Source organism: Colobus angolensis, unplaced genomic scaffold, assembly GCF_000951035.1.
Source record: "Colobus angolensis palliatus isolate OR3802 unplaced genomic scaffold, Cang.pa_1.0 Scaffold6, whole genome shotgun sequence".
NCBI lineage: Eukaryota > Metazoa > Chordata > Mammalia > Primates > Cercopithecidae > Colobus > Colobus angolensis.
In genome coordinates this window covers 4,771,484-4,843,572 of record NW_012119598.1, presented here as the reverse complement: position 1 = coordinate 4,843,572, position 72,089 = coordinate 4,771,484, and positions in this window count along the sequence as shown.

The following is a 72,089-nucleotide window of genomic DNA, read 5'->3' as shown; positions in this document are numbered from 1 at the left end:
CCTTGACTTTGTCATATTCCTGGCACGTGGATTCAGATGGAGACAGTAAAACAGCAAAATTTAGTGTATTTATCTCAAATAATTGTGTCCCCCTGGAAAGCAGAAGTCATTTCTTTGGGAAGACTCCTCCATTTTCTTCATTTTTGTTGATGGCTGAGTAACAAAACCCAGCCCCCTCTTCTTCCCTTACACTGTGGAGCAGCAAGAGAAAAACATTTCTGGGAAGTTTTCCAAAAGGTGCCAGCATCTCAATGACCAAAGACAGGGATGTCGATGTCGTTCAGCTGGGCATGTACCTGGAACATTTGCCCCATTGGAAAAGGAGAAGGTTTGCCTCACAATAGAACTCTGTGTTTCCTGTTAACTTGCTGGAAAAACAGAAAATAATAGCAACATGGGCTCCTTGAGTGCAATGCCACCGTGCTATCCGTTTTGTGGCATTTGGTGTTATTTAGCACTTTGGGTGCTCTCTCTCTTGCTAGAGTAAGCAGGCACAGAAAAATAGAACAATCAAGGAATGTGCACACGCACACACACATGCACACAGATGTCTTACAACAGCGCCCTTGGGTCTCATGAGCAGCACAAAGCCCAGAGAAGTTAAACACCTGGCCCAAAGTCACACAGCTGTGGCAGCGATGGTCACACGTGTTTCTAAATGTGCTCCTTCAGTCCTACGCTTCAGCCCTGGGTGTTGCTGCTTTTGGCTCTCTTTACTTTTAATTTTGTTCTGTTCCTAAAAAAGAACCCAAGAAAAAGCATGCTTACGCTACAAGGAACAGAATAACAGAATTCTGTATTTTTTCATTTTGCTCACAGACCTCCAAACCCAGAAGAGAATTCTGAGTGAGTAACAGGGTCAGAGCTAAGCCCCAGGCCACGTGCACATGACCCCCACCTCCAGCCGAAAGCCATGGTCACATGTCACGCCTCCATGTGGCTGAAGGGCCAAGCATGTACTCAGAGCCCTGCCACGGGCAGTGCCAGGACGGGAGGAGACACACACTGAGGCCAACTGCTCTGGCCACAGGCCAGGAGGGGCGCATCTGACCTGAGGCACCTTCCTCCTCGGAGCCTTCTGCCTCTGCCTAATTACAGCTGGCTTCTCTGAAGTCAATCTGGTCAAGGTCAACTGGCCACTGTGGGAAACCAAGCTGAGGAAGGTAAATTGAGAGAGCTGAAGGGACACCCTCACTGCCTGCTCCGGCTATGACTCAGCAGAAATTCTGAAATGAAGAGCCAAATGCTTGTGGAATGCAGCGGCATAGAGGCGTGTGGATCGGCAGTGAATGAGTAAACGTCAGGACTGGCTGAATGAATGAGTGAATGAATGAAAGCATGAGCCCTTCGCCTCCGCTGAGCGGCTCTGGGGAAAGTAACTGGAGTTAAGGACTCTCTGCAACGGGTTAGTTGGAGGATGCTTACAGGCTGTGCGGAGTCCTTGGGGGAGACTGGAGGTGACACTTGCTCCCTCCACGTGACACCCATGCAGTTGGGCAAAACGTCTGACTTTGACCGAGGAGGAAATCCTAAGTGGATGGACTTGGAGAGGGCCCTCGGCTCCCAGTCACCCTAGGACATATAGGACATACAGAAACAGGGTCGGCGGGGTGGTGGGCGGCAGCTGGCAGGCACCTCTGGCTGGAGTCAGAGCAGCTACAAATAGACAGTGACCTTCTGTAGCTATCCTGCTCCCACAGAAGGAGATGCACTCTGGGAAGAGGCTGCTGGGTGTGTACCGGTGCTGAGGCCAGGGGGAGGGAACTCAGTCTTCCCATTGCAAGGAGCTCAGCTCCTTTGGCTGGCAGAGGGAGGGGGGACACCTGTCTCCATCTGGGGTGGAGATCCTGGTCTTCACATTCTGACAAAATGAGAGCCTGGAACACACTCAGTGGAGAATCCTGAAGAAGGAGATGTCAGACATAACCCCAGGCAGGGCTCCCGCAAAGGTAGGGCGGGACACTGTCTCCTGCAACGGCCATGAAGACTATTCCCTTCTGACCAGTTGGACCCAGTTTTTCTGATGTAGATTAAAGGTGGCAGGGTTGGGAGGCTGAGGTAGGAGAATGATGTGAACCCGGGAGGCGGAGCTTACAGTGAGCCGAGATCGCGCCACTGCACTCCAGCCTGGGCAACAGAGTGAGACTGCGTCTCAAAAAAAACAAAAAAAAGGTGACAGGAAAAAGACAGAGAGGGGTGCCAGGAAACGCCTTTGCCTTCTACTAATTCCAGATTCATTTATTATTTCTTTTAATCTTCATCTTTAATATTCATCTTTTAAAGGGGTAAATGTCCCTTTCAGAAAGTTATGCCAAAGTCTAAATTACTCAAGACGCTGCTTTGCTTTCCTTCAACACTCTGAGATGACACACTGCACTCTGCAAACATTTATTGAGAATTGTTTACGTACAAGGCACGGTGCCAGATCATAAGACCAAACAAAGATTAATATAAGATTCATAACATGGTCATTGCAAGAGCATCGGCTTTGGAGTCAGACTCAAGTTTAAATGTTAACCCTAGCCCTCTGCCTTTGCTTGGTGAAGCTCATCTGTAAAATGGGCATATCAACACCTGCCTAATGAAGTCAGCAATGAGGATTAAATGGAATTCTTATGCAAAACAACTGGCACCACACCTTCTATGCACCAGGCAATTTGTCAATGAAGATTCCCTCCCTGTGGGAGAGTGGCAAAGTTGTTCAGTGGGAGAGAGGGCCTTGGCAAACACTACTGAATCCCAAACCAGGATCGGGATTTATTCAGCAACATGCAAGTAACATGCTAGAGGACTGTAATGGGAGGAGCCCCAGGGGCATCAGAAAAGGGGCATTTACAGTGCCTTGAAGGGAAGGAGGGGTTTAATCATTAGAGGGTGGAGTGGGTGGCACCCCAGGCTAAAGGGCTAACACAGACCCAGGCACAGAAGTGTCAGGTTGGGTAGCCTGCTCTGATGATGGGGACTGCCCTGATGTGGCTGGGAATGGAGTGTGCCAAGGAGGCCATAGGGGTCAGCCGGGCTGGAGCCTTGGGTGACCATAGTATGATCTCCTTGAGTGCATCTCATGGCCCTTCAAGGCTCTCCCAGTAGCAGAGGCTGTGTGTGGGCCTCATTGGCTTCCTCTAGGCTGCTCCCCAAAGCTCTGTATCTAGAAGAAATTCCCCAGAGCTCCAGGAGCTGTGACTAGCTCCTTTTCTGGCGTGTTTGCTGCAGCTATAGAGGGTTTTAACTGGGCTCTCTGTTCATAGGTCGGCGGAATCCCAAGACATGGTAGAAGAAGCATATTGTGCCAAGCCATTGGTTGGAAGTCATCCTGTTCCTTTGGGCATTAATTAGACCCTATTTATGCACAATGTCCAGTTTTGAACATGATTAAACCCTAAAGATATCAAAGAGGAACAGGAAGGGCACAAGGAAGACCACAGGGATGGGGATCATGCTGTCCCAGACAGGCTGTGAACATAGGTTGTCTAGGCAGGAGGAGGCTGGGAGCAGTGTTGGGATTCTCTCTACATAGAGAATTTTCACAAGGACAAAAATCATTTTCCTTCCTGTCTTGGAGACTAGAGAGAAATACAGGCCAAGCAGCATCAACTGGGGTCACACACAGGGGTCTCTTCTTTCCCCCATCTGCCTTGAGCATCATGACAGATGAGATGAGGAGAAGAAGGTTTGTGCAAACCCATGATACTGTCCCCAAGTCTACTTATGAGACCAGGATGGAGCACACAGGCTGGATAGGGACAGCCTTGCGTTGGCTCTAGTGAATTCTTTAAAGACTAAGGCATTTGCAAGCTTCAAATGAGTTCTATCTTCAGCTCTTTGAGCAGCACATTCCTTGGTGTATCTCACCACGGATTGCAAAGCACAGGGTGCTGGGGCTGGGAAGACTGGGCGGCTATCCCTAACCCTGAGTGTGCCCCCATGGCACAGGTCCCTCGAGGAAGGGCAAGACAGGGTAATGTCTCAAACTGGCCTCTGTGCAACCAGAGACAGCACCAGGGCACTCACCTGGTGCCTGGAAGCTGGAGAAGAGAAGATCATAGGAAGGGAGGTGAGAAGGTGAAATTCAGGTTGAGTCCCCTTTCCTAACTTTAATTATTGTGAAACTTTGGCTTCCAGGGAGCAATATTCAGAAACACAGGGCAGCATTAACTGACCCGGGAGGACTTGTAGGTAGGCACCAAACAGAGGGTGAGCAGGAGGGAGCATCTCCTCTTGCTAGTGGATGAAAAGCTCAGCTGGATGGATTTATTAAAGAAGACCTGGACCCACCCTGAGAAATCAGATGCTGATACAGACTGGGAGAAGGGACAGGGCTGTGGTCCTGAAGAGCCCTGCAGAATCAAAACTGATAAGCAAACAAAGCGTGAGGCTGAGCCGCACTGTGCGGTTCTCGGGTGTTCCATCCTCGTGACAGCAGGGGAGACTGAGTATTGTTAGTCCTATTTTCTATGTGAAGAAACTGAGATGCAGAGGCTCAGGACTGGCAGACTATGACTTCAGTGCTCCTTCTTTCCTCTGCCACAGGCCACTCTGGAGAAAGCTAGTACTGGTGCTGGGACCAACGTTCCCCAAAGCAAGGTGTCTGAATTACCCACCTCACTATCACCTGGGAACTTGTTAAAAATATAGATTCTAGGCCCCTAGAGCAGCCTTGCTGAGTCAGAATGTCAGAAGCTAAGGCTAGGAGAGAATCCCTCCTAGATGTTTCTCTTGCTGAGATTGAGATGAGGGCAAAATGCTTCCCCGGATGCATGTGGCATGTGTTCTGCCTCCAACAGCTGTTAAGAATCATTTCCATTTTGTTTAAAGGGGCTTTAAAGGAGGGATAACAAGTTGAGAAATTTGATTCTTGAGCAGAAAAAGATCCAGGAACAGAAAATCATTCAAACAGTGACCAATCTAATCCAAGTTTATTAGTGTATGTGTTCTGTGGTCCCCTTTTAAACAGATGTGTTGCTTTCCAATGTGTCTGGCATTCATCCCCTCTGTTGGTGCTTGGTGCAAACAGGAAAGCTAATGGACCAGTGACTCAAACCAGATTTTATGGAACCTCAGTCTCCCTTCTTGGCTTGATTTCATTGAACAATTAATTACCAGGGATTTCTAATCTTGCTCGTAGAGTCTCTGTATCAGTTGAGATGCCTTGAGAAAACTCTGTCTCAAATAGGTTTATCTAACAGGAAATGGGTTCTCTCCCATCACAAGAGGCTTGGGTGGGTCTCTGGATTTGGTTAATTCAGTGGTTCGACTATATCAGAACGGATCAGGTTGTTCCTTTCCAGCCACCCCTGTGAGGGCTTTATACCAGGCTGGTGGTAAGTTGGGCTGCAGCAACCCAGGCTTCATGGAGCCACAAACAAGCTCTGTCTGAGACAGTTAACTTTCCCAGAAGCCCCCAGCAGCACTCCTCTCGGGCGTCAGGCTGGAGTTTGCTCATCATGGACCCATGCCTAGACCAGCCACTGGTAGAGGGAGAGGGGAATGCCACCATTGGCTTAGACCTCTCAGGATCAGCCCTCAGAGCTGGAGTCTTCCCTGACACACAGGCAGAGAGAAGGATAGATAGCTTCACAAAATCAGGATTCTGCTCCAAAGAAGGAGGATGGAGGAGTGTCAGCCACAGGTTCTTTCCCAGAAAAGAGCTGCTTTGGAGAAGTCACTCACGTACAGCGAATCCCAAGAGTGCCTGTTATCCTAAGTAAGAGGACAGGTTTTACGGCACCCACTGATCCAAGTGAGGGCTGAAATTAAGCCTCCTCTGCTCTCTGCTCCTCCTGCCTACTTCACATGCTGAAAGCAGACACAAGGCAGTGGTTAGGGAGGAGGATGGAACATCCAAGGGAAAGGTACAGAAGTCTATTTTTTGTGTGTGTCCTGTCAATTCCGTCCAGAGGATATCCTTATCTTATGTTGTCCTTCAAATTGAAGCTTTGACACCTCTAAAAATATAAGACAGTCTCCATGGAGGCTAGAGCTTTCTCTGGCAGAACCAAGGAGAGGGCCTCAAACATAAACTCAACAAATATTTGTTGGGTAAATAAATGCATGGATGAACGGATGGATGGGATGTTTGATGAGCACGATTACATGACAAACTTTAGACAAACTTCTTGCAAACAATGCTGAGTGCTCTAAAGAATGCTGCTGGTGAGGTCAGTAGCAGGGCTGGAACTGTGACCTTGTGGAGCCATCTGTGGTCTGGTCCAACCCCTTAGTGTGCTCTAGACATGATCTGTGGGGACAGCTGCTGAGGTCAGCCCTGGCTTCGGTTCCTATCATGTGGGTGAGGAAGACAAGAGCTGGCAAGGGCTTTGTCTCTGTAGGTACCCCCAGACCTGTGAACTTCATCCAGCTGAACTTCCCTCCAGGGACCTGTAGGGGCACAGAGGGAGGGAGAAGCTGAGATTTTAAGTCTACTTGCTTGATTTCACACTCTGGCAGAGTTGATCCAGTCATCGAGCTTGGTGAGCTCTGATGGACTGCCATATTTTTTCCTATTAGCACTGGAGTATGGAGGGAAACTCCTTTAAGTTTATTTTTTTTTTCAGTTAGAAAATACTTACTTTTGGTGGCAGATGTTGCATATGTAAGAAACTAAGTTGAGCCTAAAATAATACTGATTTGGGAACTCAATGGAAGTAAATATGGCTGCATCTCATGACCCTGGAGGCCAGAAGTCGAATCAAGGCATCAGCAAAGTCGGTTCATTCTTTTAAAAATGTTTTTTCTTTTTTTTTTTAATTTTGATAAAATACATGTAACATGCAATTGACCCTTTTAACAGTTTTAAGCAAAAGGTTAAAAAAAGTTTTAACCTTTTAACAGTTTAGTTCTATAGTGTTAAGAACATTCACATTGTTGTGCACTAATTTTAGATTTTTAATGGAGGTATATACTACTGTAGAAAAGGACACAAATACTGAACACACAGCTCAATGAATTTTCACAAAGCAAACACTCTTGTGTAATCCATCCCAGATTAGAAAAGAGAATATTATCAGTACCCCAGGAACCCTGCATGTGCCCCTCCAAGTCACCCCCAACCCATCCCCCAAAATGTCACTATGATCTTTATTTCTAGCACCATAGGAGTAAGTCTTAGAGTTTTTGAACTTTATATAAATGGAATTATGTAATGTGTATTATTCTGTGCCTGGTCTCTCTTGTCCAGTGTCATGTCTGAGAGATCCCTCCGCATCATAACAACAGTAGTTTCTTCCTTTCCATCACGGTGTAGTATTCCGTTACATGAATATCGCACAGTTTATTGATCCATTCTGTTGTTGATGAATGCATGCAGCTTGTTTTCATTTTGGGGCGATAATGAAAACAGTATAGTGTTTATGTTTATATTGTTTATATAATTATAGTGAATAGAATTATATTTATTATTTGCTCAATGAATGCTTCTCTGAGCATTCTTGGAGATACATTCTTTTGGTGCACGTTCGTAATGTAAATCCAGGAGTGGACTTGCTGAATCACAGGATATTCTTGTATTCAAGTTTAGTAGCTACTGTCAGAGGAGTTTCCAAAGCAATTGCTCTGGTTTCCATTCTCACCAGCAGGGTATTAGTGGCCCAATGACTTTACATCTTTACCAACAGTTTTTCTCAATTAGCCATTCTGGTGTGTGTTTGGTGGACTCTCATTGGAGTTCTTTTTTTCTCGTTGGAGTTTTAATTTGCATTTCCCTGCCATACATTTTTTTTCATATGTTTATCGGTCATGTTGACATCTTCTCTGATGATGCATCTGTTCAAGTCTTTTACCACTTTTTTAAAAATTAGTTTATCTGTCCTTTTTAATTGATTTGCAGGAGCTCCTTATATATTCTGGGCATTCTTTATATATTCAACAGGATATATAAGGAATATATATATATATGCATTCAACAGGAGTTCTTTATATATTCAACAGAACTTTTATTGGCTATATGTATCACAAATATCTTCTCCCATTCTGTGGCTTGCTTTTTCAATCTCTCCCCTAATGGTGCCTTTTGTTCATCAGAAGTTCTTAATTTTAACATAGTTCAAATTATCACTTTCCTTTACGGTCACTGTTCTTTTTGTGTCCTGCTAGAGAAATATTTGTCTGCCCCAAGAGCTATGAAGATATTTTCCTGTTATTCAACAGAAGCTTTATTCTTTTGCCTTTCACATTTAAATCTACAATCCGCTTGAAATTTTGCCTTGCTTTTTACAAACACATTCATTGTAATGCTTCAAGCTCAATAACTCAGATGTGCCAGAGAATCCTGGTCCCCGGGGAACAACGTCAATGTTTATTATTTTTGTCCCGATGAGAAAATACTCTTTTTACCCCAATCTGTAAAAAGATGATGGCAAGATAAGCTAAGCTTCCTTTTATTGAGAACTACAAGTGTGAGACAACTGTTAGTGTATGTAAGGTTTCTGGAGCTTCCTAGAACTTTATCTTTATGGGTGGGTTCTGACTCTCTATTTTGCACTCTTGTTGGTGTTTATTTCTCTAAAAGGAGACTAAACATAAGTATTTCCCTTTTGCTTGACACATGATGCCTGGATCTATAAACTTCTCTCTTGCTGGACTAAATTTAAAAGAGCTATGGGTCACCTACCTGACATTCATCTTTTGTAACTCACCTTTACCTGGCTGGAGTCAATGAATGGTCTGTGGTCAGACAGCCTTCTGGCTGCATTGCCTTTGATTAGGGGCATTTTCCTTCTGTTTGGATTATTTACACTCTAGGTCATAAAACTGTCTTCTTTACCAGATGGGAACCTCCTCAATATATCTCCGTAGTTGAAGTGGCTTGTGAAATCCTGTGAAGTGGAGAGCTGTTTGAAATGTTTTTCGTGCTTCCTTCTTTCTCCTTCAGTACCACCCGATGCGCCTCCTGCTGTCTTCCAGCTCCACCCTCTCTGTCAGCTTGATGGATTTGTCCATTTATAGTGTCTATTGAAAGTCACTTCTCCTTTGGCGTGTACTGCCACATTTTCCTCTGTCTCTTTTGACTTTTTATGCCCATTCTGTATTTTGTCAATGGCTTTATTGAGCTGCCATTTTGTATTGAAAGTGATCTTGGTCTTTCTAAAAAAGCAGATTTAGCTTTTTGCAAACACTTATCTTTTTAGAGTTTTAGGGCCCTTGTTGTTAGTTTGATCTAATGACAACTTTCTCCCAAAAACAAGGGCAAAAATTTTACAAAGGCTGCTTCTATAAAAGTAACTTTAATTTGATCTTGAGAGAAGAACAACAAGTTTGTAATCTCATTACTAGGGTGAGAAGGAGCAGAGTTGATTCTAGTCCCAGCTCTGCCATCAACTAACTATATGGCCTTGACCTTACTTTTCTAGGTCTCAGTTTCCTGGTCAGTTAAATGAAGGAATTGGCTCTCTAGGGCACTTTCAGCTCTACCCTTATGGAATTCTTTAACAAATGAATGTAGTCAAAATTAAAAGTCAGGACTGTGAGTCAGTCATATAGATTTAGCTTACCTTTCTTAAGATTTTGTTTTAAAATTTTGTATATGGAGACATTCTTATAACAGAAGTCAATCTTACTAAGTTTCATCACAAGCATACACACAAAATGTAACATAATGCAAAGTCCAAGTAATGGCTTACCTAACTTAGCAATATTCAACATAGCAATCAAAGCCAAGTACAAAAAAAGACATTGGACAGTTTTTTTGGCATTAAACTTCAAATTTGATCTGTTAATTTATTTTGTGTAGAATCATTTAAATGTTGATGCACATTTAAATTTTTAAAATATTTCACCAGGTTTGTTGAAATTAGATGTGTAGTATACACTGCTATTTCTTTCTTTTAATAGATAGTTTAAACATATTTATTTTTAAAAAGCGTCTGGTGACATAGATTTCCAGGGAGTGGTTGCTATGTCAACACACATTCACTAGGCATCATCTATGTGCCAGGCATTGTGGAGATGACAAAGACTTTTATTCCAACATATGATTATTGTCCTTAGGAAGCCTATAGTCTACTTGGACAAATAAGACTTAAGGAAATAAAAATGTAAATAATGATTAAAAATAATGGCTCCCAAGTATTTTTTAATATATTCATTTTTGCATTTATGACAATTATATCTCTTTTTTAAATTTTACTTTAAGTTCCAGGATACATGTGCAGAACGTGCAGTTTTGTTACATAGGTATACATGTGCCATGGTGGTTTGCTGCACCTAACAACCCGTTATCTAGGTTTTAAGCCCCACATGCATTAGGTATTTGTCCTAATGCTCTCCCTCCCCTTAGCCCTTACCCCCTGTCAGGCCCGGTATGTGATGTTCTCCTCCTTGTGTCCATGTGTTCTCATTGTTCAACTCCCACTTATGAGTGAGAACATGCGGTGTTTGGTTTTCTGTTCCTGTGATAGTTTGCTGAGAATGATGGCTTCCAACTTCATCCATGTGCCTGCAGAATGGGAGAAAAAAGTTCTAATCTACCCATCTGACAAAGGTCTAATCTCCAGAATCTATAAGGAACTTAAACAAATTTACCAGGGTTGTTTGTTTGTTTTTGTTTTTGAGATGGAGTTTTGTTCTTGTTGCCCGGGCTGGAGTGCAGTGGCGTGATCTTGGTTCACTACAACCCCCGCCTCTGAGGTTCAAGAAATTCTCCTGCCTCAGCCTCCTGAGTAGCTGAGATTACAGGCATGCACCACCACATCCAGCTAATTTTTTGTATTTTTAGTAGAGATGGGGTTTCATCCTTTTGGCCAGGCTGGTCTCAAACTCCTGACCTCAGGTGATCCACCCACCTCGGCCTCCCAAAGTACAGGGATTACAGGCATGTGCCACTACTCCCAGCTAATTTTTTGTATTTTTAGTAGAGATGGGGTTTCATCCTTTTGGCCAGGCTGGTCTCAAACTCCTGACCTCAGGTGATCCACCCACCTCGGCCTCCCAAAGTACAGGGATTACAGGCATGTGCCACTACTCCCAGCTAATTTTTTGTATTTTTAGTAGAGATGGGGTTTCATGATGTTGGCCAAGCTGGTCTTGAACTCCTGACCTCAGGTAATCCACCTGCCTGGACCTCCCAAAGTGCAGGGATTACAGGTGTGAACCACCACGCCCTGCCAGTATTTTTTAAAAGAACCTGATAAACTGATTCTACAGTCATTGGGAAGATAAATGAACAAGAACTGCCAGGAAAATATTGAAAAAAAAGAAAAAGCATTGGTTAGGGAGACAGTGTGCTTATACTACCAGTTATTCAGATATTGCAACGATAAAAGTCTGTAACAATGCAGGATCAGAAAAGATAACAGAAACAGATCCAAGTATTTTTGGGTGTGTGTCTGAGTGTGTGGTCAGTGGGGCAAGATAATGTGAGATAACTGGTAAACGCTTGTGAAATAATAACAATAGATGCTTCATAGTATATATTAAAATACATCCGAGATGCACTAAAAGTTCAATGTAAAAATGAACAGAAGAAAATATAGGGTGAATCTCTATGTACATTTGGTGTGGGAAAGGCAGTTTAACACAGTTAAAGAAAGTTTGTTCGGTTTAACAAAAGAAAGATTAAAATACATTTATTTATCAAAAAGCCTAGACATTAAGAGAGATGGGAGGAATAGGCACTAGTGTTCTACAGCACTGTAGGATGACTATAGTTAACAACAATACATCATGTAGTTTCAACAGCTAGAGGGAGGTATGGAGTATTCCCAAGACAAAAGTTGAGATGATTAAACATTGGTTGAGATGATGGATATCCTAATTACCCTGATCTGATCATTATGCACTATAGATAGCAAGACATCACTATATACCCTATGAATATATATAATTATTATATGTCAATTAAAAAATAAAACTTAAAAAAGATAGAAAAAGCACTAACCATAAAAATAAATGGATGTGCAAAGAAATGGAATATTTTTTAAAAGCTTATACAATTTTAATCTGTAATGATAGAAAAATGCACAACGATAGTGGCCTGGAGCCAGGGGTGGGGTGGAAATTGACTTGGAGAAGGCTTGCAAAAATTTGGCAAAATGGGCCAAACACAAACAGGAGAACAAAAGGATGGTAACCACGTGGAAACAAATTCAACACTACTATTAATTGCAGAGTGCAAAACTCAGACATGCAGATATCAGTCTAACTTATCACCCTGGCAAGGAGGAAAGAGAACAATCAACGTTTTGGGTCAGCATATGGGGAATATACACTCTCTGCAAATGACGTTTTGATGCAGCTTAATAAACAAATCAATACATGTTCAGATTTTGAAAATTATTAAGTAAATGCACATAGATATCCTCACTGATTCTGGAGCCTGTCATCTCCATCCTAAATTCTCTTCTCATCTAGGACTCTATCCCATTCCTGTCCTCTTCTTCTCCTTGAGCCTCCCCTGTTCTTCCTTCATCCCTGAACCTCATCCCGTTCTTAAACCTCACTCCATCTCTCATTCTCTATTGTAACTTCTACTCTTAAACTTGTATATTCATGATTATTCACTGCAGTATGTATTAGCTTTTGCTGTTAACCAACAACCCCAAATCTTAGAGCAGCCATGTAACTAGTTCACAGTTCTGTGGGTCAGCTGTACGTTTCTCCTCATCTGGGCAGCTTGTCCAATCCCTGCTGGGTGTGTGGGAGAGGATGGCGAATTGGGTGCTGGATGATGGAGGCTAACCTCCTCATAGGCGTGGTGGTTGGCAACCTGTTGGCAGGGCTGAAGGGGCAGCAGGCAAGCCTGGACTTCTTCATATGATGGCAATTGTGGGGTCTCAAGAGCAGCAAGAGAGCCAGTCCCAGTGTGCAGCTTGTGCCAAGTCTCTGCTGGGTACGCTTGCGGACACAAGCACTGTTGGCCAAAGTACACCACACAGCCAGTGCAGGTGTGAGGAATGGAGAAATAGGCTCCACCTCTTGATAATGGGGATAGTATGTGGGCAAGTTGTATAATCTGCCACACAACATTATTTATGATAATGAATATTGGAAACCACCTAAATGTACACAAGAAGAATGGTCAAACAAAAAAGTTCAACCACACACTGCAAAATGCATAATATTCTAGAAAAATATTGTGGTCTATGTAGATGCTGTGTGAAAATACAAAACAAAATGTGCTGCCTAAAACCACTTCAGTGGGGGACATTTAAAAAAATGACTAGAAGGACACAACCTAACATTATCTACCAGTCTTATGTCTGATTGGCAGGATTATGGGAGATATGTTACTTTATACTCTCCAGTTTTCTCTTTTTCTGATAGAGCACATGAGGCTGTATTATGTGTAATTAATGTACAGGTCAATCGGCTCTTACAGCCTGGCTCTCCCTCTTGTTACCTATTTGAATGCAGGTGAGTTACCAAAACTCTTCAAGCCTCAGCTTCTTTATCCATAAAATGAGGGTTATGATGATGCTACCTTGTAAAATTGTGATGAGGATTAATTGAGATATTTCATGTGAAGGGCTTCACATATTACCGGGCACATAATAATTGATCAGTGAATGTTAGATAAGAAGTCATTATTTTTGCAATTAAAGTAACAATCAATATCATTTAGTATGAAAGACATAAATTTATAATAGGATTTGGATTTAGCATCCACTGCTTGAGGAAATACATGAAAAAAAGTAGTCAATAACTTTTGTAATGCCTTCTATTGGATTTGTATGATTAATACCAATATGAAAAATAGTAATGTATATAATATGTTGGAAGTATTTACTAAATCCACAGATGATTTGTGCTGTGCAAAGGGATTTGAAGCCCAGCCAAAGATTTTTGTCTCACCAGTTGGGAGCCAATTATTTGAGGCAAGGAAAGGAAAGATAAAATGAAGCAGAGCCTGATGAATTGTCAATTTGACTCTCTAGGCAGTCAGTGGATAACGCTGGTAGTCTGGTTCTTCAACTATGCGAAAGACTTTTTCTCCATTACAATGACACCATAATTGTTTATGACCCTTTAAATATGACCACTCACAGTTTGGTCTTCTATATCTCCTTTTTTGTTTCAGATGCACTGTCTTAGGGGTTTCTGGGAAGCCCAGACTACATAGGGTTGCTACTTTCTGGGTACTATCTACTGCTTTTATTATTTTTAAATCTCACATGTGACTTGTTTGTATGGAGACCACAGCAAACATCTCCCCTTATTTTGTCATGAAAATTTCTTCAAATGCCCTTTACTCCCCAAATCACATTAAAACAAAACAAAAACAAAACACAGAAGTGGGAGCGATGTGATGTACACTGTTAGAAATAAGTGTTGGTGCCACGAAAGAAATAGCACTTGAAATTTTCTCAGCCAGGCAAATTTACTTCTGCAGAAGAGTGCAGCTTGTGCCAGTCACGATCATAAGAGAACACTGAGTAGGGTAGGGCAGGGGTTTTTATCCCTAATACAATTGGTTCCTACTGCTGTGTTCTTTCTCCATTGGCTGGGATTGGACTACACAGTCTAAACTGACCTGGTTGGCTAATGTTTGAAATTGAACACAGCTATCTAGGTAGGAAGGGAAAGGTTATCCCTTAGGGCACAAGGCATGTCTAGGCTTCTCAGGGCACGTCATGGCACGGCAAGGGCGGAAAGGGTTGTTTACAGCACGGGTAACCATAGAAACGGGAGAAACAAAGAACCGGAAGAACAGGGAATTAAAACCTTTGAAGAGGAATTTATCATCGCTGACAATGTCCCCCTCTTGATTTTATAGTTTTTCCTCTTCCAAACGCCTCAGCATGTCTCGGCTCTGCTGTTCTTCTTGGGCATCTGGAAGGGAGAGTTTATTTGAATAAGGTGAGGGTGAACTAGGGAGGTTTTGGTGGGCGCTTTTTCTGTAAGTCTTTGCGCTAAACCTGTATTCATATACCGGATATGATACCGCACCCTACAAGAATGAACATGCCTGTAACGATTGCAAGGGAGGTGAATATTGAGGTCATAATTCCTTTCCATTTCTTGAACCATTTTTCCATGAGGCTTGTAAAGGGGTTATTTACTCCAGAATGTTTAGCTAACTCATTTGATAAGGAGGTAAGGCCTTGTAAGGCTTTTGTTATTGTTCCATCAGGGGCAGTGTTATTAGGAATAAAAGTACAATATTGGACTTCAGTCATGACACAAATCCCACCTTTTTTTTTTTTTTTTTTAGCTAATATCATGTCAAGGGCTATTCTGTTTTCCCAGGCCATTTGCCTGGTAGGGCCTAATTGTTCAAGTATTCCTTTAATAGTATTTCTAGTATAATTAGCAGAGTGTTGTTGATTATAATAGACATAATTTATCTAAGCTACATTCTTGTTTGCAGTGGATCACCAGAACAATATAGACTCGAATCTTGCAGCTATTTGATTTCAGGCTTTGAATTCATCTGGTAACCCTTGTGGTACTCCAATAGCGTCTATATAAACACGAGGCTAAAAGGATCCTTGAGAGACATCTCTCTTTTTGTGATATTCTGTTTTCAACTTTCTTAGTTGATGAAATGCCAAGGTGAACGGGATAGCCAACTGAATTAGAGCCTAAGTGCTGCTCCAGTTACTTGGCAGAGTACCCAGCAATAGTCCCCCGCAATACCACCACACATTTGTTCAGGGATGAGCAAGGGCAGACTGATTGGTAAGCTGTTGAAAAGGCTTGCTTTCACTGCACCCTGTTAAGTTTCCAAGGAATGCCCACGTTTCCCCCTGTTGTAAAAGGCATGAGGTAAAGTTAATATCAGGGGCTGGAGGCCGATGGCCCTCGGAGGCTGACCCACAGGGCTTTTGACCTCAGGGAACAGCAGTGAAAGAGTCTTGCATGACTCATCGCCTTGGGCTGTGGGGCTGTGGAAGAGAGCTCCCATGCCCGGTCCGTGAGAGGACCACCCAAGTGGAAAGGGGACAATTTAGGTCTCTGGCCTGCCTGTCGCACAAGAGTAACAGTCGCTTTTATTTAGCATGTGAACAGAATATTTAATCCATTCCAGCCAAGCATTTGCGTCCTGATACCCTGTTTCAATTGCTATAATTTGTTTTAAATCTTTAACCTCCACAACAGCTACTTTGGTTTTATCATTGGGTATATAATGAGAAAAGGTTTGGTTAGCGGAGAACTTAGGAGAGGGAGGAGAGGGTGCAGGAGGTAGGGAAGCAATGAAGCATATTTCAAAGGATCCTATGGGGTCCTTCCCCGACACTTCTGCTCCCATACCATAGAAATGGCTTAACGAAGGGGAAGAACTCTGAGGAGCAGAGATGGTAATCTGTGCTGGATTACATTGGTTCAGTTGACAATTGGGAGGGGTAAAATTCCTTTAGTAAAATGAATATATGGTTTTAAGAAACCGTGAGTACTAGTTGGGGAGGTCCATCCTTGCTCTTTAGTATTTCATGGAACATTGCACCAACTTCGGCAGAGAAGCTCTGCTCTAAGAGGGCTAGATTCCCAGTTCATACTGGAATGTTTGTCAAACTCCTCCCAAACTAACTTGTCGCAGTTAACAAATGCCCAGTCTGAGGAGAGCCAGGAAGGACAGAGATACTTTTCTGAGGTGGAGAGTTGCTTTTGACTTGACAAATCTCTGCAGGGTATAACATGGCAAGCATCAAAGGTAATAGTTTGAGGTGAGCTTGACTTGGTTACATTAATGATAAGGGGACTAGTGATAGAAGGGGGAAGGAAAGAAATACAGAATAAGAGGGTTAAACCACTTTAGCCTTAGCTTGCTAGGAGTTGGTCCTGGAACAATGGTCCATGATTCTGGGAAGGATGGTGCCCACTTAACTAGAGTGTGACGAGTCCAGCCCTTCTTGGTGGTCCGAACTGCTGTCTTAGTTGTTAAGAGCACTAATTAAGGTCCTTCCCAAGTGGGCTTGAGCTTCCCTTCTTTCCAACTCCCGATGAGGACATGATCTCCAGGCTGGGGGTGGTGAACTGGAAATTCAAGAGTTGGAGTCTGGGCTAGAATGCCTTGAGTCCTGAGGGAAGAGAGGGCAGAAGATAGACCTAATATATAGTTTTTGAGAAATTGAGTCACGGTTTTCCCAATTAAAAGCAAAGAGGTCCCAACTGTCCTCTGCTAATGGACAAGTCCAGAAGGCATCTTTTAAATCTATTACTATAAACCACTGGTGGCTGTATGGGATCCTACTGATAATAGTATAAGGATTGGGAACAACAGGGTGTGTAGTTTGGACTATCTGAATAATAGCTCTAAGGTCTTACACTAACAGATATGATCCATCTGGCTTCTTTACAGGCAGTATTGGAGTGTCATAGGGAGACACACAGAGTTCAAGAAGCCCATCATGGAGAAGATCTTTAATTACAGGTTTTAAATTTACCCTGGATTCTAAAGGAATAGGGTATTCCTTTCTCTTTACTACTTCCCCAGGGATTTTTACTTTAACATGAATGATAGGAATCTGTAACTTTCCTCGATTCCTGTCTTTTGACCATACCTCAGGATGAACGTGTTCTTCGTCTGCAGCAGTGAGCAAGTTTAGGGCGGGGAGGAAGTTTCCATGATTGATTTGGAGGCCCAAGCCTAATTTTAGCATGAAGTCTCTTCCTAATAGATTTGTCCTTGCTTCCAGAATTCACAGAAATTTGCTACTAGCTGATCAGTTTTTATATTTCACTTCTGTCTCCTACTTACTGGTTCCTTCTCTAAATCCATATTTTCATTTCTGGGTGTTATGTCTTCCCCCATCTCTCTCAGTCCCTATGTCCCACCCAGGACAAAGCACTCTTAGTTGGCCTGGCAGAGAGGAGCTAAGCCGCTGGTGGGAGTGTGCTGATGGTGCTAGTAGGCCCTGACCACAGCCAGCCACACATTTGCAGGGACTCTGGTTGCTGTAAACATGTGACTGGGCTGAAGCCGGCAACGCCGGGCACAAGAGACCTCCAGAGTGGTCCCTCAGTCAACCTGTCCCAGCTACCCAGCTTGCACCCGAACTTGCCCTTCTTCCTCTTTCCTCGCCAGCTTCACAGTCATGCCAGGATGGGGTAAAATGACAAGCTTTTATCTACTTGAAACAGTCATGCCACACTGCCAACACAGTTTTCAAAGCATTATAGCCTTTAAAGAGATCCTTTCTTCCTTTCCTAATTTGAAGTTCCCAGACTTTGCTCTTTGGTGCTCTTTATATGGCCTGGAAAGTTGGGGCCTAGGCTCTTTATAGGTGCTGGCCCCCTGAGTACTTTGTTTTATGGTGAACAGCAGAATTCTTGCCTTCTGCTTTTGTTTTTCTTCAGCCCTTCTTACATACACTTTTTGAGCCTCCCTAAGAAGTTCACTTATGAGATGGTTTTCCAATTTTCTATCTTTTGTAATTTCTTTGAAATATCTGGCCAACTGTTAGTATAAAATTAAGTTTTAACATTCCCTGCCCAAGAGGATCCTTGAGACCTAAACGAGCATACTTTCTCATTTGTCCTTTAATCTGTCTAAAAATTCTATAGGTCCTTCATCTTTCCCTGGCTGTATATCAAATGCACTGGTAAGATTCTGGGTTCAAGGGACTGATTATTTGATCCCTTTTATTATCATTTCCCTAAGGTCTTGCATGTTTTCTTGACAGGGTGCATTGTTATGGTCCCACTGGGGGTCTTGTGGGCGGAATTTTCGATCTGCTGCAGGAACATTTTGGCCAGGAGGGTGTTCACATTCCCAGACTACCATAGCAGCTCTCTGGATTGTGCTTCTTTCTTCCCCTGAGAAGAGGATGTTTAAGATGAACATTAGCTCAGCCCGGGTATATAACTGTGGTCCTAGAAATTGGTCAATTTGGTTTGCTACCCCATAAGGGTCATCTAATAGTGGCTTAAGCTCTCTTTTTAGGTTTCATACTTCTGAGATGGTTAAAGGAACATTTACAAAGCCTCCTCCTACGGGCACCTCCCTCAAGGGGAAGAGAGCTGGAGCCGATTCCCCTGAGGTAGGTGGGGGTGGAAATTCTGAATATCTTTTTTTACATTGCTCTGTTTCACATTGAAGTCCCTTTAGGGAAGGGTACTTAGGCTGGTAGTGAGTGGGCTCTAGGGACAATTTCCAAGAGGCAGGGTTATAAGGAGGGGGAACAATGGTGGTAGGAGAAGGGTCTGGGACAGCAGTTCTTGAGGGGAGGAAAGATAGGGGTGTTTGGTGGGGGAAGGTGATCTAGCGGGTCCCAAGGCATAAATTGCTTGGAGTTCAGAGTTTCAGTTTCCTTAGGGGAAACATTCTCTGGTTTATGCTTCTCTTTTAGAGCATATAGAAGAACAGGTCCTTGTCACCAACACAAGGCATAATCTATCTCTTCTTGGGAAACTGGACTCTTGTTGTTAGCATGTTCTATTAGAAGCTGACAAATACAATCCTCATTTGATGCAAATTTTGGCCAGAAAACTGAGGGTTTGGGAATTGGTTCCTAGGTCCAGATAAAACAACAATATTTTAACATTTGTTGCTTTTTCTTATGCTTAGTCCTTTCATTATCTTTCCAATACTTTAACATGAGACCTAGGGGACTATCAAGGGGAATATCATTGCTGTTAGCTTTATCCTTTTTACTGCCTGTCTTACTTGGGGTATTTCCCATCTTGATGGTTTTGGGGTGAGGCTCAACTTCCCCTACTGGAAATTTTTTGCCTTCCCTACGACTGGAGGTTTGTGTGAGGCTCAATCCCCTCTACTGGAGATTTCTCGCCTTTCCTTTCTTCTAGAGGCTCAATCCTCCGTATTAGGGATTTCTTGCTTCCCTTTTCTCTAGAGCCTCAACACCCCGAAGCTTCTTGCACTCTTTTCCTTTTGTTTCCTCCTCTCTGGCTGCTTCCCTGAAGGGAATGTCATGTCTCTTTTAACATTGGTGGGTCAGTATAAACTCCTGACAGGACCCCCAAAAGGCTGCCATAAGTCATATGAGATGACCACAGAACCACAGATTGGACTCACTCACTCCACACACCAGTAGTGCTTATTCACACACTTTCAACTTTCAGCCTCTGAGATGTCCCAACCATCAGGGAAATACTTTGTCACCCCTGCAACGTTTCTTACCTTGGTCTGTGCACAGAGTTACCTGGATGCCATAGTATGTGATTACCTTTTCTTTTTTTTTTTTCTTTTTTCCAAGTTGTTGGTCTGTTTCTTCCTGTGTTGCTGAGAGTCCAGGTTTATTCATCACATTGAGTGAGTCTCGATTCCTTACCCTGAGGCCACCACAATGAGGCAGCAGGTGTGCCTCCTCATGAGAGAGGACCAGACCCTTTCCCAGAGGAGAAAGGGAATCCCAGACAGGCCCCCAAATTTGTTAGAGATAAGTTTTGGTGCTGCAAACGAAATAGCACTTCAACAGAAATTTTCTCAGCAAGGCAAATTTACTTCTGCAGAAGGATGTAGCTAGTGCCAGTCACGATTGCAAGAGAACACTGAGCAGGATGGTAGGGCAGGGGTTTTAATCCCTAATGCAATTGGTTCCTATTGCTGTGTTCTTTCTCCATTGGCTGGGATTGGACTGCACAGTCTAAACTGACCTGATTGGCTAATGTTTGAAATTGAACACAGTTATCTAGGCAGGAAGGGGAAGGCTATCCATTATGACGCAAGGCATGTCTAGACTTGTCAGGACATGTCAGGGCACGGCCAGGGCAGGAAGGGTTGTTTACAGCACAGGTAACTATAGAAACTAGAGAAACAAAGAACTGGAGGAAGAGGGAATTAAAACCTTTGAAGAGGAATTTATCATCTCTGACATACACCCCTGACTAACAATTCGTTTAAACAATGTCTTGTTGACAGCAGTGGCACTGTGGAACTTTTTGAGAACTAACTACTTGCACTACTGTCCTTAAAGTAGGTTATTGTGAAAATTGAACTTCAGAAATTCTTAACTTCAGGGCAAAACCTGTTACCACAATTTCATAAGTTTTCTTCTTGCTGCATTAAAACAGTATACTTTCTGTCTTTTCCTTCAGCTGAATCTTACAAACTTTATGACTTCCCCTCTCAGCCTGTATTATTTTGGACAGAAGAGGAATTTTTTTTTTTTTTTTCCTGAGACAGGGTCTCACTCTGTTGCCTAGGCTGGAATGCAGCAGTGTGATCATGGCTCACTGCAGTCTTGAACTCCTGACTCAAACAATCCTCCTACCTCAGCCTCCCTAGTAGCTGGGACTATAGGTCACACCACCATGCCTGGCTAATTTTTTTGGTTTTTGTTTTTGTAGAGACAGGGTTGCCCAGGCTGGTCTTGAATGCCTGGTCTCAAGCTATCCTCTTGCCTTGAGGCTATATTTTTGTTTAGCCTTTTCTCTTATAGAATGCTATCATTTTGGTGAATTTAGATACTTCTACTTGGACCTGCTCAAGAATCCTGGAAAACGTCAGCATACTCAGTGTGATAAATACCCTGTCGGCTGAGCCAGGTTTTCTGAGTGCAACATATCTTAACAGGTAGGTTTTACTTTCTTCCTGATTTTGGCCACACAACACACTGAGGAAGTAGCTTCAGAAAAGAACTCTGCAAGATCCCAAGTCCCCTTCTTAGACAGCAATGAATCCCACCCTGTGTCAAGAACCTCTGTGAAATGAAGACCTTGAGGTTTCTCTCGCTCTTCTCTACCGGACGCCAGTTGCTTCGTTCCTGCTGGTTCCATGACCCCATGTGATTGTCCGGTCATTGTCTTTCCACCCACTCTGGGAGGCACACACGGCTTGTGTGTCTGGGTGTAGAGCCTTTCCTCTGTGGCCTGCAGATGCGAGGGATACAAGATGAAGCATTTATTGACACCCTCCCTGTCTCTGCAGCGAAATGAACATATCTGTGTAGCCAGCAGGCATTAGCCTCGGATAGCCATTGAGTGTAAATGAGGCCATGTTCCATTGATCCCTAATGCTCAGCTCTGCCAAGCCCCTATCTTCCACAAACTCTCCCTTTCCCAAGTGTGTGTGAGGCTCCCAATCTGCTTCTGCAGATTTTCAAGCTAGTTTCAATTGGCACTCATGGACAGCCAAAGGGGAATTTCATCAGGTCCCTGTAACTTGAATGACCCCTGCCCCAGCTCCTTCACAGTCCTTGGAGATGTCACTCCATTGCATCATTCAAAACTGTGGCAGCCACAGCCCCCACCAGGGAAACCTGCTGACAACATTGGAGCTGCTCTCAGCTGTACCAAGGTTTGGTAGCCCACCTCCCTCTGTCCCTGGCTCCCGTTCATCCATCTGCTCCTGCTGACCTCCAGGTAAACCTTTCTTAGTTCCTTCTGACTCTGGAGAACTGAGAGTGAGAATGATATGTTTCATACAAACATTGCTTATATCCTAAATTGTAATAGCATTTGGTGCTATAGCACTTTAAGTTCAAACAAACCTGAAGCCATCTTCTTCCAAATATACCAGGGCACCTGAGTGGGCAGGTCAAGGTGGATTCCAGTATTTGCAATATGCTATACCTAGAATCTGTTCCCTTCTCTGACCTTTACAGTTTGGGGCTGTGTAAGGTTTGCTAGTGTGTAGACTGCCAGGGTTGTCACATATAATTTACATGTTGTGCACCATAAAAATCTAAAGAGCGATTAAGAAGTAAATGATGCCGCAATGTTGTTCAGTGCACGACCTGCACAACTGTTCACCATGATTCCAAGTGCTTTCCTAATTATGAGTTCCCTCTCTTGGGCTCTGTTGTTCTCACTGCAATATGGCCCAGTGCAGCAGAGCTGCCGTCCAATCCTTGACCCTCAAAAGGCTCAGAGATCCACTTTTTTCCCCACCCTACCCGCAAGATACTAATTAGCCATTATAAAAATTTGCAAAGGCAGAGAGATGCTATCAGAACTCCACTCACAACAGTAACTGAGCCCCAACCAGTGGCCAGGCAAAATATCCTCCTCCAGTTGCAAGAACCTCTCCTCTCTTCAGATGCTCAAATAATTATGAAGCATAGAGCCTATTAAGGTTTGACAATAAATGTTCTTCCTACCAGAATCCCTGCCAAGTAGCCCGGAACAGGAAATAGAGTCATCAGTAGAGTCACAGCCCCCGTCTTTTCTTGACGTCAGCATCTCTTCTGCTCCTTCCTGGATAGAGACCATCTGCTGCAACTCTCTCCTCCGTCTGTGTCTCCTTTTGTCACTGCTAATTGGACTTCCAGTGGGAATCTGGGAATAGCCTCTGCATCTCTGTTATTCTCTGCACTTCTTGTGGGTCTTGTGCCTCAGTGACATAGGCCATCTCTGATTACCACTTGGGCCGTGTGCCCACAATTCAGGTTGCAGCCATTAGGTACCTTTATTTGTTTGAACAGAGTCACAGTTGGGCTATCGGCAGACAGTGAGATACTCAATAGGTTTAATGATGCAGCATCCACAGATACTCACAGCACAGTTCCTGGCACCCATGGAGACAGCAGACCAAAAAGAGCCAAGGCTGCTCAGACAAGCTAGTTGAAATAGTTGGTGAACAATTACATCTATATATAGAACTGACCTCGCTGTGCCCCTGGCTGCTGGCTTTGATACCATTCTTTCGGGCATTTTGAGGTCCCAGACCTCCTTCAACACTTTGTTCTACTAAATGTTAGGGCTGCTTATGAAGCACTAAGCAGGTACCTCATTATAGTCTTGTTTGATTTCAGGGAAGTGACGATTAGACAATCACCCTGCCCAGACCCCCATGTTGTACTGGGTCAGATTTTGGTTTCAGCTCTCAGCTGAGCCAGCTGTGTGATCACGAAAGTCACTTAACCTCTTGGGTCTTTGTTTTCTCATATCTAATACACAACGACTAGATCAGCAGAGAGGAGAGAAAATTGCCTTTGCAAGCTAGTATAACTGGGTTTTAACCCCAAATCCCCCCAACTTTGTAGTTGGTCAAATTGTTTAAAACCGAACTTGCTTCCTCTTCAGAAGAATGGTCAAGTTCATGCTTACTGGGCAGGACTGCAAGAGGATGAAATGGGAGAAACGATGTGTGAGACACACAGTAGGTATTCAGTCAGTGCTAGGTCTTTCCCTGGCTCTCAGAAGACAGTGTGTCACTTTGGTAAAAACTCTGGATTTGGAGTCAGAAAACCTGGGTTTGGAGTTTGATAGTCTCAGAGCAAATCATGGGCCGACGTTAAGCCTCAGTTTTCTTGTCTGTGTAGGGGTATCATCACTGTTAGGATCAAGTAGGATAATACATGCAAGGGCTGCTTTTGGAAACATAAAAGACTGTACCCATCAGAATGTGGGGGTGCCTTCTCTAGTTTACACTCAGCTGCAATGAACTTTTGCCCCTGCACCCTCATACCGGCCCCTCCACTGCGCGTTGAAAACAGGCAGTGGATATGCATGGGATATGCCTTCTCAGATGGTTCACATCCGTATCTTTATTCCTCAGCCTGCACTTTGGCTAGGCTTTCTGGAAATCCTGGTCCAATCATCATCATACCAGGAGAGCCCCAGGAACCAGGCGTCAAATGAAGGAGTCTTTACTGATGTTCCCTTACCTCAGTTGTCAAACAAATGAGTCTTTACTGACGTTCCCTTACCGTCGGTGATGATGAAGAGGAAGGCTTTATGCCTCCAAAATAAACAGATGAGCCCCTGTTGAAATTCTAGCCGGTTGGGTGCTCAGGCTTCTGTGTAATGGATAACTTAGTATAAAAACAGAGCACTCTGCTCGCTGACTTTCAGAGAAGTGTGGGGAGGGAAAACAGCATTTCCCAAATTTCCCTCCTTGGTCTGCTGGAGCGTGGCATTCCAGCCCCAGGTGCCCGCTGTCCACCACGGGACACACTGCACAGCACACCTCGGGCTCGGCCTGGTGCTTCCCCCGCCTTCTCCTCTCAAGCATTTCTCGCGGCACCCAGCAACCCCTTTTAGCATTTGGTTAAGCTGCCAGGAGCTTACCACGATGGGTATCTGGATACATATTCCTTAAAATGGCTACTTTGGGGATAGAAGAACCAAGTGTATCCTCCTCACCAATACACCTGACCAGTGACCAGAAAGACATTTCAGTAGGTTGATTAGACGTAAGTGAAAATGACTTTTCAATGTTGGGATCTATATGGAGTAAGTACTAGCTGTCCACTAAAATGATGACATTGTGCAGCTGAACAACCCTTTGTGAAAGTGCCCGAAGAATCTCAGATGCCAAAAAAAAACAAAAAACAAAAAAGATATACAAAATGAAATGTCTCCTAGATGTTGATGAAAACCTGTATTAATAATGCCATCTAGTTTTCATGGGAATGGTTTCTTGTCTCAGATAAAGAATTGCTCACTCTCTCAGCCAAGGGAGCTCATTATTTTGGCTTTGCTGACAATCAAAGAAAATGTCTGAAGTCCAGTTTTAGCTACATGGTGACACGGTAACGTCCTCCTGTTGGGGGCACAGTACTTGGGGGACAGTGAGGACAAACAACGGACCCAGCAGTGGTTCCTCTTAAAAGGCTAAAGGCACCGCGTTGGAGAAGTAGTCCCGTGGGAGACAGAGGCCTCGTGGCCAGTTTGGGTGCTTCATTTTAAGGGACAGTAATGAACAGGAGCATGTACTGGGGATGCAGACGAAGATGGCAGAAGCTCTGGATCGCACTTCAGTGATGGGAATGGGGCTGTCCACACAAAGGCAAGGAGTCTTGGGTCATGGCGATCACCCACAAATCGGGGGCTTTTGGGGGGCTATTCTTTAAGTTGTAATGGTGACCAGTGGGTGGCCATTGATATTGGAGTAGATTTGGGGTAAAAAATATCTTCTGAAGAGAAGAACAGATGTGATGGCAACAGGCTGGTGTTTCATGATGGTCTTGCCTCAAGGGGGCTCTCCACTGAACCGACTGGCGCCTGTATGAGGGGTGGGACCACTATAGCCCCGCACTGCCACACCTCCTGCCCTGGGGCTCCTGGGATTCCTGAGACTTGGAAAGGGCTGTTGCCATGGGGTGAGTAGGAAGAGGACAAGCTTGGTCCCGGGGCACAGCAAAGCCTTCTGTTTCTGGATGCTTGCAGGCAGGTCTGGCTGCCCTCACAGGACATCCTTGGGGACAGACACTAGCAGAAAGGACAGCTGGCCTGGCCCCTCGGGGTGGCAGACAGTGGACACTGCGATTAGGTGAAAGTCAGGCAAAGACTCCACCCTCAGTGCGGCCTCTGGCCCTTTGCAGATCCCCAACTAGATCCTGGCTGATGGCGATGTGTACTCACTGGAAACTTCCAGCAGTCAGCCCCCACTAAGCTCAGCTCCCCCAGGCCCTTCAGTTCTCTGTGTGGAAGCAGCACCAGCCCACTCTCTCCAGATGGACTCCCCTAGCTCTGTGCTCATCCCTGTCCCCTCCATCTTCTCTGGCTCTGAGAGAAACTCTACTCCCCACAAATCCCTTTTTTTTTTTTTTTTTGAGTTGGTATTTCGCTCTTGTTGCCTAGGCTAGATTGCAATGGCGCAATCTCAGTTCACTGCAACCTCCACCTCCCAGGTTAAAGCGATTCTCCTGCCTCAGTCTCCCAAGTAGCCGGGATCACAGGCATATGCCACCACACTAGGCTAATTTTATATTTTTAATAGAAATAGGCTTTCACCATATTGGTCAGGCTGGTCTTGAACTCCTGACCTCACATGATCCACCTGCCTTGTCTCCCAAAGTGCTGGGATTACAGGCGTGAACCACTGTGCCCAACCTCCATTTCTTATCTTTTTTTTGTCCTTGCCCAGGGCAAGGTATTTTCCACAAGGGCTTTTGGAAACTAAAGCCAAAAAAAGACCCACATGCTATTTTTCACTTTATGCTCCATCTCATTCCTCCCCAGGGGCAACAAGCCCAGGAAGTGTGGCTGATGGATGCCAGAAAGGGCAAAGGGGTGGAGACTCTGGGGAACAATGTTGGTTACCATTCGAAGCCCATTATCCCTACACTTACACGGAATCTGCTGTGTGCAGGTGTCAGGCACCTCACGTGGCACTGCCTTCTCTCAGCTAATCATTCATTCTTCAATTATCTTTAAAGAAACCTTCGCCGTGTGTGCCTGACACTGTTCTAAGTGCAATGTGTGAAGCACATGAAACCTCAGAAGCTGCTTTCTGAAAGTGAACCTTAGAACCTGGATTTTTACAGATGAGGAATTTGGGATACAGAGAGAGAAAGCTCCACCAGATTCACACCTGGGTTGGTTCCAAAGACCCCACTCTTTGCCCGCCAGCGCGTTGCTTCCCAAGGCAGTCATCAGTGATCACGGTGGGAAGAGCTCCTTGGGAGGCAGTGGCCAGGAGCAGTGCCTGAGCAGGTGGAATCTCAAGGCACCATCGAGGACACTCTGCACCCACAGCTGGTAGGAGGTGAACAAGGTCATGTCTAAGGTAGGCTGGACTCTGAAAAAGTCGGGGGGCTCTGCTGACCTCAGGGAGCCAGACTGGGAGTCAGCTTGACGGGGTGGAGGAAGGAAGAAAACGGAGCTGATCCAAGGGCAGCCCCAGAGTGAAGGTGAATGATGTGGATATCATCCAGGCAACCTCCAAAGGGCTCCCTGAGGCTCCCATGATTCCTTGTTCCATCATCAAACATCTGTCTGGGTCAGGCCTTGCCTAGTGGGTAGAACTGGAGGCAACACATTCCCAGCCACTGAGTTGACCACACTCATGTTCAGAGGTTCTCTGCCTCAGGAGCTTTCAGAGATAGTGACACCTGTTCCCTATCCACCATGAATCTGATGAGATGGGTCAGGGGGCTAGGGATGGAGGTAAGTCCATAAACAAAAGATGTGGCCAGATGCCAGCATAAGGGTTGTGCTTGTGGCGTTGTGGGATGCACAGAGGAATACAAGATGGACTCAGCTTGGCAAAGTCAGAGAAAGGCCTGGCTCACGAGGCGGCAGAGAAGCAGTGTCTTACGGCACAGGTGGGCATCAGCCAAGGCCAGGTGGAAAAGGAAGGAAGGGCCTCCAGACCAGAGGCATGGTGTGTGCAGGCTCTGGGGAGTGGAACGTGGGAGGATTCATGAGTAGAGGCATCTCAGCCTGAGGATCTGCCTGCCTGGGCTGCAGCAAGCACACCCTCACAGCACCGTGAACTGCTGGCCCATCCCAGATCCCACCTCTCTCACACCTGAGTTACTCTGACTTCCACCTTCCTTGCTGGAATCCTTCTTCCTCACCCACACAAGCATGACCTCAGTGGCTCCCTGGAAGCACTTTTGGCTCTTACACCCCGGCTCCAGGTGCCTTTCCCCTCTCCATAGCTCCTTGACCCTTTGTAGACCACAGCCCCTGGAACTCAGGCCCGGAATCGACTTCTGAACTATGGGGTCAGCAAGGCCAGACTTCAGCCCTATGGAGCCCTGGAGTCCCAAGAAGGGGCCTCAAGCCCACAAAAGGAAAGGAGACATGAATGGACATGTCTTTGGGTCCTGCGTCCCCCTACCCCTCGCTTTCATCGGTTTTGTATACCGTTCCAGGATTCCACATGAGGCTTTGTGTGAAAATGAAAAGTGCCCTTATGCTATAGGAATAACAGCTTGAGAGACCGTGTAGCCCAGGGGTGAAGAACATGGACAGAGAATGAGCTCTGGCTCCATCACTTCCTAGCTCAGTGAAGACCTCTCTGTGGCTCAGTTTGTTCATCTCAAAAATGGGGATAATGGCTGGGTGTGGTGGCTCATGCCTGTAATCCCAGCACTTTGGGAGGCCAAGGCAAGTGGATCACCTGAGGTCAGGAGATAGAGACCAGCCTGGCCAACATGGTAAAACCCCATCTCTACTAAAAATACAAAAAAGTTAGTTGGGCGTGGTGGCACATGCCTGTAATCCCAGCTATTTGGGAGACTGAGGCAGGAGAATCACTTGAACCCAGAAGATGGAAGTTGCAGTGAGCCAAGATTGTACCACTGTACTCCAGCCTGGGCGACAGAGCAAGACTACATTTCAAAAACAGAAAAAAAAAAGGTTGCGGGGAGGATAATGACAGTACTTTCTTCTTAGGTTGTTGTGAGGATACGAGCACAACAGGCAAATTGCTTTGAAGGGGCTGGCACCCAGCAAGAGTGGACTGATTGCTGGTTATGAAGATCGCTACTGCTGCAGATGGGCCATTGTGGGGCTCTGAGCAGGGGATATCACAATTAAATCTGTGTTTCAGAAATCTGTGGTCTGGCAGTACATTGGGGAATGGACTGGGGCAAGGGTGCTGGGACTCAACACAGAGAGGTCCTTACAGAAAGTTATATTACAGCCTTCTCAATGGAAAAGGAAAGGACCTATGGCAGTGGGTGGCTGGGACAAAGAAGCGCAGGGATTCTAAGGAGACCCAGCAGGACATGAGGACCCTGTGGTTGTGGGGGAGCCTCAGAGGGGAAAGAGTTGGGGGATGCTGGCGTCCTGCCTTAGGTGAGAAAAGGTTAGATGTCGCAGAAGAGAAGAGCATCTCTGGGAATTGAGCCATAATCCCCAAAGGTTTAAGGTTTTACCGGGTTTATTCCTTAATCCAGTCAAGTTAATACCTAATATTAGGTCCCCAAGTCCACCCTTGTCAACTTGGCACCCATACACATCTCCTGAAAATGTATCGAATTTCCAAATAAGGACATCAACAAGGTGATAGTTTTGCAACTATCCTGCACACAACCGAAAACTCAACTATCTCCTTCTCCAGAATTCAGCTTTCAGGATTTCAACATTCAGAATTTTATTCCTTCAGGATTGTGACTTTTGGAATTTCAGACTTCAGAGATTTTGCTCTTTCAGACTTCAGAGATTTTGCTCTTTCAGACTTCAGAGATTTTGATATTTCAAGATTTTAATATTAGGGATTGTGTCTTTTAGGATATGGTTGGCCCTGCTCTAATGATAAGTCAGGATATGGTTGGCCCTGCTCTAATGATGATAAGGTATGTGAAATTACATGATGCAGGTGGCCAGTGAGGACACCCACAGGTAGAGCCAGGAGAGGGGTTGCAGATGTAGACTTAGGAACTGCCAGGCTGTGGTACTTAAAGATAAGAAGGTGAATGAGGTTGCCAAGAACAAGGATGAAGAATGAGATGAGATGAACAAGGACTGAACCTGGCAGAATGCAGGGAAGAACCTGGTGAGTTAGAAGGCTTTGGAGTCATCGGTGGAGGCCCCTGCTTGTCCCTGTAATTGTGTGGGCGCCTGAGGCCACAGGTCCCGGCTGGCCATGTTCACAGCAGCCCGGCAGCCCGAGGACACACACACAGTGACACTGGCAGGCTCTTGCTAGGGCAGCTCCTCAGGTGGTCTAACGAGTACAGGAGCCTGGCCAGAGCTCATGGAACGGGACTCAGTTCAGCCTCCCAGAGCACAACAGCTGGTGTGAAACAGAATCCCTCACCATGAGCCATCTGCAGTGCATTCCCCGAACAAAGCCCAAATAAAATCTGCAGGGAAGTTGGGAGGATGCTAAATTAAGTAGGTGGCAGACACCATTTGATGACACTTCATCTAAGTGACAGGTGAACATACAGCCGAGGTGGGATGAGCAGGTGGCCGATGGAAAATTCAGGGCAGTGAACTGGGTTTCTATCTCAGAGAGGGCAGGGGTTGAGGAGTGCACCCAAATCCATCCATGGGGCTACTAGCTGCGTGGAGGGGAGCTGCCTCCCACTTCGGTGATCCCACAGCCCCAAATGTGGCACTGGGGATTTACTGGGCGTGCAGTAAGTATTCATAGAATTGGACTGAATGAATACTGCAGGCAAAAATAAAATTATTCTTGCTTCAGTTCCCTGAGATTTGTCATGTGGAAGGTACTCTTTTTTTTGTTTTTGCCTGAGGTATTTGAGTGAACATTGCTTCAATTTTCTGAATTATTCCTCTTGTTAGTGCCACATTTTGGACTTGCTTTTTTACTTAATAAAAGGAGTTCATTGAAGGAAAACCTCTGAAAGTGTAATGACGGGACTGATCAAAGCCATTGTCAAGGTCCATTTCCCTGGAGGGCAAGGAAGAAATGCTGGGTAAGTGTTGCATTTCTCATGCTGGCTGGAGTGCCTCGGGAGGGGTGACTGACAGCCGCTCCTGGTTTCCCAGCAGCATGAGCAGGGCCCATCCAGATGCAGGGGCCACCTTTCCATCAACAGTGTCCATTGGCCTTGCCTTCTCGGGCCTTCTGGAGGAACTGCTTGTCATTTAATCTCCATGATGGACTCTGACCCTAGAGCCCCATGTTACTCCCTTTCCCTGCATGCCTTCAGAAGCAAAAACAATTGGGCCTGAGTTTCTAGATATACAACCACTTATAGTTCATCTGCAGAAGATGATTTTGCTTTACAAAATCTAACATTGCATGTTAGATGCAAGCAGTGTTGTGAATACATGAGTGTCTTCATTTGTTTGCTCATTAATCCATTAAAGGGGTATTGAACACCTTGAAAGGCTCAGGCACTGGAAATCAAGGTGAAGAAATTAAGGTGCCTGGAAGGACCAGGAAGCAGCTGGGTGAAATAGATACATGCATATGTTTAGTACAATGTGATAAGTGCAGGGTAGAGGTAATGCGCGTCTATGGACAGAATGTGAGCACCTTGAGGACAGGATTCTTTGAGTACTTACTGGGCACCAAACATTGCTCTAACACATTCATTTCATTTTCCCAACAATCCTGTGAGGTGTATACTATTATTTCCCCCCTTTACAGTTGAGGAAACTGATCTTCAGGAACTATGTGACCTGCCCCACATCACATGGATTGCAAGTGGGGGATCCAAGGATTTGATGCCCAAGCCAAACTCATCACTAATAATCCTCCCTACTCTTTTCTGTAGAAGCCTTTTGGAATATTTAGCCTTTGGAAGAAATACCTCACATGGATCGGGGTCTGTCTTCAAATACTTGAGGAGTTATCATAGAAGACATCATCCTCCTACCACCTTACTTTTGGGTTAGAGTTGGCTTATTTTTTTGTGTGTGTGCAGTCCCAGTGAGATTGCTAGGGAAGGTGCCTCCCTCCCCAAGTGAAGGGGCAGCGTACAAGCTGAACCAGCCACACAGAACAGAACCTGGTTGGCCCTGTCCCATGATGCCTGAGGGCCTGTGTAGTGGTTTTGAGTGTTGAGATCCTCAGAGCACCAGGTTTCCTGAGGGGTCAGCTTTCAGAGCTATGGCAGTTCTGTGATGTCTCCTCAGGCAGAGGAGGAATCAAACTTTTCTGTGAGGTTCCAGAAAGACTAATTAGGACCAATGAGCTCTGCACTGCTGGAAGGCTAATTCTGATTCGGAATTGGGGGATGGTGGGGAGGTGCACACATCAGAGAGGGCTGAAAGTGGACCAAGAAGCCTTGAGAAGTAATGAGATCCCTGTACTGCACGTATTCAAGCAGGCACAGATGCAGTGGAAGGGATTTGCCCTTCGGGCAAAGGGCAAGCTTGAACTAAGTGCTTGAACTAAGTGCTGTCAACACCCTTTTCCTGAGATGATAGTATCCTTCTACATGTTCTTTGCTGATTCTCTCTACACCTGTGAATGGCCCAAGTGCAAAGTTACCCCTGCCATACCTTCCCCATCTGTTAACAGATGCACCTTTGGCCTGCCAGCATGTAGTAATAATGCCATTTAACATTTATTAGGGGCTACTTATGCCCTCGATTGCTAGTAGGCACTATTTTAAGTGCTTGGCATCTTCTAAATAATTTAATCTTCATAACTACCTATAAGATTCATATTACCAGTGTACCCATTAGTTAGATGGGAAAATTAAGTCACAGAGAAGGTAGGTAAATGCCTGAGGTTACACAGCTAGTAAGTGTCAAAGAGAAGATGTGAACCCAGGCAGGGTCATGCCCTTAATCTCAAAACTGGGCAGCAGATGTTGTGATGGTACACTTAGTGCCTGTAAGGACGGGTCCTGTTTATTTCTAGGCATGACATTACACAACAAAGATAATATCCAAACCCATTTCATACACGAGGGCATCAGAATCTTACTTCACTGAGATAGGTATCACACATGATAAACTCTAGATGGAGAACTCTTGTTAGTATGATAGTCATAGTCCCTGCCTAAAGATGGGGGCATTGACAGGGGTGGGGTGAGTAAGGTGAGGGATGTGGTGGGCTGGAGACTGCTCAGACCTGCTCCCGAGCTGTTGTTGTGCACATCTCCCCCAGATTCGGTGTCCAGTGACCTGGTACCTTGCCACTGTTGGCACCTTGAAACAGGCCACAGCAAAAATGTTTACACCGAGAAAATTGGCAAATGCTACAGACAGTTATGCAATTGAAAAAGAGATTTTTCTCAACTTGTGGCAGATCAGGCTACAATATAGACACAACAATTGTGCCATGTCTTGATCTGAGCATGGGCCATTTAAGGTAAAAGGCTGCCTCCTCCGACTCTTTGGAGCATTCTTTTTCTTCCTCTCCCCACGAGAGTCACTCTTCCTATCAGGGGACTGGTGGCTCACTGCCCGGTTAAGGCACACACACAGGGCCAGCGTCTAGCTTATCTCAGCAAGCCTTGGAGGAGGTTCTCTCCAGAGATGGATCTTTTTATAGCCACAAAGAGCCACACAGTGCAATGGAGCTCGTCACTTGGCCATGACTCAGAAGATTTGGGTTCCAATTCCAGAACTCCTGCGAATGCGTTGGGTGACCTTGGACAAGCCAACAACTCACAGTGGGGTCAGTTTCCTCTCCACCAAAGCAGAGACATCAACACCCACTAAATATATCAGAGAGCTTAGAGAACAAGGCATGGTACATCAAGCAGTCTGCTTATGTAAAAGTCAGCTATCAGAGTTCCACTGTGTGGGTTTACCAGATGGGGATGGGGGTCCGGAGGTCTCTTGGTGTCTTCCTCCTGCCTGGGGAGAGGAGGTGGATGGGACATGCAGGAAGGGAAGGGGATGAGGTGGGATCTATAAGGAGGAGGGTGGTGGAGTGACACAGACTGATGGTTAACTGTAGGTGTCAACTTGACTGGGCTAAGGGATACCCAGATTGCTGGGAAAGCATTATTCCTGGGTTTGCCTGCGAGGGTGTTTTCAGAAGAGATTGGCCTTGGGGTCAATGGATTGAGTAAAGGAGATAACCCTTCCCTCGGTGGGCAGGCATCACATTGAGGACCAAGATAAAACAAAAAGGTAGGAGAAGGATAATTTCACTCCCTCTGCTTGAGCTGGGACACCCACCTATTCCTGCCTTCAGACACTGGCGCTCCTGGTTCTTAGGCTTTCAGCCTCAGACTGGGAGTTACAGCATCAGCTCTCCTTGTTCTCAGGTCTTGGGACTCAGACTGAATTCGTTTCCCTAATTCTCTGGCTTGCAGTCGGCAGATCGTGGGACTTCTTGGCCTCCATAATCATGTGAGCCAATTCCCGTAATAAACTCCCTCTTCTGGCCGGGTGCGGTGGCTCACGCCTGCAACGCCAGCACTTTGGGAGGCCAAGGTGGACAGATCACCTGAGGTCAGGAGTTCGAGAGCAGCCCAGCCAACATGGTGAAACCCCATCTCTACTAAAGACACACACACACAAAAGCCGGGTGTGGTAGTGCACACCTGAGTACTTTCAGCTACTCGGGAGGCTGAGGCAGGAGAATCACTCAAAACTGTGAGGTGGAGGCTGCAGTGAGCCGAGGTCATACCACTGCACTCCAGCATGGGTGACAGAGCCAGACTCCATCTCAAAATAAATAAATACATAAATTCCCTCTTCTATCACCTATCATTTATCTCTCTATCACCTATTAGTTTTCTCTCGAGAATCCTGACTAACACACCGCTGTAAAAGACCCATGACTCAAGTACCTAGAATTTAAGCTAATGGGGCTAGCTCTGACTACCCAATCCCTCTATGACTAATTTGCTTCCCTGGACTCCCAAATCAAAGAAAGTGATCTGCTAGCTTGAGACCTCCAATGCGCAAATGCATCACAAGGTCGAGAGCCTGCTTGGACTCCATCTGTCTCCCCTCCGCCTGCTCTGTGCAGACAGAACTGCATTTCGCAGCATCTGCATAGGTGAAGCCAATTAGAACAAGTAGGAGATTAGAGGGTGGGAGAAGGGACACCCAGAATATTCCCCTTTACTTTCTAGTTCTCATGGCATTTCTGTCAGCAGCCATATCATTTTTGTGCAGCAACCTCCACTAAACTTCCAGACCCTGGCAACTCCACCTCTTCCCATTGTTTTCCCAGCTCTAGGGGTGGTGGCAGCTTCTGCTGCTGCTAACCTGTCCCTCTGTGCTCCCCAGCTCGCCCATCCCTCTGTCACCAATCCCCTCAATCAGATTGCTTCCGTTAGAAAGACCTAGAGCAGTTTCTATTTCCTGGCAGAACTGACTGGCAAAGGACCACTGGGAAAGAGAGTGTAGAGGAGGAGTCCTGGCAAACTCACTGCTTCCTCTGGGGAGTAACAGGTGTCAGCTCTTGCACAGTGTCCTGCACACAGTAGGAACCCAGTGAATACTTAGAAAATGAGCCAGGACTATGTTAAGGTTTCTAACCCACATGAGGTTCAATAAATGCCTCTGGACTCTCCACAACCAGATCGTCTCTACTTATTCCCCAATTCATGTGATGAAATAAAGAAAAAAGCCCAGGGGATGCAAGTCTTCAGGTGGGCTGTCCTCTTGCTTTTCAAATTTCAGCCTATGCCAAATTTATCTCCCTGGCAGTGTCACTTGGTTCATGTAGGCAGCACACAGGCATTTCACGCCACAATCCAGAAGAGGCTGAGGTGGGCACATGGGGGTCCGTGAGAGCCAGGGAGCCTGGAGGAAAAGGCTGAATGGCTTCTCCCAGGGCACTTTTTCGAAGCTCTTCTCCTCCTCCTCCTCTTGTCGATGGTCTCCCATCCTGGTCAACTGACAGGCTGTCCATGAATCTGTCAGTGGACTCCCTTCACTGCTGGCTTCCAGCTGGGTGTGGTCAGTGGGGAAGTCCGCAGGAGACTGGGGTGAAGGGGGATGAATGAGGTGGGGGCAGTGCTGGACTACAGCCTGCTCACAGTGGCTCACAAGAGGTGACCGTGCACATCTACTGCCAATTCTGCATCTGGCGACCTCACATTGGTAGCTTGAAATAAGCCATGGGGACAGTATTTAATACCCAGAAAATGGGTAAATGCTACAAATATTTTTTCTCCAGAGGGCCAGTGATTAAACACTGGCCGGCATACCATGGTGCTGGGATATTTATTCTGCTGGCTTCCTCCTTGTGGGGTAGCTTCACGCCAACATTAACCAAAGGCCACTGTTCCTCTCAAAATGGTCACCTCTGTTGCTTTCTCTCCTTCTGGGTATTGCACTATTTCTTGTGGTTCACCCCCAGCTTTGCAGGTAGCACCCTTATTGGACAATCTTCAGTTGTCTTACTTAGAGTGGACCATTTCTTCCCTGCAGTAACCATGGTTGGTACACTGGGGAAAAAGAGGAGTCATACCACCGGTCAGCTTATACCCGGGTGCAGGGTAGGATGGCCACTCATGCCCCTAAGTGTGATTGTTCTAGAAACTGGGTCTAATGCTTCCAGAGGGCCAAAAGAAGTCAGTAGCCTGGAATGACATTCAAATTCGGTTTTAAAAACAACTTTTTCTCAATGTCTTTGCCTGCTAGGCTTCCTATCCTCATAACTCTTCTAATACCAGAATACGGAAAAAAAAAAAATCTCTTCAAAAAGATGACTTTGGAAACCCTCACATTCCACTGCAAATGGTGGGGAAGCGTCCTCACACTATGGGGTCAACAGTCTCTTGTTCTGGCAGCTGGTTCAGAGTGTGGACGTCTCAGATCAGTGACTTCCAGCCCACACTGCGTATTACCATCACCTGGAAGCTATAGAAAACCTGATCCCGGGACCCCAGCTCAATTAAATCCACTCTGACAGACACTGAAGTGTGTGAACTTGAGAAATAACCTCTCTAAGCCAGTTTGCTCATCAGAAAGATGGGAAAAATCAGACCTATTTTACAGGACTGCCTGGAGGATTACATGAGTAGTGAACAGTAATTTGCATTAGCACACTCATTCATCATTCTCCCACCCCTCTCGCTTCACCAGCCCCTGAGGACAGAAAGGACAGAGCAGGTCACTGCAAGGCATAGAGACCAATGAGAGGGGTCTGTGGGCCAGCACATGAGCTTCACCTGAGAGCTTTCTAGAAACCCAGACCCTCCAGCCTCATCACAGTCCCACAAATTCACAAACTCTGGGGCTAGCACCCAGCAGCTGGTGTTTTGACTTATCTTCCAGATGATTCTGATACATGCTGAGCCTGAGACCCAGTGGTCTAGATGTCTCTCCCTTTATCTGCTGTTGACTTCTGGAAAGACTAGCTGCACTGTTCTGCCTGTTTTGGCCCAGATTAGTTACTTTGGTAAACTGGACTCTCTCACCCACCTGGGCACTTCAGGCCCATTCTTGCCATGCAGTTCAAGACCACCTCTGCTCCCAGCACCTTCAGCCAGCTCTCAAAGGTTATTTGACTTGCCTGAGCATGGAAATACAGGGTTAATTGCTCATGAAACTAGGGATGGGGGAAACACAGAGACAGACTCTCCTCTTCCCAGATACCTAGGGCCATTATTTTGGGAAATTACTTTGCTGTTTTACTGTAAAATGGCTATTGTGTTTAAAATTATGACTATTGTTGATTGTCTTTCCTCATCAGATGAAGACTCTTGGGATAAAGCTATCTGCCCTGGGAGACAGAGGAATGGAAGGTGTTTTTCCTCTCTAAAATTCCGTGGGTAGACGTGTGAGTGTGGTTGTCAGGGTGTACACTTGTGTGTTTGGATGGGGTGGGCAGGTAGTAGGATCTGAGGAGAAAGAAAAAGGGAAAGAGTGTGTCTTTGTAATACATACATCTCCCTACCTCACGGTTCTTTGAAAAGGTCTGATTTGGAAGTTTGGGACCAAGAGGGTTAGAGCCAGAATGTGTTGCTATGGAGATTTTCCAGCCTAGGATGCTGGATTTCATCTGTGTGCTCATTTTTCAAGCATTGGAGGGAAGGATCTCTCCTTGCTGCTACCCATTGTCCCTGCAGACAATTCCCCACCAGAGAAAGGCTTTCCTTGCCTTGGCAGCTGCCAGACAGGACTGCTATTGTACTTTCATGAACCCCAACAGGAGAATTAACCTCCTGTTTGGTTAGGTGCGGGCATTCAGCAAGTGTGAATGTTGGCTCTGAAGAGAGACTGATAGAGTCCCAATAGGAATCCAGCCTCCTTGGCTGGCTGGCAGGCTCTCATCTTTATAAAACGCCTCCAGTTTTCCCCAAGCTATGTTCATCATCCATCACTGTGAATTTTACTGATGAGCCCATAAGCACATGAAAAGGATTCCAGGATTTGGAGGCCCATCCCTTACACAGTGGATGCACATTAGCTGACACTCTCACTTACTGAACATGAAATCACCCTCTTGGCCCCTCTTCATTTCACGGCCTCTCTCACGGGCAAATTTGGCAGCAGTAACTGCAGGGCATCTAAGTGAATGAGGTGCTCCACAAAATGAGGGGCTGAGAGGGAAGAAGCTTCTCTCTGCTGGGCAGCCTGGCTTCTCTCAGTGGTTGCCAATAGCTGAGTCATAAGCCATCTTTGATTGGTACATTTTAAGCTACCATGTGAGAGAAGGGGATGATGTCCAGGTGGAATTTGCAAAAGGCCCTACAGCGGCAGAACAGATGATGGAGACTCACTAGCTGACGAGAAGTGCGCTGCGTTTCAAGAGTAGCTAAAAAATATTGCAGCCACACTTTCATGCTGTGTGGGACTCACACCATAGCACAAGTGGGAAACAGAGAAACACGCTACAAATTTATCATTCAGGTCTTGACACGCCAATTCACCTTTCAAATCTGTATCCATGAAGATTCTTCACGCGGCATTATTTTCTCTAAATGTTTTTACATCTTAAACATGTAAATCTTCACACAGACCTCTGCATCATTCATCATATCGTTAGGCTGATGATGATGATTACGGGATAAATTAAGGACAATAATCATAAACCGCATCGAGATATTTACGAATCACTGTGGTGAAACTGCTTTATAGCTTTGAATAAAATCCTTGTCAAACTCTAATTAAATGTGTTTTAAAAAGTAATGTTCTGATACAGAGCAAGCTTTTTGGAACAGCCGTTAACTCAAAGCGCTTGGTGTCAGAGGAGAGGCTGCTAGGCTGCTTGTTGCTATGGGGACTGTCAAAGGCAAACTTTGGTTCCTCCAAGGGCCTTACTAGTTTGGTCAGAGGGAAGAGGCCAAGGAGAATGATTTTCTCCACTAAATTAGAATTAAAAAGATACAGATGAGGATGTATTGGGCGTGGAGGAACCTTCCTCTGATGGATGAAGACAGCCGAGATGGATTTCACCCTGGGTGGAGAAGCCTGATGAGACTAAAGTACTTCTTTCACTGCATTTACAGGAAAAGCTGCAGCCTGGTTGAGTGACAAAGATCCCAAACACCACGGGAGAAGGGGCAAGACGAGGCCAATCTGGTTTACCTATTAGGGCAGTTCAAATTGGCCGTTATCAAAATGGTAGTGAGGCCTCCAGATACTTGAAGCCATGAATTTGGATTATGTATTGAGATAAGTCACGTAATTATGCTCTCATACATATTTATGAATAGGAATAAGATAAAAACAAAACATATTACAGTGAGAGGTTAGTAAGAAAGGTATCTAGGTACACTTGCTGTAGGTATTATTTTTTGCTCTATACATGGATCTTTCATAATACAGAGTTCTTTAGAAAAACTTGACCGTAGAAAGAAAGATGATAACTTCAGTGCATGTTTCTGGTTGACCCTATGTTGATCCCCTTCACTGCGTTGGTGCACTCATGCCCCTTCCACATTCTCCCTTCCCCCACTACCGCGGGCGCTATGAGTTTAGTTACTAATTGTCCTTGGCTCATAGGTGATCCCTCAGTGGGGAGGCTATGTCCCCACCTGCAGGAGTCATCAGGCCACACCCATGGCTGCCTGACTGATGGGCAGGGGGTATGGAAGGTGACACCCTTGTCTAAATGGGAGAGAAGACTGGGGTGAGGTTTGTGTTCCAGAGCCCCGTACTAGGGGTAAGAGTAACATCCCTACTCAGCTCCTCTCCTTCTCTGTCCTGCATCCCCCCACTGGCTTCTAGTTCTTCCTAGAGACAGCACATCTGCAATAAGCACTGTGCACAAAATCCCTGTCTCAGGCTCTGGCTTCCACGGACCCTGACCTGAGGTAAGAACCACAGAGCAAACCAAATGTTCCCCAGGCTCAAAAGAAGGTAAATTGCAGGTCCATATACCTATCACAGAAAATACATGACCTCTGAGCCTTAACTTTGCAATCAGAGTCCTACAAAATGACAGTACTGTGTCATTGACATTTCAAAAACCTGACATATTAGGTCACCAATGAAAAAATGAGGAAAGGAGTAAAATGTGATCATTGCCTGAAAATTTAAAAAATAAACTATTTTTACATGGCACAGCAATCGACAGTTTGAATGCTTTGTAGTTAAAACTCCGTCATGTTTTGGGGTGACATATTCAGCTACTTCTTCTGTTTTGTGGACACTGATATAAATACCACTTAGAATTCATTTTGGTTTTTTGAAATGATTGAGACCAAATTTAGGTCATAACATTAGTGCATTGTAGACAAATTGTCATATTTACTATGTAAAAGCTGAAATCTAAAAAATTATGACCACAGAAGCAGCCCAGAGATACCACTCACATAATTGCCCAATTGCAAAACAGGAAGTATGGTGGTTAATTTTATGTGTCAACTTGACTGGGATAAGGGATGTGCAGGTAGCTGGTAAAATATTACTTCCGGTGAGAGTGTTTTCAGATGAGATTAGCATTTGAGTCAGTAGACTGAGTAAAGAAGATCATCTTCACTAATGTAGGTAGGAAACTTCCAATCCACTGAGGGACTGAATAGAACAAAAGGACAGAGGAAGGGTAAATTCATTCTCTCTGCTTGAGCTGGGACATTCATCTTCTCCTGCCTTCAGACATTAGCACTCCTGGTTCTCAGACTTTTGGGCTCAGACCGAATTATACCCCTGACTTTCTGCTTGCAGATGGTAGATTATGGAACTTCTTGACCTCCATAATTGCATAAGCCAATTCCCATAGCAAATCTCATACACACGCATGCACACACAAATGCACACACATATCCTGTCGGCTCTGTTTCTCTGGAGAGCCCTGACTAATACAGGGAGTTAGTTAGTTAGTGATTCAGATTGGGAACTCCATGTAGCTTTTTGATGAAATTGGCTATGGTGTGAGATCACCAAATCTGGTCACACAGCATGTCCCATGCACTCCGGAGCAGGCACAGAGGAGTTGGTGAACATTTGGCCCCAGCACTTGCTGGCTTTGTGACTTTGGTCAATTACTTAATCACAAAGCTTCAGGCTTTTCATCTGTAAAACAGGCACAACAGTGCCTATCTCATTGGGTGATTTAGGGTGTAATGTAATGATGTCCAAAAAGCACTCAGTTCCATGTTTGGCTGAGTAGAAAATCTCAACAAATGGTACGTATGACTCTGAAAGAAGGGCTAGACTCCTGATTTTTGAAACTTCAAGTGGATGTTTATGTAAAACACCTTAAAGTTAAAATGTAACTAACAAAGATTACAACTGAATATAAATTCTGTGTTATTTCAAACTCTTCTGATCTTGTCTGTGTACATTCTTTTATATTGGACACAGATGTACTAGTATGCACATGGCATTTTACATTCTGCTTTTTTTCATTCAGTATTATTTTGCATACAGATATCTATGGTTGCTTGGCATAGTCTATATATGCCATTTTTATATTTCATCTATGAATCCAACACATAAGTATCACAGAAGTTGGAGGTAGAACTAACACATTACATGAACATTTGCCTCCAAAAAACCCCAGGGCTCCAGGATGCACAAAATCATTAGGCCAAAGCTGTTAGTTAGCAAGTCACTCAGTATCTCCATCAGTCAGCGCAACCTGGTCTTGCAGAAGTCTGCACACTGGTTCCCCTAAGGAGGTCCCACGTTCTCCTCTGTTTGCCACTCCCCTTGCTGGGACCACTTAATTCCTGACTCTTCTCAGAGCAGGTTTCTCAATCTCTGCATCATTGACGTTTGGGCCACACAAGTCTTTGTTCTGGGTGCCGTCCTGTGTATGGCGTGCAGCTGCATGCCTGACCTCCACCCCGTCAATACCAGGACCACCTAACCCCAAGTCACGACAACCAAGAATGTCTTCAGACATTGCCAAATGTCTCCTGGGGGGCTGAATCGCCCTCGGTTGAGGGCCACTGTGAGGATCTTCACCATCGCGGGTTCTGGGCTCTGGCAGTTTCCTCCCTACAGCCCTGGAATATCCTGGCTTTACTTCTGCATTGTTCTAAGAGCTGTACTAGCTCTTTCCTAGGAAGTCTAGTTGCCTTTAAAGAAATCAAGCTATAGGATCAATGTCTAACACAGGGCATGACGTCTGGGGGCCAGAGAGAGCAGGATGATTTCTGCTTCATATAATTACCAGCGGGATGAGAAAGGCAATTGATACGATGGAAAGTCCCTTTACGTTTCCAAGTCTGAGTTCTTCACTTGCGAAATGGAAGTAGGAATGGGAAGCTTGCCTAACTCAGGGCTGTCATGATGGTCAGCACGTTAAGTGATTGACTCATTTGTTCATTCAACACTCATCAAGAGAATGACATGCCAGGCACTGTGTTTGGCACGTGGGATACAGAGAAGTATTAGACAAAGGGTCGGACCTCAGAGTAGAGACAGACACAAACACCTCTCTAACACAGCGGTTTCATTGGTGAATGTGTGGATCAACAAAATGCGGTGTGTGCAGACAGCGGAATATCATTCAGCCTTAAACAGGAAGGAAATTCCAATATGCTACAACACAGAAGAACCTTGAGGACATGATGCTGAGTGAAATAAGCCAGTCACAAAAGGACAAACACTGTGTGATTGTGATTCCACCTATCCAAGCTACCTACGGTAGTGAAATTCATAGAAACGGAAAGCAAAATGGTGGTTGCCAGGGTCTGGGGGAGAGGGGGAGTTATTCCTTAATGATGTTTGAGACTGAATTGTGCCCCCTAAATTCATATGTTGAAACCCTAATCCCAGTGTGCCTGTATTTGAAGACTGCACCTTAGGGAGGTAATTAGAGTTAAATGAAGGCCGAGCCCCAGTCCAGTGGGACTGGTGTCTCTATAAGAAAAGGAATAGACGCCAGAGCCCCCTCTCTCCACGAGCACACAGAAGAAAGGTCACATGAGGACATGGGGAGAAGCTGGCCAGCCACAGCCAGGAGGAGAGGTCTCACCAGACACCAACCCTGCCAACACCTGGATCTTGCACTTCCAGCCTCCAGTCTGTGAGAAAATAAATGTCCATTGTTTAAGTCGTACAGTCTGGTACTTTGCCATGGAAGCCCAAGCAAACGGATATAAATGGGTAGAGAGTTTCAGTTTGGGAAGATGAAAATTTCTGGAGATGGGTGGTGATGGTTACACAACAAGGTGAATGTGCTTAATGCTACTGAACTGTGTACTTAAATATGGTTACAATGGCACATTTTATGTTTGGTATGTTCTATTCAAATAAGACAGTCACACACCCACAGAGGCCATCAGAGAGATACGCACAGGACATTACGAGCCTTGAGAAGGGGGCCTGGCACAGCTGGGGAGGGGCATGGCAGGGGGGTGGGGGTGGAAGAAAGAGCAGGGCAGATGGGGAAGCCACATAGGCTGAAGGCAGACAAAGCCGAGATACAGAAGGTGAGAGGAGGGAGATGTGTGTGTTGAGAGCCACAGGCAGTTTGAAGTTCCGGGAGCTTGCAGTGGGAGGTGGGATGGGGAGGCAGCAGAGAGGTGAGAACTGGCCTGCACAGCGAGGAGATGGGGGCCGTGAACACCCTGGGCCGTGAACAGACTGGACTTCCAGCCGCTGAAGCCTGTTGGGCAGGGCAGCACGATGGGTGGTCATGGTTGAGTGAGGTGATGTATGTGAAAGCCCTTTGTAGGCTGTAAACTCCTGCGGAAACGTACAGTTCCATCACTGTGGTTATTGCTAGTGATGACGGCTGCAAGTGGCATAGAGCATCTGGTGGAACAATGGAACCTAGGGTTGCAGGGAGTGTTATCTCAGCTGCAGGGCCCCTCAAGGCAAGTTCAGGAAGCTTGGACAGCTCCTCAGAAGACGTAAGAAACAAGGGGCCATAAATATGGACCAAAGATTGTGAGAGGCACCAGGAGACACCTGGAATACAGTCACAAATCCAGACCCACAAATTCTGCCCAACAGAGACTCGGTTACTTAACAGAGCTGGCAGTGCAGGGTGGCTTAGTGATGAGGCTGTTCCATTTCAAGGAAGCTCTGCAAGAATCTACACAGAAAAGAAAGCATGAGTGGCTCCAGTGGCGCAATCGGTTAGCGCGCGGTACTTATAAGAAAGCATGGGACTCTGTTGAGGGAGCAGTAACAAATGTGAGACCTGAGGAGGAAGGAGGGAAGAAGGGTGTTGTTTTGACTATGGGAACTCATGCAGAAAGCAGTTAGACGTTTTGAAGACTAGAAATGTGTTATGCTCTGACATTTGTTCAGAAATGGTGGGTTGAATAGTTCCTATACTCATTAGGGGAGTGGTTCCACCCTGCGACGGCGTAAGCCCCCACTTGCACAACAAGGCTGGAGTATTGGAAGGTAATCCTGACTTTAGGTGTGAGATTTGTGACTTACATTTTGCATATAATTCAAATATTTGTAGATTGAATCTTATCTCTTCACTGACATACATTAGAATCTCGGAGTTGTAGTCAATTTGTTTCTGATTGACTTTTCCCTTCAAGGGAGTTGTTAAAGGTTTCCCTGTAGCCCTTGCTTCTCTTGGTAGCCCTCAGAACACATGCACACACGTGCGTACACACCCGGAGCCCTGTGAGGCTGATGGCTTTTAAAGAAAGCCCTTGACAAATGCTTCTAGGTCATGGGCAATCATTTCCTAGCATTTCAGTTTTGAAGGTTCAGACTTTTCAATTTGGTCACAACTGAAATATGTTAAGCTCAGAAATAAAATAATATGAAGGCATTTCACACTTTTCATCTAAAACTCCAAAGCTAAGAACTCAACAAATATTTATTTGGCATCTGTTGTACTTATTACTATGTGGAAAATATTTTGTTTCTTTTCACTCTACCTGTCTCTAAAGAATATTTATGGTGACTTTACGAAGAAGTGTAAGACCAGGCTTTCTGTTGGGAGCAGTATCTTTTTCCCTGTGACTCCCTAGTGTCTGGCACAAGCTGTGGAATACAATACACTCTCCATAAAAAATTCTATTAAAAAATGAATGAAAATACACAATCAATTCAATTAGGGAATCAGTATACACACATAAGAAAATAACTTTAAATATATGTAAGCATATGTGGATATAATGGATGCTAAAGAAGTCATAAAAAAAGTAGGAGGGGGTGAGAGCAAAAGAGGCGGGGCCAGCATTGATTGAGTCCTTACCGTGTGCCCAACACTCAGACACTAAGTTGCATTTCCCTCACGAACCTGTGATCATTTGTGGCAGAAGAAGAAATCTAAGGGCAAAGAGGTTTTGTGCCTTGCACTAGATCACACCACAAGTCAGAGAAGGATCTGGAATTTGAGCTCAGATTTGTAAGTCTCATCATCCCTGTTTTCTCCCCTGGCTCTGCCGTGAAGTGCCACCAAAGGCTTCAAGAATGGAAAGGGGCCACTGTGGGGCTGGCTCTCTGGGAAGGCTCAGGGAAAGGAGGGATGTGAGCCACATTTGAGCCTGGGACTTGGGAAGAGGCGGGAGGGAGAGCGCTGGCTGGCTGGAGGAGGCAGCTGGCTAGGAGAGCAGTGGAGGATTGTCTTGGGAAAGAAGAACCAAATCTGACAGCCTCATGAGGCCTCCTCTCCAGAGCTGTTCCCAGGACATGATGGTTGGACCTCCAGATTGTAGGCCCTTAAATGCCAGGCTAAGAACTGAAACTTTATCCTGTAGCAACGAGAGACCGTGAAGATTCAAGCCCGTAACTCCAAAGTCATCTTAAGGGGAGACTGAAAACTTAAAGAATATATAGAAAGGGCATGGAAAACCTGAAGTCCCCTTTGCTAAGGAAAGCTGAGATCTGAAACACAAGCCTGCTCCTGCCCTTCTCTCTCCCCAGCCTGCCACCTTTCCCAGCCCTTTACGTGCCTCCCTGTCATGACACACATAATCTAGTGACCTTGGTGACTAACGCACAGAACTGGGTAGAATGCATCACACCCACTCATTCCTGTCAATGGCAAAGGGCTGCCCAGTTCAGATGTTCCCAGCAGGCAGCCACTGCATCCTCTCACCCTGCATCGAGGGTGACTCAGCATTTGCAGTGACATGAATGTGATGCAAAGTGACTCAACTTCCCCATCCCACAGGACTATCCCAGGCTGTGGGCTCTGTCCCAGGATCAACAGGACAGGTGCCAAGAGGGCAGGCCTTCTCCAGGCCCTGCACTCGAAGAGGCTGGGGAGACCAGCCTGGCTGCAGGCTCCCCTATGCCAGCCAGGTGTGCCCATCCCTGAACTCTCCTGCCATTGGCCTGTGCCAGAGCTGGGACCCCATTCAGATGAAGCCCTGATTTGGGCATTAGGAAAAGGATCTCATTTTTAGTAACAGCACTGAAGATAACATGACGGTGTAGCCATGTGGATTCAGACTTAGAGATGGTCACAGGTGAGCAGCACTCAGCCAGAGCCTAAGATGCTGGGGGTGGTTTTTGGAGCACACCTCAAAAGAGTAAACATTCTAAGGAGATGCAAAGTATTTATTGATGTGCTGACTTTTCATCTTAAGACCTCAATACTTCATTTGTGAAATTCACCTCTCTGATCTGGGGCATCTAAACCATGACAAATAAAATCTCTCACCCCAAGGGCTTCTCCACCTCTCCCATGCCCTCCTTCTCACTAAACCAGTTCTTCAACTCCAGGCTCATTCCTTGCAGATGGTTTCATTCTGACACAACACTCCTGGCTTTCCTTCTTTCCTTCCTTTCTCCCTCCCTCCCTTCCTTCCTCCCTCCCTTCCTTCCTCCCTCCCTCCCTCCCTGTCTCCCTCCCTTCCTTTCTTCCTTCCTTCTGCATCTGGGTTCTTTGGCCTTTTCAGCACAACACTGCAACTTCCCTCCCTCCCTGGTCCAGCTGTGCTTGTCCAGTCAACCTCCAGTGCTGGAGCCATCTGCCTTTCTCACATTTGCTCCCATGCAGCAAGTGGGGTGGAAGAACACCATGAACTAATTGCTGGCACTGGAGGTTTATTGCTTCTGGTCACAACTGTCCCTAGTCTGGCAATCCTCTTTTATGTCCCTAGCCAGATCCCTTTCTAACACTCTACTGTGCTGATTACAGACCTGTAATGCTCCCAGAGTGGGGAGCATACTGAGGTGGGGGTGGTGGTCAGCATGCTGATGTCTACAGGTGCCTCCATAGCTGAGCCCAGCACTGCAGTGTTGGCAGTACCTGACACACCACAGAGTGCTTCCCAACAGGAACTGAGGACAACAGTGGATGAGGACAGGGCTGCCAGGCACATAACAGGCTCCCCACGGGGACTTGCCAGGTCCACTGAAAGCATCTGAAGTCCCTGGGTGTCCCCGATGCAGATAGAAGTAGAACAAAGGAAGTACTGTTGCGTGTCTATCCTTGGGAAACTGCTCTTGTTCCCTAGATATGCGGCCAGGAAACTCAGAAGACAGTTTAAATACAATGCTCTCCATAAACTTGAAAAAAGAAAAATGACCTCTTTCTTTCTGGGAAAAAAAAATCCCTTGTTCCATTTAATATGTTTTAAGAGGAACAAACTAATGATCTCATCTCTAAGTTGAAAGTCAGAGGGTGATTGGCCATCTCTATAAACTTAACGTCCTTAATGGGAGAAAATATTTGCAAACTTTCATCTGACAAAGACCTAATTTCCAGAATCTATTAGGAATTTAAACAAAGTTATAAGCAGAAAAAAAACAACCCAATTAAAAAGTGGGCAAAGGACATGAACAGACACTTTTCAAAAGAAGACACACATTCAGCCAACAAACATATGAAAAATGCTCAAAATCACTAAGCATTAGAGAAATGCAAACTGAAACCACAATGAGATACCATCTCACACCAGTCAGAAATTGTATCATTAAAAAGTAAAAAAATAATAAAATAATAGATGCCAGCGAGGCTGTGGAGAAAAGGGAATCTTATACACTGCTGGTGGGAGTGTAAATTAATTCAACCAGTGTGAAAAGCAGTGTGGCGATTCCTCAAAGAACTTAAAATAGAATTACCATTCAACCCAGTAATCCCACTACTGGATATAAACCCAAAGGAGTATAAATCTTTCTACCATAAAGACACATGCACAAGTATGTTCATCGAAGCTCTATTCACAAGAGCAAAGACATGGAATCAACCTAAATGCCCATCAATGGTAGACTGGATTTAAAAAATGTTATATATATACACACACACACACACATACACACACGCATATACATATATGTATACATATATATACACACACATAATGGAATACTATGCAGCCATAAAAAAGAGTGACATCATGTCCTTTGCAGCAAGATGGATGAAGCTGGAGGCCATTATCCCAAGCAAACTAACACAAGAACAGAAAGCCAAATACCACATGTTCTCACTTAAAAATGGGACCTAAACGTTGAGTACAAGTGGACACAAAGAAGGAAACAACAGATGGGGGCCCATATCTATTGTTGGAGGAGGGAGAGGATTAAAAAACTACCTATCAGGTACTATGCTTATTACCTGGGTGACAAAATAACCTGTACACCAAACCCCTTTGACACACAGTTTACCTATATAACAAAACTGCACATGTACCTTTGAATCTAAAATAAAAGTTTAAAAAAATGCAACAGCAATAAATAAATAAACAAGGAAACATGTCTTTGAGTGAATACTGGTGAGGTATGCGAAAAAACAACAATTGATGCTTTTCTATTTAATAAAGCAGTAATGTTTCCATAACTGAAATGCAAAATATGGCTACCCTCCAGAACTTTAGAGGGCTCCACAGTAACAAACTCCAGGGCAAAGTTTGGGTTCTCAAGGGCGGTGTTTAAGGGCCTAGAAAGCCTAGGGCTAAGCTGCTTCACTGCCCATGGCTGGCCATGCTCCTAAGCCTCTCACTTTCCAGCACATTCTGGGAAGGCTGTGATTTCCTGGCCTCTCTGCACTTGTAAAGCCCTCCTCTCTTCTTCTTGGACATCCTCCCCCTACATTCTGTTGTCAACTGGCAAACACCTACTCAGCCTGCAAGAGCCAGTTCAATTACTAATCTTCTCCAGAGTGTTCCTGAGAATTTCAAGATAAAGTTAGTCACCCTCTTTGCTGTGCCGTCAGAACCCCCAGGTCCCCAGAATCTGTAGCTCTCATCCTATTGTATAAGACCTATTGATTCACGCCTGTCCCTCCCATCAGGCCACATGAGTGCACAACAGGGGTTGTGTCTGGCTCATCTTTGTGTCATCATTTCCCCTGCAAAGCTCATCACCATGCCTGGTATGTCATCATGACTTGATAAATTCATCCTTTGAAAAAACAATTTCTTTTTATATCTCTGAATTCCTTGCTCATCTTAGCTCTCATATCAAGAGGAATAGCAATTGGAAAATAACCATCCTCAAGCAGTATTGATATAGTGCCCTTGCGCATGAAACTACAAAAGAGTTGGAGGTCTAAAATAAAATTTGAGGCTAGGCACAGTGGCTCACACCTGTAATCCCAGCACTCTGTGAGGCCAAGGTGGGCAAATCACTTAAGGCCAGGAGTTCAAGACCAGCCTGACCAACATGATGAAACACTGTCTCTGCTGAAAATACAAAAATGAGCGGGACGTCACCACGTCCTCTCATAGCTGGGTGACGTTCACCCAGCTACTTGGGAAGCTGAGGCAGGAAAATCGCTTGAACTCAGTGGAGGTTGCAATGAGCCAAGATCATGCCACTGCACTCTAGCCTGGGTGACAGAGTAAGACTCCGTCTCAAAAAAATAAATAAAAATAAAAAATAAAATTTGGACAATTATGTAACTACCAATGGCCAACCAGTATATCCTGGATTTCTATGATGTCCCTAGAAATGGATGAAAACGCAGAAAATATGATCCTTGATATAAGGAGCTTACAGTCTGGTCAGGGAGGCAAGACCTATACTGAATAAAAACATGGTATTTTGAAGTTGGAGGGGTGTCATTAGAGAAAATAAAACAGCAACCACCAAACAAGCAAGCAGTCAGTTGGTTCTGATGTCACAGGTGCAGCTCCAATGCTGTTCCACACACATCCCTCCTGCAGGCAGCTGCTCTGCCCACCAAGGCTGCTGCAGGCCTGGGAGGGAGCCCCCACTGGAAACACCTGGAGATCTTAGGGATTCCAAGCTGGACTCATGTCCAAATTGGAGAGAACGCCTCTGCTTTGGGTTACACTGTGGTGGAGGGGCACCCCCTAGGGTGTCACAAAGTTTGATGAACATTTTTGTCACATCCTCTGACTTCAAAACCCAAACAGGAGTCCAGGGAGCTGGGCCAACGCTGGCTTCAAACACAAGATGGCATGCTACACCCTGATCCCTGCCTCTCTCTAGTAAAGCCTGTTCCTGAGTCAAGATCCTCAGGCCATCTCTTGTTTTTTTAAGTTGAGTTCTTTCCAGGGAATGTCTTCCTTCTCCCTTGTCAGTTCAGGTACTCTGAGAAGCAGATGCTAGGACTAGAGTAGACATGCCAGAGGTTTATTGGAAGAGACATTTGGTGACAAAGGGGAGGGAGCATAGGAAGGCAGGGAGGATCCTCAGACTGCAGTGCAGGTCTGACCCCTGTGAGGGGAGAGAGGGAAGCAGGATGGTCAGCAGGAACCTCAGATGTCACAGAAGCCCTGAGAGTCCCAACTGGGCCATTGGGAGTCCCTGGGCCAAAGCTGCCAGGAAGAGAAATCCTCCGGAGTCCTGGCTCTGGCACCGTCTCTGGGAAGCCTGGGGAGGTGGGACTTGGCTTGGCTGCCATGATGGATCCAAGGCTTAGCAGCTGGAGGCTGTAGTCAGCAGTGTTCTCCACAGAAGCTTCTCTTGCAGGTAGGATTTTGCTGGACAGCTGGAGAGCTTACTGAGCTGTGTCTGTGGGCCTTGTCCTGGTACCCTATTCTGTTCGCCCCCCGCCCTCACCCCCCATTGCAATGAAAAGCAGGAAAGAATTGATCAAACTGCAAACACTGTGGAGCAGGAATGAAGTTCAGATTGTTCGCAAGCCTCAGGTGTGCAAAAATAAATTTAGCAATTTCTGAGGCAATTAAGTAATTTCTCTTTCAGTTCAAGGCTTCTCTGTCAGTTTGGGGTTACTTTAGTGAATTCAAGTGTTCCTGATCCTGGCTCCCTGTGGGGCTGCACACACGTTTCAGGTCTCACCTGCTGTCATGACAGTGGAGGAGGATGGTGCCTGGCCATCACCCTGCCCTGGCTTCACTGGAGGTGTTTGCAGACCAGGGGCCTGGGGTGCTGGCCTCTGTCACCACCGCCTCTCCTGCTGCTGTCCACAGCGCCGCTCAGGTCTGTGGCTTATACCACCCACCTCACAGCCACTACTGGTATTTGTCAGCTGTGAACCCTAGTCCATTTCTGGTCTGAATTCCTTCTCTCTCCACTTGCAAGTTAATTTCTGCATCATGGCGGGGGTCCAGTCTGCATCAGGAAGGGCCGTGCAGCTTAGTCAGACCTGCTGTCTTCAGCGAGGGTGTTTCCAGAAGAGAGCTGTCCGCTGAAGACTGTCCACTGGTGATATTTGCTGCAGCGAGGGGAAGAAACCCTTCATTCCAGAAGTGGGAGCTGGGGGGAAAAGCTTCAGTATGAGGGCACCTGTGGGCAGAAGATGTCTCAAGAGCATTGACCTTATGGTCCTCGTCACATCCGGTGAAGACATAAAGGGAATTGACAGTGATGTGAATTTAGACCCACAGTCCCACTCCTCTCTCTCAAGGGAGTATGTTTATGTTGAAGGGACAGTTCATGCATCTGAGGACTATGTGTCCCATGAGAGAACCTTCTCAGCCTTTCCTGTCTGCCTTTGCGTTCTCTTCCGTCTCCTCACTCCCCACTGGCATTTCTACCGCAGACTGTCAGGGAAATCAAAAGCAGGGAAATGCAAACCAGTCCGTAGCCAGCTCTGGCCAGAGGCTCACCTGGAGGGGACATGGCAGCTGCAGCTTTAGCTAAATGGGTTTGGAGGAATTGCCAATGGCTTTCGCTCCCGCAGTTGTCACATGGACAGTCGCAGTGTCTTCTCAGGGCATCTTCCCAGCACGGCCACTACAGAATCATAAAAAGCCTCTAGAGGCCCATGACCGCGCCCCTGTGCATAACCAGCCCAAAGGAGAATCCTCACATTCAGACAACATAAAATCTGCTTGAGTGGACACAGATTCCTCACTAATTCTCCATGAAATCCATGTCACACTGCCACCTACTTCTTTCTCTATTACAGTAACACATGAATGAGTCATCGTCTGGACGATCTTCTAGAACCCCCGAGAGCTGCAGGAGCTGGGAAACCAGCCCAGGCAGCGCTGCCGGGCCTCTCGATATAACACTGCTTTTGTGCCAGACCCACCGGGGGCTGTGCCTCTGCGACATTTCAGCTCTAGAAATGCTTCCTCTCCGTTTCCAGCCGCCATCGCGCACACGCAGATGCCTGAAATCCCCATGGCTAGTGACTCACGCCTCCTGGCTCAGCAGCAAGAGTCCTGCGTTCGCTTCGTCTTTGTTTAAAATGAAGAAGCCACTGGGAGGGTGTTGCTTTCAGTCAGAGAGTGTCAGAGCTGGACAGGATCTTAACGGCAACCCTGTTCTGGGTACTGGTCCAACTGGGCATTGCCATCGCAGCCCAGCCTGGGGAAGCCGCAGGAGAAGCAGGGCTTTTTGGACTCTGCAGAGCAAAATGTTCCTTACACTGGAATGTAGTGTAAGGCATCACTTTTATAAACAAACGAGTATATGACATGATGCAGAATGCTGAATCTGGGTGAATTTATAAAACAGAGCTTGATATGTTGACCACTACTGGACAGTTACTGGTTCCTGGACTCATTTACAGCAGCTCTGTTGGGAGGTTTGGGAAGGCGCTGCATAAACAACAGCAAGCTACCATATGACCCAGCAACCCCACTTCTGGGTATACACCCCAAAGAATCAAAAGCAGGAGCTGGAAGAGATATTTATAGCTCCATGTTTATGACAGCATTATTCCCAGTAGCCAAATGATGGAAGAAACCCAAGTGTCTGTTAATGATGAATGGATAAAGAAAATATGGTCATCTACACAATGAAATATTATTGAGTCTCAAAAAGTGAGGACATTCTGACATGCTGCAACGTGGAGGAACATTATGCTCAGTGAAATCAGCCAGACACAAAAGGACAAATACTGTATGATTCCATGTACATGCAGTACTAGAGTAGTCAAAAATCACAAAAACAGAAAGCAGCATGAGAAGGGCCAGGAGCTGCTGAGGAAGGAGGGGAAATGGGGAGCTGGTGTTTCATGCGGACAGAGTTTTCATTTGGGTAAATGAAAAAATCCTGAAGATGGATGTTGGTGATGGTTGCATAATATCCATCTAGTGGATACTGCGGCATCCAATACCACTTACTATTCTATGTCTTGTATGTTCAGCATACACAGACTTTACCTCCTTCTCTGGACAGCTCCTGGGAGTTGGGTGATGCCTCATTCACTCTGGCAGTATAATTTTCCTAATGCCACTAAACTGTACCCCAAAAATGACCGAGATGGCAAACGTTGTGTTATGTTAAAAGTGGGGCTGCGTATGAGAACAGGCGTGAATTGCCTCATCCCACCCCTCCCTGTCCATTTCCAGGTGGTGGACGCAGAGTTCAGAGAGCTGCTGTCATTTCCTGGGGTGCACGGCTGGTTAGTGCTGGAGCTGAGCCCAGGCTTCCTGACCTCCACGTCAGTGTTCTTTCCTTGAAAAAAACCCTCTGTTTATCATTTTTTTCCACACTGATCGGAGAGACGGCAGTCAGATGAGGCAGATGTGGCTACATCACTTGTGGCCACTCCTCTTTTCCAGTCCCACTGCCACCACCCTTGTCCAGGTCTGCACAGCCTGAATTACAGCAGTAACCCTAATTTGCCTTCCTGACTCTGGTCAAATGCATTTTGCTCGCACTACTGATGGACAGACTAAGCATTTCACCCCCCTGCCTCCCAAACGTCCATGGTTTCCCATTTTCAAGAACAGAAATAGAAAATTTTTTAGACTTAAATGTGACACAGTTAATTGGTAATGGGCATGTGTCCTCCAAGAAGCAGATACCAAAATAAAATTCAAGGTGCAAGAGATTCTAGGGGATAGACACCTGTGAAGGGTAAGGAGGTGGGAGCAGGAGAAGCTGAGAGGGAAGGAGCATTGGACAGGAAGAGCCCCAGATCTCATGGCGGTCCTGAGCGAGTGCCAATCAGACAGATGGCAAGTCTTTGAGCCAAAGCTGCCTCTAAAGGGAATCACCCAGAGGGCAGGAATGGCCCACTTCTAGCACCACTGCCAGGCTCAGTGTTGGCTGGAGGCAGCTGGCAGAAGTGCAGCCAGGTGCGAACACCCTGATGGATCCAGAGGTGCAGCTTCCAGGAGGTTTCGATCAGCTGTGATCTCTGCAAAAGGTTTGCTTGCAGGCAGGTTCCTCTGTGGCTACTGCAAGATACTTGGTCCTTTTGCTTTTATATACTGAGACACGTCTGGATTCTGAGGCCATAGTCAGGCCAGGAAAAAGTGCCACAAAGGATCACTGGTGTTTCTTGGCTTTGTCTGGGATAGGATAGTTGTGACACATGAACAGTGCATTTGGCATCCCTTCTCTTGCTCTGTTAGATAGAGTCAAATTCCATCGTCTGGTGTTCAAGGTCATCCATAACCCGTCCCTCTGGCCATCGAATGCTGTGGAGCTCTCAAAGGAAAAAACCGCCTCCTACTTAAATCCTTCCCTTTGTCCTCCGCCTTTGCTCTAAGCCCCCGCAGCCCTCTGAGCCTTACTATGGCATCTACTATTGTGTAGCTTGTATCTTCCCCATGCACAAGCTTTATCTCCTTGTCTGGACAACTCCTGGGGGTTGGCACGATGCCTCATTCCCTCCTGCCGTGTGGTCTTCCTAATGGCATATTCTGTCACATCAATGGCATTGATGTACAGTCCAGTCAAGTTAAATTAACTTTCTCCTCTCAATGGACTCATCACATGGGAACATTGCATTCAATACCAACACGGGGGCTGATGCCGGGGCCTCCTCCCTCCAAGAACGCAGAGGGTTTGATCATGTGTTCCTGCTACCATGCAGTAAAAGGTCAGGCTTTCCTTCACCCCCGCCTGTCGACCTGTCCTTCCACTCAAATAGGAGCTATCTACAGCAAAGAGCCCCATGTTTCTGTAAGAACAGACCTCGACAGAGGCATTTTATAACTTATCACAATATAAGGACCAGCACCTTATTTTTAAAAAATATTTTTTAGACCGGGCACGGTGGCTCACACCTGTAATCCCAGCACTCTGGGAGGCTGAGGCGGGTGGATCACGAGGTCAGGAGATCGAGATCATCCTGGCTAACATGGTGAAACCCCATCTCTACTAAAAATACAAAAAAATTAGCCGGGCATGGTGGTGGGCACCTGTAGTCACAGCTACTCGGGAGGGTGAGGCAGGAGAAGGGCATGAACCTGGGAGGTGGAGCCTGCAGTGAGCCAAGATTATGCCACTGCGCTCCAGCCGGGGCGACAGAGCAAGCCTCTGTCTCAAAAAACAACAACAACAACTTTGTAAAGCCCTAACAATATATAAATGGTAGGTATTCAATATCTCTTCAGGAATAAAGCAAGCAAGGAATGCCAAAATTGGAGGCTGTGGTGCGGAAGGCGCCTGGCAAGACTCAGAACAAAATGTGCTGCTCCACTGTTTTGGCCTGAGCCAGCTTTGGCCCCATGATGGATCCCAGGCCACTGAGTTTGAAAGTAATGTTCGGCTAGTTCTATCTCGTCTTCTACAGATCACTTCCTCCTCTGCCGAGATTTCTCACAGCACTTCATCTCTCTCTGCTCTCTGGTCAATCCCAGCATCAGTCATCACCACGAAATGCATCACTCTAAAGTTAAATGAAAGTGCAGTGGGCCCTTCCTCATTGTGCAGAAATAGGGATAATGAGCTAGCTAGTTGCTCTCCCTTTTAAAAGGGAGAGGAAGAGAGAGATGAAAAAGAGCCAGAGTCACTTCAGGAAGAAATGAGCTATCTTTATAAAAGCAGGGGACAAATTCTAGAAATAACCTCCAGAGTGGAAATTTGATGACTGCCTTATTCAAAATACTTGCTGTAACTTAAAATACACTGTCAGGGTATTATAGAAAAGACAGTTGTACTTTGAGGGAAAAAATAAGGCTTCACGAATAGGAAAAATATTTTTAAATGATCTATTTTTTCATAAAACTGTAGTGCTCATGATTTGTCCTTGAGGCGTGGGCACTGGTTTGATCTATAGCTGCTCGTATTTGCTCCTGTGATACTCCTGTGCTTTCCGAGGACACCTGGGGGCTGCACCCCTCCATAAGCAATGTTCAAGAGGAGCACGGGGCAAGTGCCCTCCAGCGCCCCGTGGCTACAGAGCCCTGGGCGGTGGCACTGGCCGCCTGAGACATGCCCCTGGGACACCTGGGTTTCCCTTGCCCATTTCTCCATGCAGTAAACAAAGAGTGGTCGCTGGGTGGCCACCTACCCACAACCATGGCCATCCATGCCACCAAGCAGTGGTGTTAGTGAAGCCGTGTCCCATTCTGTAGGGCAACCAAGACTGCTAGAAAATCAGAGCCAGTACTTATGGTTTTCTGCAAAACAGGTAAGACAGCAGGTGAGTTCCTCCTGCCTTTCAGAATCACGCTCACGTCCCTTCTCTCTGCTCCAGACGACCCTAAGTGTCAGCCCAGCAATGGCACACAAATCCAAGGATGTCACCCAATTCTATTGATGGCTGAAGTGGGTCTGCCCCCTGCAACAACTCTGGGCGGTTTTCTGTCACTCCTGTGAACCTGTTGGTGGTCCCTGATGCCAGGCAATGAGTCAGGGACCCAGAGGGAGAGGAAGCCTAGTCCCCAACCTCAAAGGAAAACCTAGACAAGAGGGACGGAGACACAGGAGAAACAGCAAAAGAGACAGAGCCACACAGAGAGACATACAGGGGACTGCAAGATGGCAAGACAGAGAGCCAGAGGAAGAAAGGTAGAAAGACAGAGGCAAAGAGAGGAAGACAGGTAAAATAAGGAGAGGGAGGAAAAAGAGCAGATTGAAAAGCATTTTCTTTCTTTTTTCTCTCTGGTGGCTTGAAAGTTCTTTGAAATGATTCATTCTCTGTCCTCTTCAGAGAACAGCAACCAGCCCATGCTCATGTGCAACCTGGAGGAAGCCTTCCTGGCTCAGCGGAGGAATGTGCTCTTTGTCGCTCTCTGGGCCATGGGCTGGCCCCTGAGGGCTCCGGGGCGCCCCTGATAACTACATTTAGACAGGCCTGGGGACTGCAGGCACAGTGAGGAAGGTAGGGAAGGGTGTCTCCAAGGCAGGCCCACCAGGAGCCCCCATGGGAGTAATGCAGCCCCTCTCAGGGGATGGAGCATCTGGAATTCCATGGCTGAGGTGCAACAGGTGACTGAAGGTCTGAGGAGGCAGTGCTCCCACTCACAGTCAGAAGCAGAGGGGATGAGACGGCCAGATGTGATTGCAATCAGACACAGTGAGGTTGGAATCCTCACTCTGTCCTTTTTGTTGTGTGACAAAAAGGACACACAACAAAAAGGTCACACACAATCTGTGTGACAGGTCCCAGAGCCTCTCCAGCCTCTGTGGAAGAAGGATCATCTGATGCCTCTGTAATAAAGTTGCTGAAGGAGTGGAGGCAGCTTTGATGTTATCATAGAACCCACCAGTGCAGGCTGCTTCATCCAAGGGCACCGGAAGCAGCAGATCTGGGGATGAGGGACGTCAGGAGCTGAAGCCTGACTGGAGAGGTGGTGCTCACAAGGCACCCCTACATTCCCCAACAGGAGCCTGAAAAAGGTAAGCGGCAGTCAACAGAGGTTTCCCAGCCAAAAGTGGAGGATTTTATGCAGCAGGCCAGTTCTCTGAAAGCCCACTTGTGAAAGAATACGTTCTTGGATACTCACTCTACCTACTTATGAAAAGCCTGTTTGAAGGAAGAGGCTTTCTGGCCATACGCGGTGAATTTAAATATATTTGCCAGACCGGGCGCAGAGGCTCAAGCCTTTAATCCCAGCACTTTGGGAGGCCGAGGTGGGCAGATCACAAGGTCATGAGATTGAAACCATCCTGGCTAACACGATGAAACCCTGTCTCTACTAAAAATACAAAAAATTAGCCAGGCATGGTGGTGCATGCCTATAGTCCCAGCTACTCAGGAGGCTGAGCAGGAGAATCGCTTGAACCCAGGAGGCAGAGGTTGCAGTGAGCTGAGATCGCTGTACTGCACTCCAGCCTGGGTGACAGAGCAAGACTCAGTCTCAAAACATAAATAAAATATAAATAAATATATATATCCACCTTGTGCAATATTTCAATGCTTGGCATGGGAAGTTTTTAATTTTTAACTGATTTCTTTCTAGTCCTTGGTAAAACCATTTTCTGTCTTGCCTACATTTTAGCTTTTTAAAACCCTTTACTCCAGTTTTTCTCCAGTTTGACTGATTTAACCCCCAAAAACGTTTTTCATTTTTTATAAAATTCCTAGCAATAGATTTGGAATGGCCGAGGGAAGGGAAGACTAAGAGACAGAGGAGGAGGAGCCTGAGGGTCAAAGAGGGGCAGTTTGGTCACCAGCCTCCAATGAGTTCTACCTTTGGAGCTCGCCTTCCTTGTGTCATCCTCTTCCATGCTGGATAGGAATGACTTGTGTAACCAAGAGGCCAGGGCAGAAATAACACAGCCATTTCCCCCTTGCTCTCTCTTGGACCACTTGCACTGGGCTAGCAAGACGCCATGTTGGGAGCACACTCAAGCAGTCCTAGGGAGAGGAGCACACGGCAAGGGGCCGAGGCCTCCTGCCCACAGCCGATGAGTAGCCATATGGGGGGTAGACATTCCAGCTCCAGTCTCAAATGACAAATCACCTTAACTGTGACCTTATAAGAGACTTCAAGCCAGAACCATCCAGCTAATCTGCCCCTGAACTCCTGACCCACAGAAATCATGGGAGATAATAAATATGTATTGTTCTTTTAAGCCATTAAATCTGGGGATAATTGGTTCTGTAGGCAGACAGAGGAGGACTCTGAAAAGCAAAGCAGGATTTGAGAGACCCAGATCCCTGTAGTCCTGACTTTCCATGGCTCTCTTGGGCCCTGCCTATGCATCTGAGTGAATTGCTGTAAGTTTTATAAGCAGCTGGAAGGAATACATATTTTATAAGTTGGAAAATTTGATGAATTGGTCATTATGGAAATAGATCCTTAGATGAATTGACTTTCAGTGAATTAGTTTTCTGTGAGTAACCTAGAGCTGGAATATCTAGAGTGTTTTTATATTTTTGAATCATAGAGCCAGGGTTTTAGAAAGCATTTCAATTGAGAGAGGTTAAGGTCAGGTTGATGTGAATAAGTATCAAAGTAGTAGTAGCTGAGACAGAGGTTTGGGAGACATAATATCATCTGTCCCCTCTCTCTCATTCTCATTACATTTATCTGGATCATTGTGAGGCAAATGTAATAAATTCCCTATCCATGGATGACAATACTTATACTTTTTTATTTTTGGTAACCTGTGATTATGTTTGGGAATAAATTTGCCTCTACAGGATGATGATAAGAATGTAATTTGCAGATAGAATAAAAAGGGAAATTGGATTCATAAATAATGTCTCCACAGATGCTTAAAAGATGAAAATTATACTACTTTCACCAACATGTGGAAGCCTGTTTTCTTTTGCAGACACCCTGTGATTTCCAGCAAGCAAACCAGCTGCAATTGTGGTTTCCATGAAGCACAGCTGGAAAATTGCTGCCCCCATGGAGGAAGAGGAAGATGGGAAGACGGTGGTTACTGCACACCAGGCACCAACCTCGGGGCTATGAGCTGTACAAACACTACCCACTTGATCCTCATGACCATCTTCTGAGGAGGCTGTCAATGATCTCACTTTAGACATGAGGAAATTCATGCAGACAGAGGCTGACTAAATTGCCATGGTCACACAGCTAGTAGGAACTGGAGCTATAACTTGAACCCGGGTCTCTTGTTTCTGTGGCTTCTGGCAGCGCATGCTGGGCTTGAAGTGAGATCCGGAGTATGTCGGAAACAACACTCTCCCTATCCTGAAAGTCCTTATGATACCTGTGCAGAGTTGGCAGCCAGGAGCAGGGGCTTCCAGAAGCATGGCTGACCCTTGTTGGGATCTTGTGCCTGTGAGCCTTGGAATGTCGAAGGAGAAAGAGCAGCCAAATGTAGAGCTGCAGGAGCTTTGAGATACAATAGCTCAGGCATCATCTCTGGGAAGTCTTTCCTGGAACCACAGCCTGGGCCCTGTACCTGATTCCCAGCCCCCGTGGCTCTTTTTGCATTTGCTGCCTCCTTTCACAGTTCTGTCTCCTTATGTCTTCCACTCTACACCCAAGCGCCTTGAGGGAAGGGCCGTGACTCAGTCATCCTGTATCCTGGCCCCCAGCCTGGGTCTGCACCTGGAAGGAGCTCACTAAGTGATTATTGAGCCAAACTGAACTGTAGCAGGAGTGAGCAAAGCTAAATCATGGGTGCAGAATGGGAGCACAGAGCTGCCAGAAGCCAGAGACAGCTGTAACTGTCCCAGCACAGGGGGCTTCAGGCCACGGTGAGAGCCACTGAAGGCAAGAGCCAGGTGGTGACTCAGTTCACACCGAGTCCTGCTGAAGAAATAGGCACACCATATGTGTTAAAATCAGCACCCCACGCACCTGTAGGAAGAGACTGAGGCACCCTGGAGGCCCCTCCCAATAATTAAAAGGCCCCCTGGGGCCTGTGGGAGCCCCAGCTGATGAAATCATGCAGGCCTCAGCCTTTAAAGTGTTTCCAGTAAAATGCTACCAGGATTTTTCTCCCTTGAATCTGGATGAAAGGGCTGTCTGTGCTACAAAATGCACACCTGGCGTCGATATGCAGTCTCTTGCTGCCTGTTAACCAACCCACTAGCCAACAAGTGCTGCCCACTGCCAGGTGCAAGGACTTATAAAAAATAGTGCCTCCCTCCCAAGGGCTTATGACCTGGTTAAGTGGAAAGGACAAACAGACTGAAAGAAAAGGCAATCGCGGGATAGTATTCAGTTAATTCTTCTCTCTCTCTTGTTCCCTCTCTCTCTCTCTCTTATTCCCTCACTCTCTCTCTCTCTTCCTCCCTCCTTTCTATGACTTGTCCTCTCCACACAACTCTTTTTCCATTTTCCCTCCCCTGCCTCCCCACCTTCTTTCTTGACTTCCCATCTCGCTCCCTTTCTTCCTGCCTGCCCATCTGCTTTCCTTTCTCATCTCTGGTGCAAATTCTGCATATAGTCGCTCTCCTCATTTCATGACATGCTGTCTTCATCAGTTTCTGAGTTCTTTTGCTATTTGATAATATATTTTACATGCCGTCCTCATATAATCCCTTCCCCCAGAAAAGGCCCATTCAAAAGCACTTACTATACATCCTTGGATAGGCAATGATCTCTGAAATACATATAGGCTTGTTCTATATGTAAGTGTTTTTGTAAGTACACTTTTCTTTCCTTAAATATACAGATCTTAATTGTACAGTTTGAGGTGTTTTGACCAAGGTATATACTAGTATAACCACCACTCCAACCAAGGTACAGAACACTTTCATCTCTCCGGAAAGTCCCCTTGTGCCACCTTCCAGTCAACTCTCAGCCTCCAGAGGCACCCACTGTTCAGATTTCTACATGCATTTTGCCTGATGCTGAACTGGAACTTTACAGCCTTTTACATCTCGCTTCTTTCACTTAAGATAATGTTTTTAAGTCATCCATATAGCTCATTCTTTTTCGTTGCAGAGCAGTATTCCACTGTGTGAATGAACGTACTTTACCCATCAACAGTTGATGAAGTTGGGTTGGCGGTACTTTTTGGCTATCATGGGTAATGCTGCTCTGGATGTTTCTGCACCAGTCTTTATTGTGGACATGCATTTCCATTTCTTTTGGGTAAATGCCCAGGAATGGAATTGCTGATTCATTAGGAAGTTATATGTTTAACTTCATAAGAAACTGGAAAACTGCACTCCACAGTGTTCATGCTATTTCACATTGCCCCCAGTGCCATGTGAATGTTTCATTCTCGGGGTCTAGAATATCTTACTGCAGTTTTAATTGGAAGTTCTCTGATGACTTTTGATATTGAGTATCTTTTCATATGTTTATCGGTTATTATTTCTTCTTTAAAGAAGAGTCTAGATCCTTTTCCCATTTAAAATTGCATTGCTTCTGCGTTTACTATTGATTCTTAGAAGTTCTTTACATATTTTAGATTTATGTACAGTAAATATTTTCTCCCAGTCCATGTCTTGCCTTTGCCTTTTCTTAACGGTGTCTTTTGATAAGCCAGACATTTTAAATTTTCACAAAGCCTATTGTATCGGGGGTTGTTTTTGTTTGTTCATTTATGGTTAGTACTTTTTTTGGTACTAGTCAGGAAATCTTTGCCTACGTTCTCCTAAGCTCATGAATATTTTTTTTTATATTTGTTTCTAGGAGATTTATAATTCAAACTTTTATGTTTAAGCCTATCACCCATGTATAATTATGTATAGTACAAATAACGATTGAAGTTCATTTTTCTTTACATATACTTATCCAGTTATTCCAGTACCATTTGTTGAAAACACTTTCCTTCCCTCATTGAATTTCCTTGAAGCTTGTGCTCATAACTTACATAACGAGTATTGTGTTACAATTTCCATTATATTTCTTAATTTTTCACTTAACACAATGTTTATATGATCTATCTGCAATGCTATATTCAGTCATTTGAATTCACTCATTCATTGTATCATTCCATAAATCTGCAGTGGTGAAGAAAACAGAACACGGCTTTATTCTCATGAAATTTATAATCTAGTGAGAGATATTGGCCAAAAAAATCATATACACACACCCAGGTAATGATAAGAGCTATACAGAGAAATAAAGCAAGACAAATAGGAAGAGATTTAACGGGAGGTGCTATTTAAATAGGGCAATGGGTCAGGAAGCCTTGCTCCTGGTCCTGACATTGGAGCAGAGAGCCATGGGCTATTCAGTCTTGAGTTGAGCAATTGCTTCCAGAAGAGTTAAAAGGGCAGAGAGCCCAAAGGATGGCAGATGAAGGGGTGAAGGGCAAGAAATGAGGTCAAGGACCACATCATGTACAACCCGAGAGGCCAAGGTGAGGACGCTGGATTTTGTTTTAAGAATGCTGGGAATCCACTAGAGAGTTTTGAGCGGGAGAGTGATATGATATCATTTGTGTACTTAAAGTATTTGGAAACAGAGAAGAAGGGGGTGAGGAGAATGGACATGGGATTGCCATGAGCGGGGTGATATGGCGTGGCCTGGGCCAGGGTGAGAGTAGTGGATACATACAGAAGTGGTCATATCCTGACAGACTTTGAAATTAGAGCTGATGGATTAAATATGAAGTGGAAGGGGAAGATGAGGACTCAAGGGTAACAATAATAAAATGTGGCACATTCAGGAAGGGACAGGTTTGAAGGAGGAATAAAAAGTTTGATTTTAAAGAGTTTGAGTTTGGGAGGCCTGCTGGTGATAGAAATGGAGATGTTTAAGAGGCGATTGTATATAGAAGCCTGGAATCCAGCGGGGAGGCTGTGATCAGAATCAGAAGTTTGGGAGTCACTAGTGTGCAGATCATATTTGTGAAATCACAGAACTAAGACATCACTTACAAAGTGAGTGACCCTGGAGGAAGAGTCTGAGGACGCTGCACTGGGGGGGCTTCACTATTCTGAGGTTCGAAGTATGGGAGGAGGACCCAGCCAAGGAAGTTGAGGATGTAAAGGAAAAGCCAAGAGGTGGTGGGATTCCATGAGCCAGGTGGAGGGACTGTCTGCATAGAAGCGCCTGCCCCATCGTGCTGGAAGCTCTTACCAGGTGGAGGTAAATCAGGGCAGAGAATTGCCCTTGAGATTTGTCCCTGTGGGAACATCACTGACCTTCAAGATGTCAGGCTTGAGGAAGTGGCAGGACAGGAGATTATTTAGAGTGTGTACTGGAAAGAAAACAAATGATGAGGAAAGACTGACGGTAAGTAGGTTGAGCATCTCTAGTCCAAAAATCTGAAATCTGAAATGATCCAAACTCTGAAACTTTTTGAGCACCAACATGATACCATAAGCGAAAAATTCTACACCCGACCTCATGTGATGGGTCACGGTTGAAACACAGGCACACGACACCCAGTTTATTCCGTGTCGCCAAGGGAAAAAAGATCTTCCAGGCCCCTTCAGCTGCCATCTATCTTTTTGGCAGACACCCGGATTCCCCACGCAAGCACACTCGCAAACAGTAATAAAATAGCACTGATCCAGGCCAAACACACTGAATGCAGGTTCCCCTCAATGCTCCACAGGAGGCCAAGACTTCTGTGCATTACTTTGTGTGTGTGTGTGTGTGTGTGTGTGTATTCTCTACTCTGTGGGATAAAGATACTGTTGAAAATGTCAAAAAAGGCCTGCAGATAACCCTATGGGTAATAGTGATAAGAAAAAGAGAAAGTATTTATGTTTATAGCACAGGAAGTCAAGCTGTTGGAGAAACTGGACAATGGTGCATGAAACATCTTACAGAGGAGTATGGTGTTGGAATGACCACAATATGTGATCTGAAGAAACAGAAGGATAAAGTTAGTGCCATTCTATGCTAAAAGTGATAAGCAGAAGTTAATGAAAAGTAGAAAAACACTGGGTAAAGCTGAACATGAAGGTCTTGATCACGTATTGAAAGAGTTGATCTGTCAGCATCCCAGTGAACAAATGCCACTTAATGGTATGCTGATTATGAAACAAGCCAAGATCTATCACAATAAACTGAAAATTGAAGGGAAGTGTGAATATTCAACAGGCTGGCTACAGAAATTTAAGAAAAGATGTGGCATTATATGTTTAAAGATTTGTGGTGATAAAGCATCTGCTGATCACAAAGTAGTAGAGAAATTCATTGACAAGTTTGCCAGAATCATCACTGATGAAGATCTGATGCCAGAAACAGTCTATAACACTGACGAAACATCCTTGTGATGGTGTTACTGCTCCAGAAAGACATTGACTCCAGCTGATAAGATAGGAATGAATGATGCCAAGGACAGAATAACAGGTCTGGGATGTGCTAATGCGGCAGGCGTGCATAAGTGTAAACTTGCTGTGATGGGCAGACGTGCATTCATGCTGTTTTCAAGAAGTGAATTTCTTACGAGTCCAATTGTTATGCTAACAAAAATACATGGATCACCTGGGGCATAGTTTTTGATTCATTTCACAAACATTTTGTACCAGTGGCTTGTGCTCACTGCAGGGAAGCTGGACTGGATGATTGACTGCAAGATTTTGTTTTTCCTTCAACAACTGTTCTGCTCATCCTCCAGCTGAAATTCTCAACAAAACCACACTTCTGCTGTGTCATTTCCTCCAAATGTGACATCATTAATTCAGCCATGTGACCAGAGAATCCTTAGATCAATCAAAAGTGACTACAGAAACACTTTCTTGAACAGCATGCTACCAGCAGTGAATGGAGGCATGGTTGTGGAGGGTTTTCGAGAGGAGTGTAACATGAAGAATGCCATATATGCCATTGCCAGTGTGTGAAACACAGTGACCGAGACACAGTCGTGCATGCCTGGCACCATCTCTGATCTGTAACTATGTTTAATGATAAGGATGAACAAGGTGGTGTCTTTGAAAGATTCTGTATGTCAAGCGAGAAAAAAAAGATGTCTGACTTCCTTACATATGGTAAAAATATTCCTTCAGAGTCCATTAGTAAGCTGGAAGAAGTGGATATCGAAGAAGATTTTAACATTGATAATGAAGCTCCAGTTATTCTTTCACTGACCAATGATGAAGTAGTAAAAATGGTTCTGAATCAAGATGATTGTGGTAATAGGGACAGTGAGGACGATGTTAATGCTGCAGAAAAAGTGCCTAGAGACAACATGGTGAAGTGGTGTGAGGGGCTTATTGAAGGACTAGGGCAGTATGCATTCATAATAGAACGTGAAGTCATGTCAGTTTATAGAATCGAAAAGAGATTTCTAAGACAAAACCCACAGATAACAAGGCAGATGACTCTGGAGGAAACATGTAGAAAGGCCACCCAACAGAATGCCTCCTCATCCCTAGAGAACACTTCCTGGTCCCTCAATGCCTCTACTGTTTCCCTCATCTAAAAAAAAAAAAATACAGTTACAGTAAACTTTTAATCCAAGCAAGGCATCATGGGTGGAGACTGAAAAGCTGCTTGCTGTTGCTGTTGTTTAACAGTTGTTCCAGGTGTCTGGCGATGCTACTGTGCTGCTTACACTTTATTCTCTCACTGTAATAATGGTATGTCAATAAGTGTAAGAGAATGATTGCTTATAGGCATTATATAAATTCAGAGTCAGGAATGATGGTGATGCCAAACAACTACAGACTGTCCACAGAGATGGCCAAGATAGTCACGCCTTTGCTTTCTGATAGGTCAATGTAGACACACTTTGTTTTATGCACAAAATTATTTAAAATCATGCATAAAATTACTTTCAGGCTATGGGTATAATAAATATGCAAAATATAGATGAATTTCATGTTTAAACTTGGATCCCATTCCCAATATATCATTATAAACAAATATTACAGAATTCAAAAAAAATTCAAAACCTGAAACTCATCTGGTCCCAAGCATTTTGGATAAGGCTACTCAACCTGTGTAAGTCTTCGAAGGAGTTTTGTGTCAAAGCTACTCATTTTCCCCCTTAACACTGGTACTTTTTAGACCTTATTTAAGAAATTTATACTTGCCCCAAAGTGACACAAGTTTTGTCTTACATTTTCTTGCACTAGCTGTGAGAATGGTTTTCACAGCTGAACGTTTAATCCAGTTCATTTGTGTGTATGATATGAGGTAAGACACTTTTCCACTCATCTAGAAGATGTTTATACCTTCTGCTCTCTCCTCAAAACTTCCTCCCCCATTTCTTCCTCATGCTGTGATTTCTACCTCACAGAGAAAAGGGAAGCAATATTGTGAGAATGTCCACAAACTGCAACCCTGCATCCGCCCGCCTACCTGCATCTGCGTCTATGTCCTTGAACTCTCTCCTATTCATACAAGTGAGTTTTCCATGTTCCCACCAAGGGCAACCTCTCCAGCTGAGCCCTCAATCCCACCTTCCTTGTCTACCCAATGCTCCCCCTCTCCTCCATTATCAGCCTTTCCCTCTGCTAAATTTAACTCATTACCACAAGAACATTATCAGTTCTTCTTTAAAATTAGCAACAACCCATGTTGACCCTCTTTCTCCCTCCTGGTACTTCACTTCTCTTCTTTTTCTGCATCAAAAGTTCTCCAAGCATTGTCTATAGTCACCGTATCCAACTTCTATCCTTTCATTCTCCCTTGAATCATGGTTTTGCCCCAACCAAGTACACTTTGAAAGTAAAGCGGACAGAATTTGCTAATGTACATTGTTCCTTTTCAGTTCATCAGTGACCTCCACATTCTTATAACCAGTGGTCAATGTTCAGTCTTTATTTTCCTTAACCTGTCATTTAAAATGATTGTTCTCCCTCTCTTCCATGAAACACATTCATTCAATGTTTCACTCTCTCATTTTTCTCCTCGCTCTCTGGCCATGTTGTAGAGTTCAAGGCACAAGCCTTAGTCGCCTTTTCTGTCTGTATTCACTCCCTTTGGAAGGCCAGCCAGTCTCATGGGTCTAACACCATTTATTCACTCATGATTTTCTGGTATGCATCTCTAGCTTGTGCCTCTCTCCTGAATTCTAGGCTCATATATTACACTGCATTTTCACCTCATTTTGATGTTCAACAGATATCTCAAACGTAACATGTCCACGAGAAAACTTCCAATGTTTCCTTTCAAACCGGCTCTGCACAGTCTTCCCCCTAAAAGACAAGTGCATTCTTTCTGTTGTTCAAAATAAAAATCTTGGCTCCTTTCTTAACTCTTTTGTTGTTGTTGTTGTTCTCTCAAGCTTTGCATCCTATCCATCAGGAAATTCTATAGACTCTACTGTCAAAATGTGTCCAGAATTGAACTACTTTTCAGTACCACCCAAGTCACAGCCATCATAATCTATCGCCTAGATTTGCTGAAACTCTCTCTCTCTCAGTTTATAGGTCTTATAGCGTGTTCTTTAATAAAGTTTAAAATCTATTTTGCATGAAGTTTTTGTTTTACCTTCTTCGAGATTAATTCCTGGATATTTTATCATCTTGTTGCTATTGTAAATGTGTCTTGTTTCCTAGTAAATATTTTAGGTGATTGTTTCTGATAAAGTGTACGTGTAAATTGACCTTGTATTCAGCTACCTTGTTGAACTCTCTAAATATGCTGATAGTTTGTTTATCGAGCCTGGTAGATTTTCTATAAAGATCATCTGGAAATAGTGATAGTTTTATCTCTTCCATTTTAATCCTCACATTCCTTTTCGGTTTTATCCTATTACATTTTCTAGTAGCAGCATTTGTTTTACATTAAAATGTAAAGCAGACAAGAAAACAAGAATTTCAGGTAAAATTAATTCTAATAATACATTTGATTTAATCCAATATATCCAAAACAATATGATTTTTCTAAGTTATTTACTCACCCTTTCTTTCTATATCTCATTGCTTCCTCATAGATTTATTTCTTTACTTTGCTGCATTTCTTGTTTACAGAATACTTTCATTGTTATGTTACAAATTATGAAGACTTGTGTAATTGAGAATATCTATTTCATCCTTATAGTAAAATTGTTTAGCTGCATATAAAATACTAAATTTGAAGTTCTTTGCCTTCATGTTTAGAATCTTTATTTGCTTCTTTCTCAAATCTATCTAACTATATGTAACTTTTTTCTTGTTCATTTTTGATCTGATCTTTTATTTTTAATTAAATTATTCATAGTTATTTTCTACTTCATTTCAGATAATCCCAGGATCTGAAGCTTTTGGAGTCTAAATCTACTTTGGACTGTTCCCTCTGACTCTTACTCAGGGAAACCTGCTTCCTCATGATTTTTGTATATCTATATATTTTTAAATTTTGAGCTGTTATTTGGCTGAATTTAATCTGTAGGAGACCTGAAGGACCTGACTCTAGGAAGGTTTCCACCAAAGAGGATCTGTATTTGATTCTACTGGATGTCTTAGACTGGAATAATTTTAATTTAATTTTAGATTAATGTTTCTCTGACCATTCAGGAAGTATAAATTCAACACCAGATGCAAGAGGAAAGGCCCGTGGTTGCAAATTCTCCGGGGATTATGACTTGGTTTTATCCCTTCTGGCTTCATGCTGGAGACAAATATGTTTCCTAAATGACTCTTTTGTCTCAGACAAGTGGATTCTTTTATTTTTTTTAAAGGCAACAATTCACTAAGAACATGGACACTTTGAGAGATGGCTTCATAAGAAGAGGTGCAGTGGGCAGCTCCTACAACATTTCCAAGTTCCCAGGCCTAGTTTCTACTCCCTGTTTGACAAGCTATTCAAACTCAAAGTTCTAAGATCTTGAATAACCATTTGCTCCAGGACATTCCTTCATTCACTCATCCATTCATTCAACATATAGGTACTCAGCACTTACTCTGTCCCAGGCTTTGCTCCAGGGGCTGTGCTTTATCAAGAAATAAAATAATCAGAAATCCCTGCCTCACAGAGCTTACATTCTAATGGGGGCAGCCTTCATTTCCAGCTTCATTGACTATACTTGTTTCAACTCTCTATTTGTTGAGGGAGGCAGAAAGTACGGGCTAGACTGACTTACTTATGGATTCAGTATTGTATTTTAAAACATTTAAAAATATATCAAGCATCTAGATGCTTTCCATGGGGAGTTTTTCAGCATATCTGGTCTGAAATACTTTCAGAAACCGCCAAATTCTTTTTCTCAAACCCAATAACTTCAGTTGGTTCTTCTCAAATTATCATTCTACCTTCATGATTTGAATATCCTTTCTTGGCTTCTTGAAGCTATGTAAAAGCTTATTTGATTGTTTTATCTTTTTGGTCAATTAATTCTTATTTGCCTGGTATAATTTGTTCAGTGTGTCATGTTTCTTTATGGTATTTGCACTCTTCAAATGTGTCATTATCTTTTCCTCTGAGCTCATGTTTTCTTGGTTCTTTCAAAGCTGGTAATTGCCCTCCTACCATAAATAATTAGAAAATTGGAAAACAAAATCTATTAAACAACTGTTTTCAGATATTGAACCACAGGCATCACAAGACTATGACTCCAGTGAGAACAAAGACAAATGAAGTGAGCCCTGCAATTGTACCAGCTTACTGCCTGGCAGCAGTTTCTGGACTACACTGCAGGGAGGAAAACCCAATAAATCCCAGCAGTCTTACCTAGTGAGGAGATAGAGATCAGAGCCTGAGAAAGCAGAAGCACCTAGAATTGGCTGGGTGGATACCTGGAGCAGAGGCAGCTACGTGGAGTGAGGGTTTAAGAGAACAGAGGAGTCCCCTGGGGTCTTTGGCCAAATTGTGATCTGAGAATGCATGGAAGGAAAATCCACAACACCAGGGAAAGAATCACTGAGAAGCAATAGGTTGAAAAATTCCTGGAGTTCTCAAGGGGCTGGGAAGAATTTGCAATCCCACCAATTATGAGAGACCTCATAATACAGAGGGCATTTGATAGAGAGAGTCCTTAGAAGGGCCACACCTTAGTAGTGAGACTATTAGCCTTAGAGTAAGGGCTGCTCTGGATTTACCCTTATAAGTCTGAAAAGCAAGCCTCAAAGAGATCAATCTGATCTGCAAGTAATGTAACTGCAGGAAGAACACAGTCCAACACTCTTTAAAGGAATACAACAAAATCCAGCATTCACTGACCTAAAATTCTTACTGCTCAACATTTAAAATTTGTTTATAATTTGTATTAACGAATCTTTTCTGGAGTCATGTGGTCTTAGGTCTTATTTAAATCTATTTATTAAGCCTGAATGTGATCAATATATAAGAAATTCAGAGAGATTAAGTGCCCAAGTATGCAAAGTACTTGTATTCTTTTAGTATCATATATACCAAGAGCTATGAACAACACTCAGACCAGCGTTTCCCCATGGTTTTTAAATTATTGCTCCCCTAAGGAGTATTACAAACAATTTTTTAATAATTACTCCATTGCATAAGATTTTAATATGGCAGCTATAATGTATACACTTTTATGTATTGGCTCATGTAAATGTATATCTATGCTTTAGACATTAAAAGAGTAAGATTTTTCCATCCCCTTGGGAACAATATTATTCCCATTGAAAATGCGTGCTCTAGACCCTCTGCAGTCAGTTATTTCAAACATTAAAAATGTCAGTCCTTTATGCTTATCTGCCTGCATGTCCTATCTTCTAGCAACAAAAAAATTAGAAGTCAAAATTTTAGTCAAAGCGATTTTGAAAAAGAACAAAGTTGGGAGACTTACGCTGCCTAATTTTAAGACTTAATACAAAGCTACAATAATCAAGACAATTTGGTCATTGTGTAAGGATAAACATATGGACTAGTGGAACAAAATAGAAAGTCTAGAAAATAGACCATACACAAAACTGCCAAGGTATTTCAATAGGGAAACAACAGGATTTTTTTTTCAACAAACAGTGCTGTAATAACTAGCTATTCATATAGAAAAATATGAGCTTCGACACATCTCACACCATATAAAAATATTAATTCAAAATAGGTCAAATACCTAAATCGCTAAATGTAAAATCTAAAACTATAAACTTTCTAGAAAAAAAATATAGGGGAAAATCTTTGTAAACTGAAGTTAGGCAGATACTTCTTAGATATGGCCCAAAAAAGTATAAACATAAAAGA